Below are 60948 nucleotides of genomic sequence, written 5' to 3'. Positions count from 1 at the left end.
CTTGTAAGTAAACGTTCCATGATAAGGTCTACACATTTTATTTTATTTGATATATAAACCCTTCTCATAAAACATTATCAAGGTTTACACATAAAGTAGTGTATACGTCGCTTATGCTGGTATTGAATTTAAAGTTTTATTAAATCCAATTATTTTCAAATGTAGGCCGATAGCGTCAGAGAACAATTAGAATAGCCCTATAGGCTAAAACGTTTTCTAAGGAAAAAAATAGCCTACCTCACAGGGATCTATCTGGTCGTTCTCCTGGAGTAAATTCAAATTCAAACATATCCCAGCCTAGGGACTTGCAAATTAATAAAGACTACTAGGCAAGTACTACATAATGACTATGTTTTGGGCATTTTATTGAATAGTTTGCTAGTGCAGTTGCCTAGTAGGCTATGATTTCCTCGTTGTGGCTTTTATTATAGAGGAAGCCACAGGTCCATTGAATGTCATGTTACTGCCAAAAAGTGTAGTACACAAAGTTCATTCACTCTCGGGAGCCTACGACAACTGATGGTCACAGCCACACAGTAGAGGAGAAAAATGATCTTACCTTGTCTTTTTGCTTGAAACTATACTGTTTTGTGCCAAAAAATAGAGTATTTTTAAATTGCTTTTTCAATACGGTCGGTGGGTAAACGGATATGTATTTGTCACTACAGTTCGGCATATGACAGCCGCATTATGCTCGACTCATCTCTCAACTTTAGGCTGCGGAAGAGAGGCTGCACCGTGGTTGTAGTTTTAGGTGTTATTAACCTCTTAGTGGCTTTATTTTATTTAATGGGTTACTCGAATGGGTTGTCAGCAAACAAACAAATAAAGACACAGACGCGAAATGAAACAGCTTTAATTACCGTGACACTTCAAGATAATGGACAACACGACCTTAATAACAGAGTTGTAATATTGCGAACTCCGAAGTTTCAGGATATACATTTACCCAATGCAACTACTACAACTACTACTACTACTACTACAACTACTACTACTACTACTACTACTACTACTTTGTGGAATAAGTTTGAAAAATGTTCTGATACGTCTCCACATCTGGGTAAGTAGGCTATGATTTGATCAATTAATTTTAATTCAAGGGCTGGTATTTAATCAAACATGCACAGCAGAAACATGGCATTATATTGCATTATACATGTAATTGTTATAAACATGTAAAAGGACTCTTTATAACACATTAGCAGGCTATTTCCATGCTGATTTTTTCTCCAATTCCTCTGTCATGCACATATGGACTGTATTTGTTTCCCTAATCAAGCATGGAACCTGAATCCAGATAGTTTGGCCTCCCAAGGAAATACATTAAAACTTTTGATATTTAATCGAACTGTTTGGCCAAAAATAACAAGGAAATGAGCATGCTGCATATCCTTGAAATATATATAATTATCAGCCATAACATTCATGGGATCATTCTCTGGGATCTTCTCCAAACATACACTGAGTACACCAAACATTAGGAACACCTTCCTAATATTGAGTTGCAACCCCTTCGCCCCATTTGCCCTCAGAACAGCCTCAATTCGTCAGGGCATTGACTCTACAAGGTGTCTGACTCCAATGGCTGGATTTCCTCTGGGTGACAGGAAACTGTTGAGCATGAAAATCCCAGCAGTGTTGCAGTTCTTGCGCCTGGCACCTACTACCATACCCCGTTCGACACTAAAAAAATGTTGTCATGTCCATTCACCCTCTGAATGGCACACATACACAATCCATGTCTCAGTTGTCTCAAGGCTTTAACCTGTCTCCTCCCTTTCACATAAGTGACATCGATAAGGGATCATAGCTTTCACCTGGATTCACCTTTTCAGTCTATGTCATGGAAAGAGCAGGTGTTCTTAATGTTTTGTAGCCTGGCACAGTTGCATCAAACATTGTATTATGTAATTATAAATATATGATATAGTTGTGTATCTCATATTAGGCCTATATTTCCTGGCTTTAACTATAAGTCAATATGAGGAAAGATCTTTCGATTTATTTCATGTTTAAGCTGAGCTGCATTGTGAAGTTTGCTCTCTGTTGCTGAAAATAACTATATGTTCTGTGTTCAGCTCAATCATGGCTCGGGGCAAATACTTTCAGCAGCATAGACCATACTTTTTGGGGGGGACGAGATAACACATATTTCCTCTTAACCCCTGAACTGCCTGTTGCAAAGAGACAAGCATGAGATATCCGTTAAGTCAGCACCATTTCCTGTGGTTCTGGTTGTATCTGTGTGTCAAATCAAATTTTATTGGATCACGTACACATGGTTAGCAGATGTTATTTCAGAGGGGTTGGGTTAAATGCAGAAGACACATTTCAGTTGAAGGGATTCAGTTGTACAACTGACTAGGTATCCCCCTTTCCCTTTATTGCAAGTGTAGCGAAATGCTTGTGTGTAGTGAAATACTTGTGATATCAATAAGGGATGCAATAAGGGATGCGTCCGTGTGTGTGTGCGTGTGTGTGTGCATGCGTGCACCTGTGTTTGTGAGTGTGCATGCATGCGCGTGTGTGTGTGTGCTCTATTTTTTTTACATGAGGTCAAAGGCTGAAAACTTTGAACAAAGAGAGAGCGAGATGGAGGCGTGAAGGCAGAAAGTGAAAAGGAAGTGAATGTGGTTAAGGAACAGGAAGAGGTGTGTGAGAGTTTATGACCCAAGAGATCTGTTTCTCCTGACCTGCAGTTGGGCCTCTCAGGGTGGAGTTCTCTACGCCTGTCAGCTTGGACACAGTGAGGAAGGAGAACCCAGGTCTGCAGGAAGGAGGTCGCTACAAACCACATGACTGCGTCGCCCTCCAGAAGGTTGCTCTAATCATCCCCTTCCGCCATCGTGAAGAGCACCTCAAGTTCTGGCTCCACTACCTCCATCCCATCCTTCAGCGCCAACAGCTGGACTATGGTGTCTATGTCATCAATCAGGTAAAGCCAGAGAAACCAGTCTAATCTCTATGCATGACTGGTTTCATCTATTCACTGAACTAGCCTTTCAGAGTCTGTCTGAACAAAGAAGACTACTCAGTTGTCATAAATTTGTTTATTCATGCCTAGAGTTTTCCACACAAGTAACCTCCCACCCTTCATTATAGATAACAGGAAGAATGTTAACCTCTCTGGTATCAGTGGGACACTAGCGTCCCACCTCGACAACAGCCAGTGAAATTGCAGGGCGCCAAATTCAAACAACAGAAATCCCATAATTAAAATTCCTCAAACATACAAGTATTATACACCATTTTAAAGATACACTTCTTGTTAATCCAACCACAGTGTCCGATTTCAAAAAGGCTTTACGGCGAAAGCACACCATGCGATTATGTTAGGACAGCGCCTAGCCACAAAACACCATACAGACATTTTCCAGCCAAGGAGAGGACTCACAAAAGTCAGAAATAGCGATTAAATGAATTACTATCCTTTGATGATCTTCATCTGGTGGCACTCCCAGGACTCCATGTTACACAATAAATGTTCATTTTGTTCGATAATGTCCCTCTTCATGTCCAAAAACCTCAGATTAAATTGGCGCGTTATGTTCAGTAATGCATTGTCTCAAATAACATCCGGTGAAACTGCAGAAAGCCAAATGAAATTACAGAAAAACTCATCATAAACATTGATGAAAGATACAAGTGTTATACATAGGATGAAAGATAAACATCTTGTTAATCCAGCCGCTGTGTCAGATTTCAAAAAGGCTTTACGGCGAAAGCAAACCATGTGATTATGTTAGGACAGCGCCTAGACACAAAACACCATACAGACATTTTCCAGCCAAGGAGAGGACTCACAAAAGTCAGAAATAGCGATTAAATTAATCAGTTACCTTTGATGATCTTCATCTGGTGGCACTCCCAGGACTCCATGTTACACAATAAATGTTTGTTTGTTCGATAATGTCCCTCTTTATGTCCAAAAACCTCCGTTTTGTTGGTGCGTTTAGTTCAGTAATCCAAAGGCACAAAGCACGCTCTCAACATCCAGACGAAAAGTCAAAATAGTACAATAAAAGTTCGTAGAAACATGTCAAACGATGTTTAAAATCATTCCTCAGGTTGTTTTTGTCATAAATAATCAATAATATTTCAACCGGACAAAAGCTTCGTCAATAGAAAAGGAAAAACAAGAAAGGCGCGCTCCCAATCACGCGCTGGACTCATGTCTGGAAATTTCCACTGTCCACTCATTGAAAGTGCTGCATCTCCCTCATTTTTCAGAGTAAAAGCCTGAAACAATGCCTAAAGACTGGCCATATGTAGACGAAGCCATAGAGATAGTGAACTGGGTCCTAAGTCTTTGTATGGTGGATAGGCTTTCAATGGAAAAACAGCCTTTCAAAATAATAGTATTTCCTGGATGGATTTTCCTCAGGTTTTCGACTGCCATATCAGTTCTGTTATACTTACAGACATTATGTTAACAGTTTTGGAAACTTTGGAGTGTTTTCTATCCGAATCTACTAACTACATGCATATCCTAGCTTCTGGGCCTGAGTAGCAGGCAGTTTAATTTGGGCACGCTTTTCATCCAAAATTCCGAATGCTGCCCCCTACCCTAGTGAAGTGTGTCGCAACATCCCCCCCCTCACAGTTACAAATCATTACTCAGGGTCTTTAAACCGACGCTGAATCTCAATAGCCTATCCTTGATTCCTTGTGTCCTCTCCTGCAGTCCTTCACCCTCGCTTCCTACAGAAAATGTAAGAGGGACGAAAGAAGAGGAAACGTAAATGTACGGAACTACGAAATGATAGATTTGTAAGAAGTGCGACATTTGTGAGAAACTAAGAGAGCTCTGAGAGAGACACTGAGAGAGACACTGAAACAGGAGATAGACAGACATCCAGCTCCAGCCCCCCAGCTCTCCAGCCCCAGCGCCCCTCCACACAAGCCCAGGCCTGTTCTTTAAACACAGACATGGTTCAGCTGTGAGTTGAAGTTTATACTCACTATCTATAAACCACCAGCTGTCCTGCTGTGTTTCTCACAGATAATCAGAGGGCACAGCCAAGTCACCGTGATGAACAAATGGAAGCCTTCGGTTTGCAAAACGGTTTGCAACATGGAGTGTCTCAATCAAATAACCATGATCCCTGATGTGATGTCATCAAGTATGAGTTTATTCTAATGTATTGTTTTAAAGGACAACATGTCTTACTGTAGGTAGGATAAGAGGAACTAAACATGGTTGACAGACAGCCTCTATTTCCTGATTGTGTGGTAACTCAGGTCCATGTATTGCTGTTGGATGGTTTCTCCCGTGGGCAAATGTTTGTTGGTTTAAGTCAACAGATTTAGTCATTGTTAAAGGATTTCAGACACAGCACCTTGCTGTCTTTGTGTCTTTGTGAACAGGTTATTGTCTTGTAAACCAATTAGAAATCAGATATGGCAGTATGAGCGCCAATCCTACACTACTGGAAGAGAAAAGAGTCAATGGCACGCTATAGAGCGGCAAAGCTGTTTGACTGCATACCGCTGACAGCTTCTCTCTTTCTTTTTATTCTTCTCTTTCCTCCATACCTTTCCTCCTTTCCACCACATCCATCACCTCAATGAACTCTCTGCCTTTCCTAACTTGTAATGATAAAGAGACAGAGGACTGCTTATTTTTTCTCCCATAGATAAAAACAAATAAATAAATGTTACATTAAAGGGGCAATCCACAGTTGAAGCAATAACAAAGCGGACTCCCTGCCTCTGTTTTAGTAAAAAAAAAAGGCCTGGAGAAATGTAATTACTTTTAAATTCGTAGATGGAGCTATTGATGCAAAGACTGATCATCCAAGACATCAACATTATAGTTTTAAGCATATTTTCAGGCTATGCATTTACAATGTTTACAAACATTGGAGTAAAACCAGCTTATATTTTGGGTTCTGATGGGGTATGAAAGTTGAACTAAGCTCAAAGGCATTTATACGTTATATTCTTCAAGAATCAATCTATCGTTAATTTATAAGTACAAAATTGGATGTAGCAACTGCAGATTGCCCTTTTAAAGCATGAAAATGGTCAGGTATAGTAGCCTTCAGGATATAGCAGGTATCTCTAATTATGAAGATTAAACAAAGGCAACTGATTAAAGCAATTGTAGATGAGAGGGCATGCTTTTTTAGCACGGCTGTGCTGCGATCACAGGTACGAGGCGGATCCGAGTGCCGTAGATCAGCGCAGTCGTGATAAATAAGTCGTTTAGCACAACCTCGAGTCAACAATTGCTTTTCTACAACGGGTTACCAATTAGATAAAACATTTGATTTTGATATGTATTCATAGGCTACTATTTCATCCCTCAATGAAAATATAGGCCTAGTCCTGACACAAATCTTGGTTGCTAGCCAAGCCGGCTGGTCGTTCATTCTATCCGTTTAGGTTGCCAGAGCCGTGACCCAGTCGTGAAGTCTTTTTGTTCCATATCAATGATTTTCCCTGACATAGAACATTTGCTCTCCTGTCAGGACCCTGTTCAGAGGTGCTAGCCAACTACACAGCAACACAGTCACTTCAAACGGAAGCAGGAAAGACCGCAAACTAGCTGCATTTCATTTTGTTTGATTCATGATTTTGACGGGCTGAGAAAATATTTTGTCTCGTTTGTCTCGTCCTGACACGATAATCCTCGTTGGGACAGTGGAGATAGAATTTAAACAAATGTCAGAGAGAAAGACGGCAACGTTTGTACAAACCCCCGTTGTTGCAATCCAAATGTAATGCCTCGATCAGACCGACATCGTCATTGCGTTTTGGCACACCAGAAGTACATTCATTTCCAATGGAACGCTGCGTTTGCCTCGCGCTCTGTGTTCTGTGTTGTGCATACGTTGGATTTATCCAACGTATGCATCAACTTGTATGCATAGACTTGACAGAAATAGTAGCAAAAGGGGAATGTTGAACTTTTATTGCACACATATAGAGTAACAATTTTGGATTACATAATGGGAAAAGTTTGACTACAGAATATATTACACAGCATTGATGTAAATCGCTGTCGGTCTGATTGAGGCGTTACGCTAGAAGCACGGGAGATAATGTCTAAATGCTTTTTATAGTGGAAATCAAGTTAATGAATGGCCTGTCTGGGCTGATGGTACAGTGGATGCGCAGTGATTTCTCTGATGGAACAGAAAGCAAGATGCCAATTTTTGTATTATAGGCTTACCCGTGCTAAACTGATCATTTAGTATGGCTTAGACCGCGTCTCAACCAATCACAAAGCTTGTTTTGACCAACCTGTTGCTCAGAATTGTAACTTTAGATTTATTTTGTTTAAATAATCAAATTCAATATTATTTCATTTTTGTGGTGTATTTGGATGACAGAATCATCACTTCGGCCCTAACTGTCAGCTGATGACTACCACACATTGATAGTGAACAGTAGCCTACTCCTATGAAGATGACATTAACAGTGTAGAGGAAATAACTGTGTCCTTACATGACTTCTACAGGTTCTTCCTGTTCTTTTCTGACATTTCTTAAGGGGAAGTCCCTTGCTTTTTCTATTTAGTGTATTGCATGATGGTTGTGCAAATATTGTTTACTTTCCTCATATGAGATAAGGACAAAACCTGTCTGGGGCTCCTAGGATCCGGTTTCGCAGACACACATTAAGCATAGTCCGAGACTACATTTATTTTTAGACCAGGACTAGGCTTAATCTGTGTCCAAGAAGAGGGCCCCTAGTGACTGTCTTTTAGAAGGTGGTGCGTTGACCTGAAGTAATCTGTAAAAGAAAAAAGTAGTGAGTGCGGACCTTCCTTTTTTTCTAGTACTTTGCTCATATGCTAATGACAATGTGAAGTTAGCTGGCTGTTGGGAAAGAGAACTGGCTTGAATGTGCGTTGCAGCTCAGTAGATCTTCAGGCTGTCAGTGACTTAGAAAACTGGTCTGCTTGCTTTTTTTATTTATTTAACTAGGGAAGTCGGTTAAGAACACATTCTTATTTACAACGATGGCCTAACCCGGCCTAACCCTAAACCGGACGATGCTGGGACAATTGCACACTGCCCTATGGGACTCCCAATCACAGCCAGTTGTGATACAGCCTGGAATCAAACCAGGGTCTGTAGTGACACCTTTAGCACTGAGATGCAGTGCCTTAGACAGCTGCGCCACTCGGGAGCCCCTTCTCAGTAAATCTTTAAATAGTTTACCCAACAATGGAAGATCTGTGACAGCTAAGAAGAAAAAAAAAAACGTTCTATGCCTGTGATGTGGTTGTCCCACCTAGATAACTGTAGTCGCTCTGGATAAGAGCGGCTGCTAAATGACTCAAATGTAAAATGTAAGAGTAAACCAACTTGAAATCAATTTGCATATACTGGAACTTTTTTCAAATACCATTTTTGATGAATTAAACCTTTTCTAAGGACAAACTTTATTCAACTATAAGTGAATATTTGGCAAATAATTTAGCGTACCGATGTTTTGAAAATTACTGTCATTTCTTCATTAGGATGGAGACAACACATTCAACAGGGCCAAGCTGATGAACATTGGCTATGCTGAGGCCCTGAAAGAGTATGACTACGACTGCTTTGTGTTCAGTGACGTGGACATCATCCCCATGGATGACCACAACACCTACAAATGCTTCAGCCAGCCCAGACACCTGTCTGTCTCCATGGACAAGTTTGGCTTCAAGTACGGCACAAAACTCAACCGACAACTTCTTTCTAATGCATCATCATCATTTTGTTTAATTGGGACTCTTCCTCAATTCATACTATGAGTACATAGCTAGAAGAGTTGTAAACAAGTATATCTACTTATGCTTAGCCTACCCTTTTCATTACTTGGCTCTTTGTATGGGCCAGATTAGAAATATTTTGTCTTTGTCTCATTCATAGGTTGCCCTATAACCAGTACTTTGGTGGTGTCTCAGCGTTAAGTAAGGAGCAGTTCCTTAAAATCAACGGCTTTCCCAACAACTACTGGGGCTGGGGTGGTGAAGATGATGACATTTTCAACAGGCAAGACAGTGCATTCCAACCCAAACAGACTTTTAAAGCATTACAGATGAGCCTATATTAAAGTCAGACTTGGCAAGGGGACATCATCACTTTCTAATGTTACCGATGCATTGTATAATGTTCATGCAAAACACAATATATCCACCAGGGTGTTAGGGTCAGTCAATTCATGAACTAAACTGAAATTGCAGGTTTTTTTTCCCCAAAAAATTTATAAACTGAAAAGGAGAAGCTATTTCCTAAAAAAATGGTCACATTTTTTACTTAAATCACTTCCTGAATTGAATTACAATTGACCCCAACACTAAATTCCACAGTATTTCCAACGTGTATGCAAAGTCCATTATAATAATAAACTCTGATTTCCACAGGGTGAGCTCCAGAGGAATGTCCATCTCTCGTCCAGATGGCGAGGTCGGGAAATGCCGGATGATCCGTCACGAGAGAGACAAACTGAACAACCCAAATCCTCAGAGGTAAAGCTTTAGATTAGAACAACCACATTCAACATGTTCCCCACAATGTTGTATCTTTAAAAAAGATCATTTAGATTTTAAGGGGAAAGTTTTTATTTCTTTATGATAGCATCAGCATTGTTACTCAGCCATCACAGCCAAGAAAATATTGGCTATTGTATGGCCCCAGAATTGACATATCAGTGCATCCCAAATATCTTCATATGAGGATAGTAGACTGATAAGTCGTTTCCTTTGCATCGCAGGTTTGACAGAATACAACGCACGAGACTGACGATAAATACCGATGGGATCAGCTCTCTCAAGTACGAAGTCGTCAAAGTGGAAAAGGATGCTCTGTTCACGAAAATCACTGTAGATGTGGGGAAAACTTAGTGAAAGTTGATGAATGTTAGTAGTTGTTTTGCACATCACTTATCACAAGGTGGTGGGCAGAGAAAGCACAGCGGAACCATGGAATGCAGTACCGAGAATGCTCTGAATTCTCCGGAACACGTGTATTTATTGTGGAAACCAATGGATAGCACTTGGATAAATAAGATGGCACAACAAGACCTCATAAATATCAGAGTGGATCAAAATGTTTGATCAACATGTTTGACTTTTAATGGCAGTACAAAAGGGAAGGCGTGTGGGACGAGGAAGTTATTTTGTATATCATTTGTAATGAGTTGTCTTTGTGTAATTCTGTAAGGGAGAACTACTTGGTTTAAATGTGTATATAAGTTCTATGACTATGCATATAGTTAATGCGTATTTTATATATGGTTTCTTCTTCCATTTTCGGCTAAGATATTTGAGATGATTATGGTTTAATATATTTTTTGTGGAAATGTTTCCCATGTTTGAAACTGTGTGAAAGGTCTTAATCACAATCTAAAAGCAACTATTGGTTTGGTTACTTATATATGTTTCTAAAAACACCAGTTGATAACACACTTGTTTTTTGTGATTCTGTACATTCACTACTACATTCACTACATGATCACTTCCATGCTTCTTTACATTCAAAACCTGTTCAATACCCGTGACATGATCACTTCCATGCTTCTTTACATTCAAAACCTGTTCACTACCTGTGACATGATCCCTTCCATGCTTCTTTACATTCAAACCCTATTCAGTACCTGTATGAATGATCCCTTCCATGCTTCTCTACATTCAAACCCTATTCAGTACCTGTATGAATGATCACTTACATGCTTCTTTACATTCAAACCCTATTCAGTACCTGTTACATGAATGATCACTTCCTTGTTTCTGCAGCATACAAATCAGTCGGGAACAAACATACGACTTACCATCACTATGCTGTAGTATGTATGTATGGTCAGTCTCAGTCTGTATGGTCAGTCTTTCCCCCGTCACCTCACAAATTGGAACTTGACCATATAACTGGTTGTGATAAAAGTCTAGGTGTGATAAAAGTAGGTCTTGTAAGACTTGTTCAGTTGATTGTGATGTCAAGAAAGCAGAGCAGTGCGTTATCACAGATTGACCTCTCACCGACAGTTTCAGGTTGGATATTCGACGGATATTCACCTGTAGTTTTCCTTACGTCCACCAACAGCAGTTAGGGACCTTCAACATACTGACAAATCACATTTTTCAACTTTAACCATTACTCCTAAAACTTTCAAAATGGGTTGTAGCTAACCCGATGGCATAGACACACATTGCACACACTTTTTTTTGTTGATTTACATCTCACACTATTTTAAATGATTTATTTACATTTTTGAATTTCAATAGCTCATTGGTCATATGACCTACTGACTTCAAACAAGGTTCAGAATGTCCACTGATTACCCTTCTATATTGCACACCCTTTAGTTTGTCCATTTTCATCTCACAAGATTTTACAGGAATTTTTCCAAATTTCAAATTTCAATAGCTCCTTGGTCATGTGACCTACTGACTTCAAACAAGGTTCAGAATGTCCACTGACCACCCTTCTATATTGCACACGCTTGTTTGTGTACTGTAAAATCACATGGTGTAACGTACATTTGTAATAGTTTTACATTTCAATAGCTTGGTCATGTTAGTTACACACCTAAGAAGCGTGAGGTGGATATACACCCATATTGCATAACCTCTAGTCATGTCTCTTCTATATTGTTGTACATTAATATTAGTTTGACAATTAGGGGGTTCAGTCCAGTGTTGTGTTTACCCTTTTCTTTAATATTTATCTATCTATAATAATTGGTAGTTCTAAGTACCTATTTTCCCTGTTTTGTATTTTGCTACAGTATTTAACAGCGGTACACAATAGGAGAGAGACAGATAACATCTCCTTTCATTGTTAATATCAACCATAAAGGAAAAGGGCAAAGTACGAGAGTCATGTGTGGAGGTCTAGCCCGGGGATGGTAATAGAGGGGAGGTAGGTGAGGCGACGTTGGCTCCCTCTGCTGGGAACACGGGAGCTGGGCACCCCGACACGGACAGCTCTAAGTGGGGATAGTTAGAGGAAAGTGCCAACCAGCCGTGGAGGCCAAATAAAAGGATCACGGTGGCAACACCGCGAGAGGGAACGGGGGAGAGACCGACACCAAGCCACAGTCGAGAAGTAGGACCGAGCCTAACCCAAGTAATTTTCTTTGTGAAGTTTTTTTTGCGGACTAAAACCTCCCTGTCTCTGTGTCAATCTCTGCAAGCTCAACCCAACACCCCACGGTTTACCACGCATGTTATTAATTGTCCAAAGCAGGGATGGAGAGTGAGCTAGTAAGGTAGGCTGCAGTGGGTTTGCTGGTCAATACATATACTGAACATGTAACCAAACAAGGTTCAGAATGTCCACTCAGTGGGCCTACACATTGCACACCCTTTAGTTTGTCCATTTTCATCTCGCATGTTTTTACAGGAAATGTTCTAAATTAAAAATGTCAATAGCTCCTTTGTCATGTGACCTACTGACTTCAAAGAAGGTTCAGAATGTCCACTGACCACCCTTCTATATTGCAAACCCTTTAGTTTGTCCATTTTCATCTCACAGGATTTTGGTCACATGACCAAGGAGCTATTGAAATTTTAAATGTTGAGAAATTCATGTAAAAACTTGTGAGATGAAAATGGACAAACTAAAGGGTGTGCAATGTGATCCACAATATAGCATAGGATGTAAAGCCATAACACATACATTGTTTCAGCAGCAGACTATGTCAAGCTGCACTGAAGTCTAACAAAACAGTTTTGGTCATGTGACCAAATTTTTTTTTTTGTATTTCAAGTTTACCTTTCAATTGCATCACGTAGGTAGGTAATAGCAGAGAGGAAGAGAGAAGCCCAACTCAACAGAAATCTCCCTCCAGCAGGTGTTTTTGTTTGTGTTTGCCCACCAAGCAAGGGGTTTTGTATGGAGGTCAATGAGTGTCATATTCAGTCAATAAAAAAAACATATGGCTTATTTGCTACTTGAGGTTTATTTATCAAATAGAAGTTTCGTAATGCTTAAGTTGTTACAATTGTACTGGTAGAAGTAGGACAAGTGACATCCCGGCAACTTTGAGAAGAAAAAAAACACTATGTGGGTTGTCTTAAAATGGCTATGCATATTCATGAAATGAGGCTAGTATCATAATCTCTATTGAACACAGGCGGTTGACGTCAACAACCCTCGTTGAATATTTAAAAAAGATTACAATAATGAGATGTATCCACCAATCCAAAGAAAGGATATGCGGCAGCTGGACAGCCTGCTGTTGTGCCGTTAGGGTGAGACATGTATCTTGTCAGTATATCCATAATCTTTGGTAGCAGTAATTTTCCGGTAATCTCAGGTAAAGCTTGACATGTAAACAGCAGAAATGTTAACATGAAGTTGTTTGACTTGAATTATTGTAGAAATAAGGGCAACTATAAGTGATGTAATTTTAGAAAGGGTTTACCTTAGTTATCTAGAATTGGTAATGATGAAGACAAGATAGTGGTAGAATTGAAGAAAGCAGACAAACTACTGTCTTGAAAATGTATCAATTTTTATTCCTGTAAATAAGTACTGTACACAACAAATAACAGACACAACCAGCCTTTTTAATACTTCAAATGTAAACAAATATTCAATGCAAGAAAATATCTACCATGATACTGTAGGACACTTTCTTCCAAATAGTTTTCTTTTTTTGTCATGGAACAAACTAAATGCATTGCAGTTTCAGGTGTATCTTCTGAAATCTGGGGCTATTCCAATGTAAGTCCTGTACTGTGTAGATTACATAGAAAACTTAAATAAAGTGCTAGGTGTCCACATCCCTCCCCATCATGTCCAATGAGCAGATAGGGTTCTTTGTATGATCAGCTATTCTGTCCGAATGAACGTAGTACTCATCGTAACGTAACCAAAACACTGGCACTTTATTGGTCTGGTCCCTCTCAATTCGACTGGTGTTCGACTGTTGCCTTTTATCGTGTTCATTTGGCCCTAAGTTTGTATGTTAATATGGCAGAATGCTGGTGTAACTATGGCGGACGTGTTGTGTGTCAGTAAATACAACACCAGGAGTTAGAGAAGAGGGGGGTGTACATTTTGGGGTTATGGTCAGTAATAATAACGCACAAAAAGGACCTTGGCAACGGCCCAGAAAGTACAACGATGGTTGGATTGTTTGTGAGCACCATGTGAGACCCAGCCTCCATGTGTAGCCACGTGTTCTATACATTCTAGCCGTTCCATCCTTCACTCTCAGCACGTGTCCTTTACTTCTCAAGCGGAAAACTCCAAAGATGGCGGCTGAACTACAGGAAGTCAGCTGTTCAAGGAAAAAGAGAAGTAAAAGGGTACAAATAAGCCGCCCCGCCCCCTGACTCAACCTCAACACAACGTTGACTCAATGTTTTGGCACTGGTGACTGTTTACTGAACAACACATATCCAGATATATATATATATCATCATCGTCTGCTCTTCTGTCATTGTTTACCTGTGACTTCACAATACATAAATAAATGAAAAAAATGGTATACCCAGTCACATTTCTCTCATGGTCACGTTAGCAATACCGTTTTTTGGGGGGTTTTTTACCACAGAATCTTGAAGCCTGCCAGGGGAAAACCCCAGTAGGTTATCCAACAGCAACAGCCCGTCTCTTTAGTCCATTATACCTGTCTTAGAGGGTTCATGCTTTGGCACACAGACCGTACAGGTCCTATCTACACTAATGTGGTCCATTAGAACGCATGACATTTAGTTCCATCCTCACACTTCAGAAAACCTGTCACAAATGTCAAAAGGATGATTGTTAGCTAATAAGCAACCTTTGTCGTTATTAGACTGCACATTCACGTACAGAAGTTGACCCCACATGACCTATGGCAAAGTACAGTACATTTAAAGCAGTAATCAGACAATAAGGTCTCTCTGAAATCCCTTCAGGGTTCTAAAGAAGCTCCAGTCTTTGTGCTTTGTCATTCCAGAACATTCCATGGCCTCTCTTTTGGAGTGCTAACATTATCTCCAACATGATTGGCAGGCACTGTGCTGGACGTCATGACAACAACGACAAAACATGAATATTAAAAAAAAAAATACAACAAACTCCATTAGGTTCCATTTTTTTAAGATGCAAAACTAAATTGATCAATATACTGTATTTAAAATGTCTTTCATTTGGGATTGGACAATTGTTGAAATTAATTCTTATTCTTCAAGTTCATAAAAAAAAATAAAAAAATTGGTTCTCATAGTAACAAAGAGCGGGAGATAAAATAGACCCTGAATCAAAATGACTGTCGGTTGGCAATGAGCGAGTTGATTGGAACTTCTTCTTTATACATTGTCGAGCGTGTCGCTGATCCTGGTCGAGTGAGCACACAGAAACTGTGTACTCTTCATGCTCTGCCTGGGGTACAACTTTAAAATATATTCAAGTCTTTCAGTCTTTTCAATCTAGCTAGCGAGGGACACAAGGCTGTTCCTCGTAGAACACTTCATGGGATTTTATCGTCTTTATTTCTTTGCATTGATTTGCATTGACTTTCAGTGTTGAACTTCTGCCGCTCGTTCTCGCGTCACCCTACAAAAGAACGCTAACACTGGGCAATCCACTGAGAAAATTTTAAAAAACACAAAGTAGAAAATCCTCCTCTCCGGAATGACCCGTCTACAGGGGCCTCAGCAGTTAATCTGGGAGAGGAACAGACACAGGGTTCGTGCAAAATGGCAACCTATACACTACATAGGCCACTTTTTTGACCAGGGCTCTGGTCGAAAGTAGCGCACTGTGTAGGGAACAGAGTTCCATTTCAGGTGCAGCCTTGGATTCACACACAGCTCTCCCTGGCCTTCTCGTCTGTGAGGAAAGACTTGAGCTGTGTAATGTCCACTGCCACCGCGTCTCTCTTGTGCATTGAAATGTCTTTTAAGTGGTCCTCGTCACTTTGGTCCTTGGCGAAATTGACAAATACCTGACGATAAGAGAACACACACAGACCAGATGAATCAGTATGCTATGCAAACAACGTTTGTTTAATTTGTATTTTGGTTTAAGTGTTTTTCTTTTTATTGTTCTATTTTGTACTGGCAACGAAACACTCATTTCATCTAAACCTATACAAGACCCCCTCGAAAAACAACTTTATTTCAATTTTAATAAAAAGAAGAAGAATTGCTATGATAATCAAAATGGCCGACAACATTTTCAACCAGCCCAGCTCTTACTTGGTCTAGTGTTGTCTGGGAAACGGAGTAGTCCTCAATGTGCAGCCACTCCTTGTTCTTGGCCAGGATGCTGAAGATGCGTGCCAGGGAGGTTTTGGAAGAGGACAGCTGATACTGCAGCATGTTCCTGTGCTTCTCCTTCAGAGTGCTGCCTGGAAGCTCCTTCTCAATGAACTCCATCACCGGCCTCAGGTCCGGGTCAGGTCCTGCCACCCGGAGGATGATGGTGTAGCCATCCCCAAATCTGAATGAAGAAACGCAAAGGGATGATTAGCGTTAGCTCAATGTTGATCCAAAATGGCCACCATGCTTCTTCACCAATGTAGTGATTCACTACTGTACAGTAGGTAACTCCCCTCTCTCTGTTCTTACCTGTTCTTTAAGTGCTGTACGCTGCCCAAGCAGCGGAACCTCCCATTGACCATGATGGCCATCCGCGTACACAGGGCCTCACACTCCTCCATACTGTGCGAGGTGAGAACCACCGATCGGCCCTCCTTGACGATACTGAGAATGCAGTTCCACAGAGCCCGTCTGGCCTTGGGGTCCATACCAGTGGTGGGCTCGTCCTGTCAGTCACAGAGAAGAACAACACCAGAGCCTGGTCAGACTAGGCCCAGGAACAAGTTGGTGTAGGAAACAACACCCTCCAGTGCCTAGTCTATTGTTGACATCCTCAATGGAGAGGCTGGTTTCTAGGTTATAGGTTGGGCTGGAAGTTTTTCCCCCTGACCATGATGGGATCAGGAAAAACTCTGGGTCCTAGATACTGTAATAGGTATTGAACTTGAATGAAAGGTTGGTCCCGTTCACACACATTGATATACTGTAACGCACCATGACTGAATAACATATCGTTTGGGTATATGAACAAATTATTTTTTAGATAAAAGGCTCATAAAGTAGGCCTACTCACCAGGAAGACCACTGGTGGACCACCGATCAGTGCCATGGCCGTGGAGAGTTTCCTCATGTTCCCTCCACTGTAGCTCCCTGCTGCCTTGTCCACATACTTGATCAGGCCTAGTTTACGGATGCCCCACTCTGCCACCTGGACCAGAGAGAGATAGGTGCCAAAGACATGATTAGACAAACAAGATAACAAGATCACATGCTATAGCCCACCAGGGCTGGGGTCAATTCCATCTCACTTCAGTCAATTCAGGAAGTAAACCGAAACAACATGTCCTTAAAACAACAACCTGTCCTTAAAACAACAACCCGTCCTTAAAACAACAACCTGTCCTTAAAACAACAACCTGTCCTTAAAACAACAATCTGTCCTTAAAACAACAACCTGTCCTTAAAACAACAACCCGTCCTTAAAACAACAACCCGTCCTTAAAACAACAACCTGTCCTTAAAACAACAACCCGTCCTTAAAACAACAACCTGTCCTTAAAACAACAACCCGTCCTTAAAACAACAACCCGTCCTTAAAACAACAACCTGTCCTTAAAACAACAACCTGTCCTTAAAACAACAACCCGTCCTTAAAACAACAACCTGTCCTTAAAACAACAACCCGTCCTTAAAACAACAACCCGTCCTTAAAACAACAACCCGTCCTTAAAACAACAACCTGTCCTTAAAACAACAACCCGTCCTTAAAACAACAAAAACATGTCCTTAAAACAATTACCTGCCCTTAAAATGGACCAACAAAAGGGCAGAGACAAGGTCTCCAAATAAGGAGCATGACATGTTACCTGTCCTTTAACAGGGCACAAAATGTCACGGTTGTAAGAATGTTTTTTATTGTATTTTTTGTCAAGAGGATAACTCACCTCACACACTTCCTTCTCGGGAACCCCCCTCAGGATGGCGTAGAACTCCAGGTGCTCCCTGCCAGTCAGCAGGTCGTTGATAGCATCAAACTGAGGGCAGTAGCCCATGTTCTGGTGCACCTCGTTGATCTCCGTCAACACACTGACAGACCACACAGAGAACGCACACTGTCAGTCACAACAGCACACATCTCCAAACAATTTAAGACCCCGTTCACAGTGCATATTTCAAGACCGTTGTAAGGCTATTTCAAGACTATCGCGATATACAGCGGTTATGGAAGCTTCAGTGTGAACGAGGTCTGTAATCAATAATGCATTTAACCATTAAGATATACGGTACCTGTATACTGTATAGATCCCGGAATAACAATTTGTTCAGCTTGTTTAATATTCTTTACTCTCCCTCTCACCTCTTTCCCGCCAGGTAAGCTTCTCCACTCGTGACTATTGAGTCTCCAGTCAGCATCTTGAAGGTGCTCGTCTTTCCTGCTCCGTTGACTCCAAGCAGACCAAAACACTGGAGAGAGAGAGAGAGAGAGAGAGGAGAGAAGAGTTTCACTGGACTGAACCACCAACAGGATATGGAAAGGGGAGAATCTATGGGTAGGGCCAGCAACTTCTCCTGACCATCTGACCTGACCGGTAAAGCTAGTCTATTGTAGACTAATGATCAGGTGAGGTCATGTGACCAGGAAAACTAATCTAATGGAGGCTAATGGCCAGGTGAGGTCATGTGGGAAACGCACGTCCCTATCTATGCTGTACAGTGGTAGCAGAGCCAGCTCACCTCTCCTGGAGGAATTCCCACACAAAGACGATCCACTGCTGGTTTCTGTTTTCTATTGTACACCTTGGTCAGCTGCTTGAGTTCCAGAATGTCAGACTGTCCCCCTCCTCCCAGAATCCTTTGCCTCTCTCTGGCCACGTCTTCATCTTCTTCACCAATAGGTTTCTGGTCGGTGCTCATAGATCTGAGACAACCAATTAGATCAAGGAGAATATTTACAGCAGATCATTATGAATACAAAATGTTTTACTGACTTGACTGTTTCGATATGTATTAATTTTTAAATAGAAAGTGGATAAAGGACACAACAAAAGAGTCTAATCTGATGAATCTGTCCAATGAAATGTGAGGCCACGCCTACCTGGCCTTGATACAGAAGCGGTATTGGATGAGCACGGTGATAGTGAAGAAGACCACGCCCTGCACAGCCATGGCGAACAGGTTCTTGCCCACCATGTCCCACGCCAGAGGGGAACGGAACCGGTTCTCACCTAGAACCAATGCAAGGAACGATTGATTGTCAAGAAACAGAAGCACAGCACTGACAAATTTACAATACATTTTTTTTTTAAAACATTAAATCACAAACTTCATTCATTGACATGACTTTTTTTGTCCTAAAGTAATAACGACCTATGACCTGAGCCTACTTACCAAACCTCTCCAGAGCGTCGGCCATGGCCTGGTTCTTCACCATGTCGATGAGGCCTCGGCCCAGACAGAAGTGAGGGAAGATCAGGAACACGTTCTTCAGGATGTCGTTGATCCCTCCGATCTCCTGTTGTCACATAGTAGAACAACACACAATCAATCAGTCAAACTATTACATTTGTTTATAAAGTCCCAATTTAATTCAATTCACTTTAAAATGTTGTAATTAAATAAGGGCCGAATTGTAACAGTATGTCACACTGATTAAAAGCATTTCTACAGGGATCTTTCATGTCTGCAGTATTGGTCCACCTAATGACTTTCATAAGTTCTATGAAGTCTCATTAAGTCCCTATGAAGTCCCTATGAAGTCCCAATGAAGCCCTATGAAGCCCTATGAAGTCTTGTTGTACGCACGTTGCTGCCGAAGAGCTCGAGGACAAAGGTGGAGACGCTGCCGTTGATGCCGATGAGGATGTTGACGGAGGTGAGCACCACGTAGGCCGTGCTGGGGATTTTAAAGAAGAAGGACGCGGGGTACATCAGGGGCGTGATGGACCACCTAGGAAAAGACATCAAAAGGAAGTTAGAACATGTACATTATAACTCCCAGTCTTATATAGACATAGCCTTGCATCGCTAGGACATATGGTGTGTGAGTGAGGTAGTTTGTGTGTGACATATTGTGTGCGTCGAAGGCAGTGCGTGTGTGTGCATGCACGTTGTGGCGTACAGCAGGTCAGCCACCAGGGGGAGACTCGTCGAGGCCTGGTGACAGACGGAGTATACATCATGAGGCGATGGCTCTATCTGCTGGACGTGCCAGGTCTCGACGGACTCTCTGGTCAGGACTAATTGGGAGTTGGTGAGTAATCAAGGGCTGATTGCTCACCAGTTGTACAAGTCCCATAAATGTGCCAGAAGGGCAGCACACAGGGAGAGTGGGGGGGAAGAAAGGATTCCCATACAGATGGGGACGGTTGCAGAGGTAACAGGAGTGAGGTCAGTTTTTGATCCCCACAGGATACAGCAAGACCCGGAGCCCAGAAGACGGTATCCCGGAGAGGGTCTCATAGGGGAGACCTAGTCTTTTCTTTTGAACTATTATTTGAATAAACACCTTTGAAACTGAGCTAATCCTACTCTGTCCGTGTCTGATCTGTGTAAACGTTTTGACCCAAACCCCTGGTCTGCCACCACGTGTTTTCTGTGTGTGTGTCCCCTCACCCATAGAACAGCAGCAGCAGGGCCAGTACAGGCAGGTTGGTGGAGGAGACGTAGGCGTCTTGTTGGAAACAGATGAAGATGATAATGACCAGAGTAGCAGGGACGATGTAGTTACACTGGAACATACAGGAAGAGGCCAGGACATTCAGAACTTTCTCATACAGTCACATACCATTTCAAGGTGAAGAACCTGCTGCATACAGTCCAAATACAGAGCTATTCCAATGAGTTGACTTAAAACAACAGAACATTTTGTGTTTGTCATTTCCATGGTGTCTCAAGGCATTTGTATTTTTATAAAATTCTAATATACAGTTAGAGAAAGTCTACACGTCACTTGTACGGTCTTCACATTATGCTGCCTTCAAATTACATCTAAAAAGGTGTGTGTGTGTGTGTGTGTGTGGTATAATATATATGGTATACTGTATATCCACACTGACCTCTCTACACTCTTAGAAAAAAAGGTTCTCTGGCTGTCCCCATAGGAGAAGCCTTTTTGGTTCCAGGTAGAACCCTTTTTGGTTCTAGGTCAGTGGAGTCTGCTGAGGGGAGGATGGCTCATAATAACGTCTGGAATGGAATGGTATCAAAAATCTGGAAACAACGTCTTTGATGTGGTTGATACCATTCCATTGACTCCCTTCCAGACATTATTATGAGCCGTTCTCCACACAGCAGACTCCACTGTTCTAGGTATAAACATTTTGGGTTCCATGTACAACCCTCTGTGGAAAGGGGTCTACATGGATCCCAAAAAAGGTTCTACATGGAACCAAAATGGTTTTCCTATGGGGACAGCCGAAGAACCCTTAAAGGTTCTTGATGGAAAAGACAATCTCGAACCTTTAAGGGTTCTAAGAGTGCAGGATGAGATGAGAAGCCTTACCATGTCCCAGATGAAGTTGGACAGCCAATAGAGGAAGGGCTGCACGCCACTGATGAACTGCATGTGCTTGGCCTTGTTGACTCTCTCCTGAATGAGGAAGACTACGAAGCTGGCCGGGACGAAAGACATGGCGAAGATCACGCAGATGGACACCAGCACGTCCACGGAGGTGGTCATCCTGGAGGGAGCATGCAGAGGGAAAAGATGGTTCTGAGTCCTACGTAGAACAAGTTAGAAAGCATTATGCCTGGATGCTTTAAGTAAAGTGTTGCCATGCTTTTTTTTATAAGAAATAAATAGTAATTAGGTTGGTACTTATATTTGTCCTATTTCATACACATGTACAAGTGTGTATTACATGCATGTGTGATTTGGAAATGTGTTTTTTGCGTATCCCAACTCCCTCTGATTCACCCCCCATTGAGCGATTAGGATTATGTGCCTTGCTCAACAGACGTTTGACCTTGTCGGCTCGGGGATTCGAACTAGCGACCTTTCAATTACTAAAAGGAGGTGCATTGTAATACTGTATATTTCTTCCAATCCATATCATTGATAGATGAGAAAGTTATTTTGTGGAAGAATTTGAGTTGTCAGCTAGGTACTTACAGTGCGACCTGGGACAGCTGCTCCTTGGTGAGGTTGAGTGGGTGGTTGAAGGCACGGATGCCATACTCCCTGGGATCCTGGCCGGCGGGCAGGCTGGCGCGCAGGATTCCGTTGTTCATCACGTTCAGGAAAGAACCGATGCTGTGCCACCCCTTGTTGTTGAACCAGATCTGGATGGGGTCAAAGGTTACAGGACATAGGTTAGGTGGGAGGAGCTATTAAAACAGAGGAAGAATGAAGTGTGTTTGTAAGGTCTTAAAATGGCGGAAGCAATAAATGCGGAAACTGACTAAGCACACACCTAAAGGCCTCATCTTCCGGTTCTTGGTAGAATAACGGAAGTGATGATGAGTGACTTTTGGTTCTAGAACAAAAGGTCTTTGGTCTGGATATAATCAACACCGTTCAAGTTCCCTGAAAAACAATGTGAGCATTTCCTCTTTGTATCCCAAGTCTCATTCCCTAGTCATGGCATTTCCGTTGGTCTGAACCTGCTTATTAAGGTCAAAGTGCTGTCGTAGATATTTTAAAACCCTTTTTGCTGTGTAAGCATGGAAATCTACTGTGTTGGGTCTGAAACAATGTTCCTACAGTACAAGGGGCACGACGCTCAACTTGCAATCAAAATTGTGCAACAAAAGACCTGAAGTGGAATGAGGCGAAAAGTGTATTGTGACATTTACTGTCCCAAACGGAAAAGAGTGTGGAAAATGTACACCAAAGCAGTAAACTAACCTTGACGTTGTTCTTAGTGTCCAGTCCCTGGATAAAACTGGATAAGCTGGCGAGGAAACGGTCAGCAGCAGTCCCCTATACAGAGAAAGACCACAAAACCCAGTTTAGCACGCAAGCTAAACCCTAACATTATTAAATGCCAACATTTATACAAATAGCAAGCATTGGTAATCATTGAAATATAATTGTTAGAAGGGACAAAGCCCCACAGACCATGATCATTTGAGTGGAACACTCATGAGTACACTCAATATGGCCTCCGGTCCATGCATAACAGAACCTGGACTTCCATTCTAGTCATTCTATTTCTATGTTGGTAATACTGTACAGTACATTACAGTGGCATTGTTCCAGGGTAAGTGTATGGAATATTAAGTATGTAAATGGTAAGGCTTACCCTTTCCAGGTGGAAGCGTCGTCTGATCTCAGAGATGGCCTGATCAATATCATCACCTGGTGGGAGGAGCTGAGTGTTCCTAGCGCCCAATGAGAATCCGCCATATCTGCATAAAAAAAGATACATTTGCATATTATTGAATAACGTGGTACAGAACGTTCTCAGACCACTACTGATGCCAATGGCGTGCTCTAAAGACCTACAGTGTATTTAGCATTGAGAGATTGACACCTGCCAGTTTACCTGAATTCATTGACCGAGATTTTGTTCTTCAAACTGTGAAAAGACAACATGTACAGAATTAAAATAATGTTCCACCTCCTTTCATTTATATAAAATGGAGCACAAAAAAAAAATATTAACATTTTAAATAAAACAAAACAATAAATTATACCTTTTCCCGATAATCTGAGCATAGGTTTTGACCAGGTAATCTGAGATATTTCTGCCAGTCAGATTTTGCAGGGTACCTTTGTCACTGATTTTCACCTGAAGAGAAAGAAAGAACGAGGTTAAACTTTTGTCTGCATTTTCTGTGTGTGTGTGTGTGTGTGTGTGTGTGTGTGTGTGTGTGTGTGTGTGTGTGTGTGTGTGTGTGTGTGTGTGTTTTCTCATGGGCGTGTACCTGTGGAGGAGGAAGACCACCAGCTCCCGCTGGGCATTCAGGTAGCATCTTCTTGCGTCCTTCACAGCTGCACTCACACAGAGGAGAGGGGTTTTCCATACTCCAGTTGCCATTCATAAAGATGTCCCTCACACTCTCCGGTACCTCAGGAACGACCCACTCATCATCCAACGTGTTGCAAGGGGCATGACTGTTAAGCGAGAGAGCCCGAGATAGATAGAGTGAGAGAGTTATAATCATTCTTCAAAGCAACAAGTACTTAACTATCAACTTTTTTACAATCAGTGAATATTGATACTGTAGTTTAAGCCTCATTGTATTTGGTTAGTACGGGGGGGGGGGGGGGGGGGTGTCAGACTTACGGTGAGTTACAGCGTGAATCAAAGCCATCGTAGTTTGTCAGGGCACCCAACAGCTTGTTAGTGTTTGCATCCTCAGGGGCGTCGTTGCTGCGAGGAGATAATATCGTACCATCGTCAAGGAAACGGACACGGCACTACTTCTTACAACCCAATGGGTGACTGACCTTCATTGTAAATGTTTATATAACATCTTGTGTAACAATCACAATATTCTATTCACATTCATGTTTCTCAAAAGCTACATTTACTTCATGAAAGGTTCAAGGTAAGTGTCGCTATCATTCCTCTATGTAAGAAACACTATACAGAACATGGAACTTTGATTTCCAGGCTTTCTGACCCCGGTTCAAGTAACTGAGTGAACACGAGAAGCATCTACAAATTCAAAGATGTATGAATACAAATAAAAATTTGGTTGACACTAATATTGCTCCATGCAGTTAGTGTTGGTCGTACCTGATGAAGGTGAACTGTTCTTCATACATGCCAGGCTCCAGCTCCAGGCTGGGATACTTTCCAAACGGAGGGACGATGAGACTGAAGACGAGGGCGATGCACACAAACACAGCAGGAAGCACGATCTGAAACCAACACAGGACAAGGCTCCGTTTACAACCGGAACAAATATTTGAAGTTGAAGATTAAGATCTACTTCACCACCAAACGAAGAGGTTCCAAGGTCAACACGGCAATTACCCACAATGCCAGTAAAAATACGGCGTGAACTAGCGGAGTACAATAGATGCAGAGAGGTAAAAATGTACCTGTTGTGCCATTGCTAGATCATGTAATGATGATGAATTACAATGTAACACTTAACAACTTTGATCAACTTTGATTTTATTTGTAATGCCCTAAAGAAATAATTCTGAAGTCCAGTTTACCTGAGCGAAGAAGCCTTTCCTGGAGCGCCGGGCATACAGGAAGCGTTTCCATATCAACGCCACAAACTGCTGTCTAATCAGACGCCAGCCTTTGACCTGGTACGAGCCTTTACCATCCGAGCCTCCCAGCCAGTCCGTCTCACGAGATTCTGGGGCAGGAAGAGAAACGGAATGAGCCTCATGTGTTCGAGGGGTTTCCACTAGTTGCCACAGCCACAAAGTCAAAATATGGTAAAAAAATGCTATATCGTAAAAAATGAATTTTTCATTTAAGTTTAGGGTTAGGCTTAAGGCTTGTTTGCGTGATTAAGGTTAGGGTTAGGTTTAAATTCACATTTTAAGAAGAGAAATAGTCCGGGTTTATGACTTTGTGGCTGTGGTAACTAGTGACGACAGTGTTCAAGGGCAAAACACACAAATATGATGCTTTAAAATGAGATGAGATCCTTTTTGCGAATTAACGGTCGGAACGAAGAGTGCATCGTTCCAATGGAACGTGAGAGGAGAGCAGTGATGGTTCATGGGTGATAATAAATGGTGCCTGGGTCACCTTCTGAGTCGTTGAAGTCGAAAGCGTCGTCCTCGTTGAAGGGTTTCAGACAGCTCTGGTGGTCTCCGAACGCATGTCTGCGGTGCCTACGAGCCGGGATGGTGCCATCTGAATGAAAGACAACATAGAGGAGGTTGAGTCGCGGGATAATAATGAGCAATGGAACACTAATAAATTAAGTATTTGCTGTAAAGGGGTTTCAATGGGGTAGTATGATAATGTCTCACCAGAGTTGGGAAGTTCAGCAACGTCCACTCCACTGTCCTCTGCTACTTTCAGGAAAATCTACAAAAAATGTGAATAATTAAAAAAAAATAAAAGAACCATAGTCAACATACATTCATCAAATAATCAACTGCCACAATAACTCACTTATAAGAATATAGAATATAAATTTCTGAACAAAAATTGTAAAATCTAACTGCTTGGTTTATTTGTCGTACCTCTTCCAGGGTGGTGTCTGAGATGCCGTAGCTGGAGATGCCGAGGTCAGACAGGCGGTCGTCGATCTCGTGGAAGAGTTCCACGAAGGCTCCACCTTTGGCCGCCTTGTAGGGCAGAACGTAGGTGAGTTCATGGCCCAGGTCCTCAACCAGCCTGGCAGCTGGGACGTGCTTGAAGATCACATTGGAGATCATGGTTACGTCTACGAGGGAGAGGAGGATAAGGATCAAAAGGATTATCGTCAGCATCATCAATCGTCAGCATCATTATCGTCAGCATCATTATATTGTTCTTCAAAAAGTACCAAAGGGTTTAATTCATCAATCATTGTTTGGGATCAAATTGAAAAGGGTAAAATAAAACGACCCTCTTATAGGGATGAAGGTGTGCTCATAAGGCATTTTTCTGACTTACCAATAGTGGTGGCTTCACTCTCAGGTTCACTACCCAGTCCAGCATCAGAGCTGCTCTCAGAAACACTGTCCTCCTGCAGATAGAAAAGCAACACACGTTAGTCTAACAGACTAAATCTCTTTAGCAAAAGATACCAGTTAAGGCCCAAAAGGTGCATTTATATATTGGTCTGGCACAGGGCGATTAACTTGGTTATTATGTGAATAAAAGATCAGAGCAGTCTAGCTGTGAGTAGATTTCCATTTCTGCCATTTCTCACAACTGTGATGTCTTTAAATCTACCTGGGGCATTTTTCTGGGGCATTTTCGTCCCTTCATCCCGGATGCATTTCAATCTACCTTTAGGACTGTGAGGGCCTGAGGTTGCGGCTGAGGGAGGCCCACCTTCTTGCTGTAGGAGACAGAGCTGCTGGAGGAGTTCCTACAGGAGCTGAGGGTCAGGTCCAAGTCTCTCTTCACCAGGGTCAGGTAGTAGCCCGTCCCCAGCTGGGTCTTCAGGAACAGGGAGGAGCCCACGCAGCACAACTTGCCGTGGGAGATGATGGCAATGCGGTCGCCCAAGATGTCCGCCTCGTCCATGTGGTGAGTTGAGAGGATGATGGTGCGGCCTGAGGGGGAGCGAGAGATAGAGAGAGAGGGAGAGCGAGAGGGGGGAGGGAGAGAGAGAGAGGGTGTTAGAACCAAGAGGAGGACATTAGATTGGATATAAAGCTAGCCGTTAGCCTATTTACACAATCATTTGCCGGGTTTCCATTATGCAAACAATTTCAGAGCAATTGTTTGCATAATGACAGTCTCACTCCTACAGCACAGGAGAAATAGTAAAAATTCTATGTAGAGTTCGTTACCTGGACGATACTTCAGAAGCAGGTCCCAAATTCCCCGGCGTGCGTAGGGGTCGACTCCAGCAGTGGGCTCATCCAGGATCACGACCTTTGACCCTCCAACGAAAGCCAACGCCACTGACAGTTTCCTCTGCATGCCCCCTGAGACAAAAACAAACGTCAAGGTCAACTCGAGAAATCATTAAGGGTCAAAATGTCAATTATTCTCAGCAATACTACTATTTTTAACAATAGCTGATATAGTTGTTATATCGACAGGAAGGAGAGCCACTTACCGGACAGCGTGTTGCTACGACACTGGCGTTTGTGAGGCAGGCCGATGTCGTTGACGATCTGCTCCATCTCAGCCTTCACCTTCTCCTCAGACAGACCCTTCAGACGGGCATAGAACCAGATGTGCTCCTCCACCGTCAGCCTGAGACAGAGGAGGAGGAAGAGGAGGAAGATACGAGGGAAGAAAAAAAACAGACACAGCCAGTCATAAACAAACAGCTACAATCGTATTATGCGAATTAACTTGAAAACTTGAGTTAGAACTACTAGTCATTTTGTTTTACTTGAACTAGTGAAGTACTAAAACTGGCAACCCCAGTGAGTATGTATTACAGTCATAGTACAGTAGTGATGACTTACATGCTGAAGAGAACGTTGTGTTGCGGGCAGACACCCAGGTTCTGTCGGATGGCGCTGAGCTCCGAGCGGATGTCCTTGCCCAGGATGTAGGCGGTGCCAGAGGTGGGCGGGAACAGACCCGTCAGGATGGACCTATCAGAGCCAGGGAGAACACACAACCATACCTGTCAATTAACACAATTTAACTCAACACAGTTTAGCTTCACACATTTCCTATGTACTCATATTGCATCGGACTGCTGTATTTTCTACATGTCAAAATGTTTTAATTGTATCTGTCCCAACTAATAACGATCCAAACAAAATAATTCATTAAGTTGTTTAAAATTTCTGGATTGATAAAAGGTGTATAAACCCCATAAGCTGTCCTGCCACAGCTATGTGACAGGAGGTGTCGGGATCGAAGCATATGATTGGTCTAGTTATGTAAGGGATCGAGGGGATTGGATGCAGGTTTTAAAGAAACGCCCCTCGAGATGAAGGTCTTTGATCCTAGGCCTTACATGGTGGTGGTCTTGCCGGCTCCGTTGTGCCCCAGGAAAGAGGTGATCTGCCCCTCGTAGAAACCCAGGGTCAACCCGTCTACAGCCAGCTTGTTGCCATGGCTATACACCTTCACTAGGTTCTTGATGTAAACACCAGGCTCGATGTGAGACGGCTCCTCTTCGATGCACACAGCTGAGGACGAAACAAGGCGACATTTGCATCTGAAATATCTCAAATCAAAATCACCCAATAATTATTTTTTAAAAAATTTTTAAGTGTTAAATCCATCAATAGAGCGGTAAGGCGTTTTCTTTTTTAAATCTACCTTCTGCGTTTCCTTCCTTTCTTTCTTGTATATTCTTCCCTTGTTTCTCTCCACACCAGTAGGACTTGGTGAAGGGGAAATACCAGGGTCTGGGGATCCCATACTGGCCTAAACGGGAATACCAGGCATCATACATGATGAGTACAAATACACACTCCTTTATGTACAATATAATATGACGTTTCATAATATGACAATTATTGTCTGGTCTATTTCATTTGCCTAATACCGTTGGTAGACATAAGAAAATGTGTGTAGGTATGCCTGGGAACACATTCAAAAACAATACAGGTTCATCAAATGACATGACTTCCTCTGGCTGGTGCTTACCAGGGAAGACAGCCTCGATGTACCAGGTCATGACCCCGTAGAGGAAGGAGTCAAACAGCATGAGACAGATGGAGGTGGTGAGGGAGTAGCTGTCCTCTTCCAAGGGGCTGGACAACAGGTTGGACCACTGGATACCCACTCCCTGCTCCTCAAACAGGGCAAAGTACTCACAGCCGAACCCAAACGCCACCGGGGACAACAGGCTCTGGAGAAAGACGGGAGAATAGAATACAAGTTAGAAAAGAGGACTATGTTCATGACAAAGAACAAACAAAAATGCGGGGAAAAAATGGATTCGAACAGTCTTCAGGTCTCGGGCAAGGTAGCTCGTCATCACGTGAGAGCGTTTCACAAACCCACCTCCATTACAATCCACATTCCAACATTACCATGACAACAAAAGAGTGTATTAGCGATCTGAACTCACCACAATGACTTTAGCCCCGAAGCCCACGTAGTCCTGCCAGGCCACACAGAGGACGTAGGGCAGGTAGAGGGTGAAGTAGATGATTCCCCCGCAGGCCGCCGCCAGGTTGGCACGGGAGAAGATGGTACTGATGAGGAAGCACTGCATGATGGTTACCACAGCAAAGGAAGCCAGGAACAGGAAGACCACGCAAGGGTCGCTGTAGGGAAGCAGGTTCCCCATCTGATTGGACGAGAAGAGACAGATGAGATTATGAAACACAGTGAATTGTGTGCGTACGTGATTGCGTAAGGGTTCTGTGCGTTCTGTGCATGCATGCGTGCGTGTGTGTGTGTGTCTGCTTCCACACACACCTTGAGTATGACCACCAGCAGCGAGGCGGAGATGAGCAGGGGGATGAGGCTGCTGATGAACCAGCTGAGCCACAGGATGCCATTGTCCAATCCCATGATCCTCATGGTCTCTTTGAGCCGCGCCTCCTTCTCATAGACCACGCCCTTGATGATGAGGGCCACAGAGTACATCCAGGCCAGGGTCATGAAGAGAGGCATGGAGCGACTCATCACCCGCAGGAACCTGGAGAGGAGGGAGCATGGAGACATCAGGAAATCAGGAAAATGATTAAAGATACACCGTACTTTTGCAGGCAGTGTTAACAACTAATCGGAGCTTGTTGCCTCTGCTCTGCCGTCCTATGCTCTGCTGTGCTCTGCTGTGTTATCCTGTGCTCTGCTCTGCTGTGCAATGCTGTGCTATGGCATGATTTTATATTGTGTTATACACATATACACTACAATATTTCCTCCTGGCGAAACAAAACAGTGCCTCTCCAAGTCTCCACAACGCTACTTACATATCGTCTACGTAGCAGGGGTAAGGCATCTGTTGGATGTAAACTCCAGTCTTCTCTTTACTGCCCGTCACCGCCCTGATGATGCCCTGTTCAATAACGTCCTGCAGGTAGGAGAAACCACCCCAGATGTAGCGCAGGTCCTCAAAGGGGTCCGCCCGGGGACCAGGGTCCCAGTAACTACAGAGAGACAAGGGTAGAAAGTTAGGAAGACACGTTCATATACTCTATATTCAGGATTGGCGTCTAATACATTATTACAACATACTGGACTCTTTCAATAACTAGAATAAGTAAAAGGATAACATATATTACAGCCTACAGCAGGGGTTGGTAACTGGCGGCCCACGGGCCAAATACAACCTGCAAGCCAATTTGATTTGGCCAGCCAGAGTTGTTGTAGGAACATTTTTGTTATGTCATGTATCTTACCCGTCCTTGATCTTGTTGGTGCGCTCCACGTTGTCGATGTCCATGCGGATCTTGTAGTTGACGTTACCCGGCAGGTCAGAACTGTTGCTACGGGCGATGTCCGGAAACACTATCCCAGCCCAGAACTTCTGGTTGTCTAGGAGACCCATGGATTTGTTGACCAGTCTTTCCTCATTGGCCACTGGCTCTAGTTTATCCAGGTTCACACACTGCGGAGGGATACAAGAAGGGTTGTCAGGCTTTTGACACACTGCGGAGGGATACAAGAAGGGTTGTCAGGCTAATAACTACTCGCTTGATTTCAAATGACTTGTACAAATAAATTACAATTTTTAATTTGTTTCTCATTTTGACAAATGCACATTGAAAAGCTTATTTAAATGGCCATTGGCAAGGTAGAAATGTGTTAAAGTGATAAGCTGCACTAATACCGCATAATGATTGTGTTGTAGGAGACACAAATACCATGCAAAACGCATAAGCCAGCATGACTGTTGAAGGTCTTGGCCTCCAGCTTTTCAAGACTCCCATACTTTGAAGGGACCAGCGTCATCCAGCCAAGGCCTATTTGGACCCCTGAAACTATTTTCAGCCAGTATGTGTCAACTATAATTATCTGGAATGGAAAATCATTATGTTGTCTAATTGCGTTTAACCTGGCATGGCAACAACTGTTACCCTTTCATTGAAGCCAATAAAATCGATCAGCATTTAGCTACAGAAAGCAGGGTTACGTAAGACACTGACAAACTGGCCCAAAGTCTAAACTGTGTTAAATTGATTCGATTTACAAAGGCATGGTAATTGTGATGTTCCCAGGGAACCTAAGGCTTAGAATGACCACGCGATCTATTGGGAGTTCAGTGTTAACAGAAACCAACCAGGGGCTTATTTATCATCTTATGTCCCTTTACCTTGAACTGAGCTGACAGAATTAGATAGGAGTGTAGACTATAGAATGTTGGCCAATTCCACCTACGGTATGCAATTTTCTTATTCGTGTCATCCAAGTGTATGACGGTCTTTGAGAACGGCTCAACACACGCACCTCCATAAAGCGGGAGATGGTCTTGATAGCGTCGTCGGTCTCGTTGAACACCTCTCTCCAGGTGTAGGCCGAGCCGGCGGGACGTTTGTCCTCTGCAGCCTTGGTCAGGAAGCGGGACACGTCCTCCACCTTCCACTCTGTGCCAGCCAGACGGTCGTTGAAGAAACGGGCACTGGCGTTGTTCTGAAGCAGTGTCTAAACAGGAATGAGGTAACAGATAGATATAGATTCCAATATAGATGCCGTATTGGTTGCCTATAATTATTTGTGTAGTGTGGAGCTCTCTCATAAGCATTTCCACCAGTTCCATTTTTTTTAAGACTAATAATATAATATATAATATATATATATGGAAATACATATTAAGCGAATAAAACAAAGACAATGTATGGTCTAAACTGTAAATTTAGACAGTTTGTTTTTTGTTCCCTTCATATCCTTAATCCATCCTATCCATTAGCCTGTATCTATTATCAGAGGTCTCCTATCAATACCACTCCCACCACAAAGTACTATGTAATGATAAGTCAATTTCAAGCCGTTGTGGTTAATGGCCACATTAGCTGGAAGCCACTAAAAATACCACAAGATGAATTGCTATGGAGAAAATGCCTCTGGAAGTTCATTTCTGTCATATATTTTTGACCACTGTGAGGCACTATGGGACCAGTGATATACATTGCCGGTAGGATCATTGCTTTTCTAATAGCATGAGAAGGAGCCATGTTAGGTAGCTACCTCGGTAAGAAATGGAAAGATCCTGTCTCCTACAGTTACCTTAAATGAACATGAATCAAATAATGGAATATCGTCGTTGTTTGTCCCTTCCAACTGCATGTCTGATTCTCAAAACGATAAACCTACTGTTTGTACACCGAAAACACTGTCCCCTCTTTTCTAACCCGTTGCAAAAAAATATGAAAGTTCTGAAACTGCAGTAAAAGTGCAGTAACTGCAGTTGCTGTGGTATTTTGGACACAGCAATTGTAGAATATACTGCATTCTAACTGCAGTTACACTGCAAAATTACTGCAGTTTATTTTGGACGTAGTATTTGCAGCATACTGCAGTATACTGTAGGTACAACTGTAAATACTATGAGATCAGATGAGAGTAGAAACTCACCCGAAACAGGTCCATCTCCTCACTGCTCTCCATGAAGTTCCAGACTTTAGGCCTCATCTCCTCCCACATCCCACCCAGGTCCCTCAGGATACCCAGCTCCTGGAATGTCTTGTTCATCTGGGTGGGGGGTGGGGAGAAAGAGAGATAGGAGAGAAAGAGGGAGAGAGAGGAGAGAGAGAGAGGAGAGAGAGGAGAGAAAGAGAGAGATAGAAGGGAGGGAGATGGTTAGAATGGCTGCCTGGCCTCAATGCCGAGTTAGTGGAGAAACATTTATGTGTAGGTTCCTTTTCACGCAGGCTTCTTTGTGTTCCTTCAGTTAGAGTCTCTCACCTCGTGTATGATCCTCTGTGTGGCGGGAGTGTCGGGGGTGTACAGGATCTTTCCCATGAGGAGAGGCTTCAGGGCCCTCCAGATCATCCTGGAGATGGGGCTAGCTTCCAGACTCCTCATCATGCTGTTACAGTACGGAGCTGAGGGGTGGAGGACAGATGGACACAGGTTAGTATCACACCACCGTAGGCAGAGTATTCAGTAGACTATACACTTTGAAGAGGGTTACGGTAGCTATCTCTGTGATAACACCAGGGAGGAATACACTGTTGTCCATACATCCTGTATCCCCCCCCCCAAAAAACTGTTAAAAGCTTTACCAAAAATTACAAACTGAAATTGCATCTGATTGAAGTGTGTAGAGATTCCTTTTTTACTATAAAATTAATAACAAACTGATACACATTTGATATAAGTAAAAACTATTAATGAATTTTAGAGCAGGGAGTTGACTGACTTGAGGTGTTGTCGTAGGCGGACACGGGTTCGTCGTCGCTGCCGTTGCCGCCATGGTTACCGAACAGGGCCTTGTAGTTGTTGTCCTCGTACCAGTTGAGGGACTTGATCTTCAGTCCGCCGCCCTCGGGGTGGCCACAGACGATACGGGACACGGCCTGGTACATGTGGCTGGGGGAGCCTGTGGCGTTGGCCGTCAGGTAATGGATCTCGTTACGCATCTCCTTCCAACTCTTCATACTGGCCAGCTAGGGGAAGAGGAGAGGAATATGGACTTTTAAGAAACTATTGAATATTGAATCTATTGAATCTTCTGAATCATATTATTTAGGATTTTGTTATTTGATGCATTTGTCTAGTACCTATTTATTAGAATGTTTACTCTTGTATTTGTGTATTGTGTACCACTGTGTTTTGTGTATGCGTAAATTCAAGTATTTTCAGAGTACAGTAATATGTGTCATGTCAACACATGATTACATCATGTGCCGAACATGTTGAGACATGTTTACACCAACACTCGGACGTGTTCTAGAACTAATGTACTGTGTGAGTTCAGAGAGTTAATGAAAGCTATTCCAGGTAGGAGTCTTTGGCTGCAACGGCCCTGGTCAAAAGTAGCGCACTATATAGGGAATCGGGTGCCATTTGGGAAACAGACTTTGTTAGACATAAGGTTAAAAACACTTGTCCTAACTGCCTGCCTAACAGCCTGGGACAAATATAGCAACTGTTCTTGTCACACACACACTCAATTGGCATGGTAGCCTGAAAACGTTGAAAACGTGGCTTGTGTGCAATCCCCCTCCCATATTTTGAATAAAGGATTTTTTAAAACATTTTAAGTACTCAAATCCTTATTCTCCTCAAGTCAACACTACTTGTGTGAATTCTGTGTCCGGTAATAAATTAGAACAGCAACAGGATCACTGTGCACTCTAGGTTAGAAATGCTGACAATCCACAAACATTATAGCCTCTAAAAAAAAACTTTACAACTTCTATAAGAGTTTAACTTTTGTTTTCGTGCGGACCCATCGCACCGTTTTGCTTATCTGAATTCCCTGGTTATACGCACTAACCAAATTTCTGGGAGAGCGCCGCGGTCCCCTTTTGATTGAGTATATAGCTAATCTGGGTCTTTAGGTGTGAAAGTGATGTTGGGAAAACCAGGCTGTGAGCTTGAGAGCGAGACAGGCTCTGTGCATGGGTACGTGCATCAGTGTTTGCACAATGGAGAGAAAGGTTACTCTGTCATTTTTCGAATAAAAGGAGCCACGGTGGACTCGCTGCACAAGCGGCTAGTTATCTTAGAAAAACACGTTGAAGACGGTGGACGGAGCTGAAATGAACACACCTACGCACGACCGGGAATTTCGGCATTTGAGACGGAGAATAGGTAGGTCAGTAATTATAACTCAGCATCTTTCTGGAACTATAAAAATATATTGGTTTTATTATCCAACCTTGTTCGATAATATCATGTGATTAAATGAAACAGACTGGATATTGTTGCACAGTTCTCGTAGTTTTCTGCCACAAGGAGACGACTTGAGACCCTCCAACACGCAACATATCTTCATGGACACTGACCCTTTAAATAACAGCCATAGTTTTCTAGAGCTGTCCTTTTTGACAAAGATGACAACACATTCTTATCATTTAGAGTGTTTGTAATGGTTTAGAATGGTGCAATCTCTTAGAATGTCGCGATCATTTACAGTCAAGTTTCTCATAACAACGACTTTCCAGCGAACTCTGAGATCCGCTTTCCACCCTCAGTGTTCCGCGGTTGCAGCTGATTCCGGGAGCCGCCTCAGCAAGTCACATGCTTCCTCGGCTCCGTCCAAAAACACACAAAGAAAGAACGAACCGTGCAGCCAGTGGGAGGAGATGGGAGGGAGGGAGGATTTCTCTCCTCTCCACCACAAGTAGTGCTCTCTGTATACAGTGAGAACCTTGACAGAGGAAAGGCCTCGCTCTTTCTGTCTGTGCCTGTCTCTCTGCCTCACGTCCGCGGGCTAGACATATAGCATGCAAACAGGCCGAGTCATTTGAGGAAGGCAGCGTTCTGTTGCAACCCCTCGCACCTCCAGCCTGAAGAGAGGTTACTAGAGGTTATGTCTCAGAGCCGAGGCAGCTCACCGCTAGTCCGCTACAAGGCTAACTAAGCTACTTCCCTCTCACACCAGGAAACATAAGCAGCTAACGGCAAAAAGCTGTGGTTCAGGTAAAATAAGGGTGGAAAAAGTGTATTTTTCAGTTTTCAGACATTTATACCGGCAGCTTCTCTTGTCTTGTAACATTGCTGCTTCTTTGACTTGTTGAGTAGGGAGGGGATCATTCAATCATTTGTTTAAGTGACATTTCTTTGTCTCTGTCCATGGATTTCCTCTGACATACAGTTCTGCCAGAGAGCGTATGCTAAACACATCAGTGGGAACAACCTCTCTTTCCCACAGCTGACGGCTTCCTTATGTTCCACTACTCAGCAGTACTGTGGCTGAAGAGAGAGGAGGTGGAAGGGAGAGAGATTGAGAAGAGGGGGCAGGGGGCAGAGAGTCTCATGACTAGGTGATCTATTGTTGTTTTTCCCCCTAGTACATCCCGCTAAGTCTCTAAGTGTTTCCCAGCCATGTACTTTTGTGGACATTCCTTTGATTTTTGGGGGGGTACTTTTACCCCTTTTTCTCCCCAATTTCATGATATCCAAATTGGTAGTTAGTCTTGTACCACCGCTGCAACTCCCGTACAGATTCGGGAGAGGCGAGGTTCATGTAAGTGTGTGTGTGTGTGTGTGTGTGTGTGCCTGACAGACAGCACCTACCTCTACAGCCAGCGCTCCCAAGCTCTCTAGCAGACCGTCGGTTGCCGCGGATACCTTCTGGACGACCTCAGGGTCGGACTTCACGTCCTTCTGTTGTGGGGGAGGAGGATGAGGGAGAAAGGGGGGAGGGGGGATAAAAGACATGAGAACAAACACTCTCCGGGGACACTTCAGAGAGGGGTTCCTGTTCTACCTCATCTGTTATTGACTGTCACAAGAGGGCCGCTGAAATGTGAGCTGCTGCACACTCACAGCTGACCCCAGACCTGTACTTAGTTGCAAAGGTGGTTCTGAAATGCAACCTGATTCCTTATATATAGTGCATTACATAGCGAAAAGTGTGCCATTTCAGCGCACCTTAGCCACTAAGTACAGGTCTGGGGTCAGCTTTCCTTATACGTTCAATATTGCTGCGTTCCATTGTCCATATTAGTGTACCACTTAGAATGCAAGCCTAATGCAAGGCTTAATTTTATGTGTAGTGGTATGATGTGGATATTGGATCAGGGCCTATATCAGTACTCAAGAGCAGTTGGTTACTTTATACTGTATTCAGAACAGGGGGTATTTATTCAAACCATAGTCTAATATCCCCAATCTATTTTCTTATGGAGGGAAACCTATTGGTCTTTTTTAGAACAAATAGTATCACTTTTACACCCGTTTTAAATTTCAGCTGATTCAGCGGTATATTTCAACAAATATTTATGACATTTCCTCCCATGTTAGTTGACCATTGCGACAGCGTTTGCATTGGCAGACTGTTCTGTACACTTGGGCACCTTCCAAAAGCTTGTCCCAACACCGGACTGAGAGTTCTGACTGAGCTAACGAAACTGGGTCAGCTGAAATGGATCACTCTTTTATCTGCATCCAAGTGTGACAGTAATCTGAAGTGTAGAGTGATTCTAGTCACTGTATTGTTGAAAATTAACTAACTGTGTGTGTGTGTGTGTGTGTGTGTGTGTGTGTGTCAGTGCCAAAAGTCTATATTCAGACACCTGCCACAACAGGGTTCACAGCCTCTCCAACCCCCATTACGAGAAAGAGACAAGGGACGCATTCATGGTCAAGCTAATGTTTTGTGACATGAACAGGATTTCTGTTCTTATGCGATAAGAACAGAAATCTTGTACAGAAATAGGGATTGATAAGTCCTGACCCTAAATGGTAATCATATCAGGGAACATGATGTTCTCTTTATCAGAAGAAAGAAGGTTTGGTGTCAGCAGGCTAAATTATCCCGTCATAAAGTGTGTGAGAAAGTGAGTGCAAAGGGAATAGCCTATTCAGTTTGTCTGACTGACCAATCATTTAATAATACATTCATTGAACAAATTAAGATTAGCTAGGTCTATAGCATTGTGTTATTAGGCTTTCACTGTTAAACCCCCAGTGTTAAAGCCCCCAGTGTTAAAGTGTTCAGTATTAAGTTTTAAAAAGTGTTAGTATTTTAAGTGTTTCTTACCCGTATGGGTTTCAGGAAGTCCAGGTTAGACAGGAAGTGGTCCTGGGCCTTGTTCAGCCAATCAGGGGAGGCCTTGCAGATGATGTCTTGAGTGAGCCGTGACACATTCTTGTCGGAGATGGTCACAAACTCCTCCAGAGAAGTGGTGTTACACATGTCTCTAAGATGGACGCCGAAACCTCCAATCAGCACCTGGTAGATAACATGCAATTATATTTCAGGGATCAAGTTCTTGCAGTCTATAAACAACAACAAAAAATGTGTTGCGAGGATGTAGGGGAGAATTGTGATTTCATGTTTTAACTGTAACAACTTTCACAATGAATGCCAAGTCAGGAATGATTTTGCAAATATGTTTTGAATCATATATCATCACAGGAAAGCTGTTGTCACGCCACTGCTCGTAGTTTTATTGCCTCTAGAGGCATTACCAAACTGTTCTAGAACGTTCCTATGACTCAAACAAAGATGTTTGGGGAACGTTATTTCTAACCTATCAGAAACACTCTGGAAACCCAATATTTTTAAATTCTATTCCAGGAAGATTTTTGCTTGTTGAACGACCCATAAATAAAATCAAATTTCATTATTCTACATTTCCACATGGCCATAGCTATCACACAACATGGTCAACAACTAAACATATGAAAAATGTGCACTGTGCAGCTTTTCAGTCATGCATGGGGAGACTATCTGTGGGAAAGGGGCAGCGAGAGATGGTTAATAGATCCACCGTATGCGTTAGAGCCCCTCTCTCCGCACATGCTCACTGTGACACAGGCAGAAGATGGAGGGTGGAGCAAAATCATGTGACTACTGCCCTCCAAATACAAACAGTGACGAATATCTGCTGAAAGTGAGCTTAATTATTTTCCCTAAGAAAGAGGATGACATGAGCCACAGACTTGATTCTCTCCCCAACACCATCCTCCTTTCATTACACGGTGTTACCAGTTTAGCCGTCTCGCGGTGTATATATAGTTACGGCGCGTCAGATACCAGCAAACCAAGGTCATGGCATGTATGACTGCCTTTTAAAAGGTAACTCGATGTGGTGACAACCACAAAAAGAAGCTTTCTCTTTTCTCTTCACACACAGTCAATACGTTTACCTTCTCTAGGTTGAGGTCAGCCTCTACAATCTGCTGGACGGCGTGATGGGATAGGGAGGCGTTGCGATGCAGGAACGACGACAAGGTCTCCTTATCACGGAGAAAGTCCTTCAGCTTGAAACCTGGTATGGGATGATGGGATGCACATTCATCAGACTGCCTAGGAACACTGCGCTGCATGATTAGAAACAGATCTATTTCATAAGACAGAAATATGTTTTTTATGGATAGAATTGTGATTTAGCATCGAAACTCATCCTCTTGAATAGAGAAATTATAGTCTATTATCTGGGGAAACTCCAAATACATAGCGTTACTTGGGTGAAAACTGTAAAGTCCTCAATAATATGGTATAATAGAAATATTATACTAATATACTGGCATGGACAGAATGGAGTGATACAGTGAGGGGGAGACATATCATGGACCCAGTCCACCCCGCTCAGGGGGCTATTGTGTTGTTCACTGGGTCAGATCATTCCAGAGAAGTCATCTTTGCTTAAAAAACTGTTGAAGTCAGCTCAGCACTCTGCTGCTTTGCACTCTGCAGCTGGGGTTACTCTAGGGCGTTCCACTTTGGCCCAAATACTGGGCTAGAGTACTGGGCTCCTCACTTTTCACTCTGTCCCGTCCCTTCCTGCCCAGCTTGAATTGGAAATATCCTTACTTAAACGTTAGTTAGCACAGTGACAACAGTAGCTGCCGGATACATGGTAAAGTAGGAACATTACCCCTTGGGGGGGTTGGCTACTAGAAGGGAGTGTTACCCATAACTAGGACCAAGGAGTTTTTCCTGATCAAAACCTTAACCCTATACTCTTAGAAACAAGTTCTACCTAGAACTTTGTCTGTCCCTGTAGGAGAACCCTTTTGGGTTCCAGGTAAAACTCAACTGGTTACACAATCTAGACAGGAAACACTTAGCTGCCCCAGAGGCTCCTGGGAGCAGGTCAATGGGGACGTGGTGTGTGTTGTAGAGACATCCCCAGAGCATAGAGACGACCCCAGAGCATAGAGACGATCCCAGAGCAAATAACCAGGGAGTGGTAATGAGCTCTAATCATCCTGACTTCAAGAGACTGGAGATGTGCCCTAACAACAGCACTGAGTGAGAGTACTGCCATGAAAGACCAGAGGGATAGCCCCAAAAGGTACCGTCTGTCTGCACTTGGGCCCTAAATACTTAGTGAGAGTACAGCCATACAAGAAAGAGGGATAGCCCTGCACTTGGCTTAGGTGGTTACTATGCTGTGTCTTTGACCTACCAAAACAATAACAAGTAGGCTACAACAATACGAGACAGACAGCTTGTCACTACTTGCCGTGGCTTCTGGTAAAGAATACTTGATAGACATGAGGAGACGTATGTTTAACATGTTCCCAAACTTCTCTGACTCAACAAACAACCTACAATCAGACAAACAAAATGGCCGCCTTTGCCAAGCATGACAAATATCTTAACTAGGCTCTAGTCCTCTGGAAGGAAGCCTGGGTGAGAAGTTATACTGCAGGAGTAGATAGACGATAAATGCGTGTTGGAGGGGGAATGTGAGATACTACTCAGACCAAAGTGGGGTCAGTGAGTTCTGTTTTGAAGCGATTGATCTTTTAGTGGTAGGCCTATGTTAGTCTCTTTACTACTCTTTGCCCAATGTAGAATAGTGATAGTATGGTTACCACAGACAGTTCATTTATGCTCCTTTATGTAATAATGAATGACTTCATTTGTTATCCTTAAAATGTGTCAGCGTGATGGTTTAACAGTGGTGTTCGCGTTAACCTTGATGGTTTAACAGTGGTGTTAGCGTTAACCTTGATGAGGTGCCATGAGGCTCATCCAGCAGCTGATGTTACCTAATTAGGAAATTCAACCAAAAAAAGTCAATTAATGGTCAATATCAGTTGTACGTTGAAATATGACATTGGTATAATGTTAATTCAAAGCGTTTTTCCCAGTGGGTAGGTAATATGGCAGATATGTACGTAGTGGTGTGGGGACTTGGACACCTCAGGACTCATGCAAGGGAAAGATACTGTCATCAACCTGATTTCCTCAATGACCTCTTCCTGGGCCAAGGTCATGACAGCCCCATGTACTTTCCACTCTGAAAATGGCCGCTCAGCAAGAGCCAAAATCTAACATTACAGTATCCATTAAATCTGTGGAGCAGTGTGCAGAAGTTTATTTTCAATGGCATTCCGTTTTTTCCTGCTGGAAATACGATTACTTATTCACCATCTAAAATGAGATGAACAGTCACGTGAGGGGAGGCCGGAGCACATAATGATCCTCAAACAGGATGCCAACACATTCCAAGCCCGGGGTTGTTCCAGTTCAGACACAGAGATAGCAGTCAGAACATTGATGGGCCAGTTAGTTTAAATCTGTATCCTGTTGTGATGGGTGGGCCCAGGGAGGTCTTCCTGCTACTTAAAAAGAGTTAGAACAGGACAGGGGCACTGCCCCCTGGTTGTCCCAGCAGCAACCTCCCCACCCCAGGACTGGCATGGACTGATTATACCAATGCTATGCCACCCATAGAAATCGAATTACTAGAAGGGACAAAGCCTGGTCCCATATTTGTTTTTGCTGTCTAGCCAACTCCCATCAGATGTAGGACCAGGCTAACAAAGCCCCTCAGACCACCGCGTTTTTGATTGGATCACTCATGAATCGTAGAACAATCACTGAATCTTAGAACATTGACTGGGATGAGAATGTCCACTCTAGTAACTCTATTTCTATGCTGCCAACCTGCACCCATTGCCCTCCATTACGAGCCAAACGGCCCCATTTTGATTAAGAGCTGTACGGTCGCCAGTAATTTGCTTTTCTTCACATTAGGAATTTGGGGTTTCATGGAGGCCATTAAAATCTAAGCATGCCATTTGCTCTGAACTCTCTGCACCGTATGGCCCCAGGAAAACGAGGACTTCCCCATCAAACAAGTCTCAAGTTCAGTACTATGTGCTTCAAGTCGACAGCATGTGCCCTACGTCTATAGCTATAAGGCATGTACAGATAGGTGATCCTACCTACCTACTGAAAAACTAGGCTAATCAAACTCAGATCAGTATGCGTGCTATACGTCTATGGCTCAGGGCCTATGTACGCAGGTGGGCACAGGCTTAGGATCAGATTCAGTAACATCACATGCAGAAACATACATAAAATGTGATGTCATACAGTACTTTAAACAATACGTACAAATATATAAATCAGTGTAGATTTATGGACAGTGCATCAACGAAAAGGTTATCCATGTACATCCCACTGGGCACAGATGGAATTTCAACACCTAGTTTTCATTTACATCTGGTTGAGTTGTCAACTAATGTGATTTCAACACGAAATCAACAAAACAAATGTCACCACGTCGTTGAATTGAAGTTAATAGTTGAGTGAAAAAAGACAACATTCCCGTACGTTGATGACTTTTTGCAAATCCAATCAGTTTTCCACGTTGATTCAACATCCTCGCATTGCATTTCTTTGTTGTGAAATGGCGTGGAAACAACGTTGATTCAACCAGTTGGTTGCCCAGCGGGATGCATCTTTAAGTCTGTAGCTCAGGGTCTATGTACTGTGATCTGTCCTACCTGCCGTGTTGCTCTGTAGTTTCCCCAGAGCCCGCACCAGAACTTTGTAGCCCTCGAAGCTCTTGTCATTCTGGCTGTAGAGGAGGATCTTCTTGGCATCGATGAACAGACGGGAGATTCTGTGTTTCATAGAGAGACGATTAGATGATGTGAGGTTCAACGGTGGTAAAACACACATGCTGATACTCTGGGGTTGAAGGTCTGAAAAGAGGAACAATACTCCTTGTGGCATGGTCCATTATTTCAAATGTTTTAATGTATTGTTTACTTGGTCGTTTGTCATAGACATGACTAATCAAATCATTCTATCAAATCAGTCAATGTTAAAGAAAAAGGGTCAGTTTTCCGGGATGAACTCACATAGAATCGTTGAAGTTGCCCACCAGCCCTGGGCTCTCTCCTGGTGTGGGGTGGCGGAAGCAGGGGTTGTTGGCGTTACAGATGATCCCTTGTACCCAGGGCAAGGTGCCCGCCGAGGGCATGGCCTTGTTAGGGAAATGGCCTGGAGGGGGACAAATAGGGAAGGTCAATGATCGACACCGCTCTATGTCACAATATCTCCCTATGTAGCTGCCCAGATGGCCACTGAAGTCAAATGATTATGTTGGGTAATTGTGGCACTTTAGTCAGTCACCCAACATTTCACAATGGCAGAGCAAGGAGGACTGAGTGAAACTCCATTTCAGCTTGGCTCAATTCAGAAGATCGAAATAACAGCCAGGCGGACATCTTGGTTTAGCAAGAGTACAGTACAATGGGGGACCTCGCATGGGCACGGATTCCTCGTGTACTCTTGAGGAACTGTGCTGTTTAACAGAGAGGCCAAGGCTGCGTCCCAAACGGCACCCTATTCCGCAAGTGCTCTGGCCAAAAGTACTGCACTCACTATTTAGGGAAATAGGGTGCTATCTGGGACGGAGACCAAGAGAGATTGGGGAGGGGGGGAGGGGGGTATTTGGTGAATAATTGCCTCAGTTAACCACATGACTCATGTGACCTTTGGATCAACATTCACTTTCAGTGACGAGCCATAAGAGGTTATAAGCAAACAGTTATCTGCTACTGTACAGTAGTTAGTTATAAAGCCCAGCAGATTGTGACGCAATCAAATAGAGTAGGACTATAGAGCGTGACCCAGTCCTGAGGTCAATACTGCTGAGGTCAATGGGTGAAATCAAGTATTACTATCTACGGCCGAGTTGACTAGAGTTGACAGATTTGACCATCAACAAAATGGTGACGTGCACATTCTGCTAAACAAGATGTTGCAGAAGTATTCCCATTTTCCTTTTTGTCAATGTTTGTGTGTATCTGAAAAGCCTTTGTAGTAACACTTGAATAGTTCTTTCACATTCCACAGTTAAGGTATCATACACTGAGTTTAATAGCCTAGTCTACTGGCCCGCTATCCAACCTACACTGAGTGTACAAAACATTTGAACACCTGCTTTGTCCATGACATAGACTGCCCAGGTGAATCCAGGTGACAGCTATGATCCCTTATTGATGTCACTTGTTAAATCCATTTAAAAATCAGTGTAGATGAAGGGGAGGAGACAGGTCAAAGAAGGATTTTTAAGCCTTGAGACAATTAAGACACGGATTGTGTGTGTGCCATTCAGAGGGTGAATGGGAAAGAAAAAATATGTAAGTGCCTTTGAACGGGGTATGGTAGGTACCAGGCACACTGGTTTGAGTGTGTCAAGAACTGCAACGCTGCTGGGATTTCCACGTTCAACAGGAACATGTATCAAGAATGGTCCACCACCAAAAAGGATATCCAGCCAACTTGACACAACTGTGGGAAGCATTGGAGTCAACTTGGGACAGCATCCCTGTGGAACGCTTTCGACACCTTGCAGGGTCCATGCCCAATTAATTTTAAGGGGGTGCAAGTCAATATTAGGCAGCTGTTCCTAATGTTTTGTACACTATCTGTATTATACAGGAGGGCAAAGGTATAGCCTTCTGACCTGGTGAAATACAGTATGTACGCCCCAAACAGCACCCTATTCCCTATGGGCCCTAGTCAAAAGTACTGCACTATAAAGGGAATAGGATGCCAATTGGGATGAAACCAAGATCTTTACTGGAGACCTGTATTGACAAGATAGAGATAAGGAGGGCAATAGAAAGTATAGTAGCTATACATCCTTCTACTGAAGTCCATACTGTATTGATGTAAACAAACATACTACACAGTCCAGTGTTGTTGGAGTCTTACTGGTATACATTTAAATTCAGGAAGTTAATTTAATGGAGATTCATTTATTATTGTTTTCGGGTGATTTTTGCAATAATTCAATTTCATCTCGTGCTCTGATTTTACCGAGATAAGCAATTCCATTTTAGCTTCTAACTTTAGCTTCTAACTCAAGGTTGAGAATATATTATCTGTGTAAGTAACAAACTGTTCCCAGAGCTGTTATTGTGTACTACAGGAATTTTAAAGGCCAGCGGGTCAATATAGCAAATATTGACATACTGAGTCGGATATTGACCAACTGATTGGGATGTTTTTAAGAAAACTGTATAGAAGGAAGACCTTGGCTTGGGATGAGTAATGGCAGGTAAGGACATTAATGTACTCTTCTCTGCATTTACATTTCCTGGACAATAAAACATTTTTTTCTTCCTTTCCAGTAGGCCTATGGAACATTTCCACATGTGTTCACACAGGGCACTATTTTTTTCCCCTTATCCATTGTTCTAGAATAACTAAATCCATTGGGACACATTTCTTGTGGGAATCTCCTGCCTTCCACTGTTCTGTTGTGACTATCTGTCTTTGATACTAACAGTAATGTCCTTTAAAAATGATGAGCTCTCTCTTTCCCTGAAGTATCTTTTGTCTGTATTGCTTTGCTTTCCAAAGAGTCTTGGACTCAATAAACACTAGTGGCCGATGATGTAAAGGACAACAGTCTGGCATCCTGTTGTCCTCCATCTTGTGATCTGACTCATCTAACTACAAAGAAGGAAAAACGGGAACAAATGATGACGGGAAACAGCATTTGGACCAAATGTCATGAGACCTCTAGTACGTCACTACTTACCCAGTCGAGACACAAAAATTTTTCTTGAATTGCCTCATTATAACTGAGTGAATAAATCACCATAAACAAGGCTAGATTTGAGTCCATTTGAACTCAATTCAAATTCTAAAAGCTTTATTGTCCTTCAAATTTACATAAGACAGATAATCGTCTTTCACAGGGTAATACGTTGTGATTTCAGACACTCTGTATGTGTGGGCTACTTACACTCATGTTGTTCGTAGGGTGGGTAATGCATCCTCACAGATATGAGGATGAAGAAGATGAAGAGCGGCCATATTATCTCGATAATTAGCTGGAGCTGAAAGGGAAGTTCAGAAGGTCGATAAGAGACTGAAACTCAGTCAGGACAAACAGCATTCAAACAGTGAAACCAATGCAATAGTAAGGATGTCTGGTCTCCCTACAGACCAACCCATTTGGAGATTTCAATCATACAATCATGTGTTGTTTATTTGGGGCAAAACGACAGATAAGGAGGAATCTTTGAACCTGAAATTGTTTGCAAAGTAGGGTGGCCATGGATGTAACAAAATTTTCACGCAAAAAAATGTATTTAATGTTTCAGTGTCCTAGAGCAGTGGTTCCAAACCAGGGGTACTTGGGCTACCCACAGGGGGTACTTGAGAAGACTCATGAGACCATAGGCCTTACTGGTAAAATTCACACGAGGGGGTACTTCAGGGGTACTCCGGGTTGAGCAAAATGCACTTGATGATACAATAACCGAAAAAGTTTGGGAACCACTGTCCTAGAGTAGACAACCCACTACTAAGCTTTCTTTGTGTACTTTAGTCTACAATCCAGGTTACCAATTTCTTGACTATGTTGGATGGGTCATTTTGATTCTAAATGAGACATTTCCTCAATTACAATTAAAATCTAGGATCCCCTTTAGAATGGACTGGTCCAGCTTTACAATGGAAGTGGGTCATTCCACAAACCATTATGGGGGTGTCAGGCAGCCATTAAGGGGTTTATCAGCTGTTGGCAAATATATTATAATCTTTATCCTAGCTAAGACTGGGAGTGGGAAGGGAGAAGGGTTGGTTGGGTGGACATATGTCCACAACAGCTGCTGTCCTCCCAGCCCCATCCTCACAGAGCATTGGTCAAATGGAGGCTGCGGATCTGTTCTAGAAATGTATCTGGTTCTTAGATTCTTCTGAGAGATGTTGAGGTTTAACAGTCTGATGACACGTTAAGACGACGGTGTTCTTTAAAATGTTCCGGAATCCAAACCCTTTTTGCGGAAATGTGTACTGGAGAGAGCACTTAAAACTCCTCCATGCTATGCGTCACCATCGCCACCCTGCTGCGTTGATGTCATCGATGGCCTGAACATCCTTCAATGAGTCAAAGGATAAAGAAAGTCCATTCGAGTGGTGTTTCACAATCTCATTCCTTTTACCAATAAATAGAAAATGCTATTCTTCGTGTGACTTGACCACACAAACGACAATAGTAACACATTGTATTTCTACTAAACCTTGTAATTACTAAAGCTTATTATTCCACTTTGCCCCAGCGACTTTCATTGACATGCTCCCTTTATCTCACAGAACCTACGTGGGGTTGATATACTTTTTTTTGTTATATAGTAGCTACTTACTGTCTGTCTCCTTCTGTAGGTGAAGTTCTTCCACAGCAGTAAGCCCAGTTGAGTAGAGATGGCCATCTCGCCTCAGGGACCTATCCTACAGCCGTCCAGCTCCCAACTGCAGAGCACAGTGACAACACAGTGAGACTCAGGGACCTATCCTACAACCGTCCAGCTCCCAACTGCAGAGCACAGTGACAACACAGTGAGACTCAACAGCTTGACCTGCAGGGACCTTTCCTACTGCTTTTGAGCTCCCAACTGCTGACACACTGCACAGTGAGACCAGATTAGCAGGCTGTTTGAGTCCACTGGACACCTCGCCACACATAGGTCAAAGTCCAACCAAATATAACCATCAGATCTCCAATGGATACTAGACTGTATTAACCAATCGGGGCAGTTTTTACTAGTGCAATGGTGGCATTTCCAGGATTGAGAGATTCAGTGTCTGTTACAAAAAAACACACAAGGACTTTTGGATACTTGGCAAGTGAAGGTGTGCCACCCACACAATTGCACAAAAAAGGACTAATATCTAAACTACCAGATGTCCTTATAACATGACATTTCAATTCAATCCAGCAATTGCAATATAGAAATTAACAATCACTAAAATTGCATGAGGCGAATGCTGTTACTATTTATCGAATTATATAGCCAGCTGTATTATTAAATACTTTCAGATGCAACAGAGTTTTTATGACATGAATGGGTCCCTGTGTGGCTCAGTTGGTAGAGCGTGGTGCATGCAAGCCAAGGTTGTGGGTTTGATTCCCAAGGGGGACCAGAATGCAATGAAAAGGTTTGCACTCACTACTGTAAGTCGCTCAGGATGAGAGTGTCTACTGAAATGTAGTCCTTTTAGTCTGATAAATGCACTTGCCATTTAAACGTTTTTGGGGAGGCTGGTAGCCTAGTGGTTAGAGCGTTGAAATAGTAACCAAAAGGTTGCAAGATCGAATCCCTGTGCTGACAAGGTAAAACAATCCGCAGTTAACCCACTGTTCCTAGGCCGTCAATGAAAATAAGAATTTGTTCTTAAATAAGAGGTCAAATGAAAAAATGATGGCTCTCAAACAATTGGAATGTCTATTCTCGAGACGAATGAAGGACCAGCAGGCTACGCAGGTAACATTTCATCAGTAGCCTGGGAGGATATTCATAACGAAACACATTCAAAATATGTAATTTGGTCAAATCTGTATGATAGTCTACCTTAGGTCCCGGCATATTTTAAAAACAGATTTTCAAATGAACCGATTGGTTACATTGGAGGTCTTTACCATGTTTGTAGGTTTTTTCCATCCGCTTCAACGCATACCATAACAAACCACTACAGTAGGCATAGAAGTTGTAAACAACAGCCTCTGCAAAATAATCAATGCGGTTGCCTGGTGCAGAATTGCTGCGCGCGCCTCTAGTGTTTTAATGTGGTTATTCACCTTTTTTTTTTTTTTTACTTGTTTACTCATTTTTTTCACTCGTGCCATATCCATATCATGATCATATTTCTTTATCCAATGGAAGCTTAGCCTGTTATTTTTTTCAACTACGGTCTCAAAACATAGCAAAAATCATTCAGAATATGAACATCTTACAAAGGCTAAGAACAAAATTAAGCAACGCTATGATGAAACAGGCTATGAAGAAAAAACGGAAAAAAACCGAATGAATAACAATATGACAACCACTATGGTCAACGATGGATCGACACAAAAAACACAATTGCAAAATCCGTTTGGTAAACATCTCCTTCCTTAACTACAACATCAAGCCTGCATCAATGAATCAGAAACAAACATTTATTAAAACAATGCAAACATAATTTCACAATAAAAACTATTTCACAATCTAAGACGTTACATTCTTTCATTGTAATCGAATTGTCAACCATATCAGTGCAATGCAATTAGCGAAATAATTTCAGAACTTCCAGCTGGATGTTTCATTGTTCCAAGAGGAAGGGGTTACTTTCGGTCATTCAGCGCAGCGCAGACTCTTCCATACAATGAACAGCAGCAGATGCTGTAGCCCATACACTGTATTCATCAAGCACAATACGGTAATATGCGATAAAGGACATCAAATACACTACCCACAGTTTGTCATCTTACCCATCCTACCAAAACCTCATAAATGCATAAGTTATTCAATACATTTGATTAAGGATGAACACTGGAAATCATGTGTTGATTGTTGTGAACAATGTCGCGTACTATACAGGCGCGGAGATAAAGATGCGCTTTTGTTTAGAAAATATTTAGACTGAATCAAACATGCGCAACCATATACATCCGTTTTGTAAATATCAAATAATAAAGTTCCTTTAGGATGTTGCAGGACACAATGCATATCACCCACAGAGCAACTTAACAAAGAAACAACAAAAACGAACAAAGAAAAACAACCGACCTTTTTCCCCTAATGCTGCGAAATTCCAATTCTTCAATGTTCATCAAATGTAAATCCTTAAATTGGGAAAAGTCAAATGGACGCTTTTGTATTCGCCTTTTCACGACCGTTATTGTCTTCGCTGCTCTGTGTCTGGTTCTAACAGAACTGTTTTTTTTCTCCTCCAAGCTTTTATAGGGGCAGCCAATGCAGCCGCTTTCGGAAGAGGAAAGGTAACTCGCGGTCAAAAGGATCCAAGGCTGGTTGTGTTGCTGTCGCCTTAAACGGGACGCGCGTGTAGAGTAAAAAAGCAGCTCTTAAGAGGGCTACGGCGCCCTGTACATATTTATTTCGGTATTGAATCTGTCCATGCAATGTATACAATCATTTTATGATTGTGTAATTGTCATATCTGTATAATAGCCAAATTCTTTGGTTGAAAACAAGTGCTCAGACTTGTCAGTGGCCATTGGGGACATAATCGAGTCCAATAAATACCAGTATTCTATGACAGATTCTAAATGTAGGTTCAATCTGAAGGCATATCAGTTCACACACTTTATAAAAATAGAATTCTGTTTTACCCTTTTGAAATAGAATTCTATAAGTGTTTGAACTTCAGATTTAACGTACATTTAGAGTCTGTCACAGCATATTGATATTTATTGGCCCAAAGACCATTCCACTTCAGTGACTTTGACTAAACAATAACTAGACACACAAGCTTGATGACCAGGTTCAGTGGTTAACTAACTACAGAATACTGTCCAACGAGCTGCATTCAGGGCTTCAGGAAACAGCAGAGGGTGTACCCCCATATCTACATTGACGGGGCTTGCAGTGGAGAAGGTGGAAAGCTTCAAGTTCCTTGGCGTACACATCACTGACAAACTGAAATGGACCACCCGCACAGACAGGAGGCTAAAGAAATTTGGCTTGTCAACTAAAACCCTCCCAAACTTTTACAGATGCACAATTGAAAGCATCCTGTCGGGCTGTATCACCGCTTGGTATGGCAACTGCACCGCCCACAACCGCAAGGCTCTCCAGAGGGTGGTGCGGTCTGCCCAACGCATTACCGGGGGCAAACTACCCACCCTCCAGGACACCTCCAGCACCCGATGTCACAGGAAGGCCAAAAAGATCATCAAGGACATCAACCACCTGAGCCACTGCCTGTTCACCCCGCTATCATCCAGAAGGCAAGGTCAGTACATATCTGGCATTACTCATCTCATATAACTATACTGTATTCTACACTATCTTAGTCACTTAATGTTTACATATCTTGCATTACTCATCTCTTATGTCTATACTGTATTCTATACTATTCTACAGTATCTTCATCACTTAATGTTTTACATATCTGGCATTACTCATCTCATATGTATATACTGTTTTCTGTACCATTCTACAGTATCTCATTCACTTAATAATGTTTACATATCTTGAATTACTCATCTAATATGTATATACTGTATTCTATTGTATCTTAGTCTGTTCCACTCTGACATCACTCATACATATGTATTTAGTCTTAATTAATTCCTACTTAGATTTGTGTGTGTATGTTGTGTAAATTGTTAGATATCACTGCACTGTCAGAGCTAGAAGCACAAGCATTCCGTGGGAATCGAACCCACAACCCTGGCGTTGCACACACCATGCTGGCGTTGCAAACACCATGCTCTACCAAATGAGCCACAGGGAAGACTAAATCAGTTAGGCTACAGGAGAAAATACACTCTGAGGCTGGGTACAAGTTGAATGTTGAAGATGTATCACAGATTGTTGAGTAGAGTAATCCTAATTGGTTTGTGTCTTTGTCTTTAGAGGATGGGTGCAAGGACATGGTAGCATCTCTCCGCCAAGGGATCAACCATCTGGTGTTCCATCTTTAAATAGCTTGTCTAGTCTCTTAGGTTTAGTCTTACTGTAATACAGTCTTACATACATAAACTCAGCAAAAAAGAAACGTCCCTTTTTCAGGACCCTGTCTTTCAAAGATAATTCGTAAAAATACAAATAACTTCACAGATCTTCATTGTAAAGGGTTTAAACACGGTTTCCCATGCTTGTTCAATGAACCATAAGCAATTCATGAACATGCACCTGTGGAACGGTCGTTAAGACACTAACAGCTTACAGACGGTAGGAAATTAAGGTCACAGTTATGAAAACTTAGGACACTAAAGAGGCCTTTCTACTGACTCTGAAAAACACCAAAAGAAAGATGTCCAGGGTCCCTGCTCATCTGCGTGAACGTGCCTTAGGCATGCTGAAAGGAGGCATGAGGACTGCAGATGTGGCCAGGGCAATAAATTGCAATGTCCGTACTGTGAGATGCCTAAAACAGCGCTACAGGGAGACAGGACGGACAGCTGATCGTCCTCGCAGTGGCAGATCACGTGTAACAACACCTGCACAGGATCGGTACACCCGAACATCACACCTGCGGGACAGGTACAGGATGGCAACAACAACTGCCCGGATTACACCAGGAACGCACAATCACTCCATCAGTGCTCAGACTGAGAGGCTGGACTGAGGGCTTGTAGGCCTGTTGTAAGGCAGGTCCTCATCAGACATCACCGGCAACAACGTCGCCTATGGGCACAAACCCACCGTCGCTGGACCAGACAGGACTGGCAAAAAGTGCTCTTCATTGACGAGTTGCAGTTTTGTCTCACCAGGGGTGATGGTCCGATTCGCGTTTATCATCGAAGGAATGAGCGTTACACCGAGGCCTGTACTCTGGAGCGGGATCGATTTGGAGGTGAAGGGTCCGTCATGGTCTGGGGCGGTGTGTCACAGCATCATCGGACTGAGCTTGTTGTCATTGCAGGCAATCTCAATGCTGTGCGTTACAGGGACGACATCCTCCTCCCTCATGTGGTACCCTTCCTGCAGGCTCATCCTGACATGACCCTCCAGCATGACAATGCCACCAGCCATACTGCTTGTTCGGTGCGTGATTTCATGCAAGACAGGAATGTGAATGTTCTGCCATGGCCAGCGAAGAGCCCGGATCTCAATCCCATTGAGCACGTCTGGGACCTGTTGGATCGGAGGGTGAGGGCTTGGGTCATTCCCCACAGAAATGTCTAGGAACTTGCAGGTGCCACAGCAAGAACTGGCAAATCTGGTGCAGTCCATAAGGAGGAGATGCACTTCAGTACTTAATGCAGCTGGTGGCCACACCAGATACTGACTGTTACTTCTGATTTTGACCCCCCCCCCCCCCCCCTCCTTTATTCAGGGACACATTATTCAATTTCTGTTAGTCACATGTCTGTGGAACTTGTTCAGTTTATGTCTGTTGTTGAATCTTGTTACGTTCATACAAATATTTACACATGTTAAGTTTGCTGGAAGTAAACGCAGTTGACAGTGAGAGGACGTTTATTTTTTTGCTGAGTTTATACCCTTGTATTCACATCCAATATACAATATGGACCATAGAGTTCATGAACCCTTAAGGTCTTCATTTGTTGACTTAAGTCCTTTTGAGTGCAACACAAAGGCTGTTTCTTACAGTAGCCTATCTTTGTAGCTTTACTGTAAGATGGTGAATCTATACTGTATCTTTATGTATATCTAAATATATTTTAAAGTGTAGATTACTGTTTCTATACTCATTTACTGCACAGGAGGTTGGTGGCACCTTCATTGAGGAGGACGGGCTTGTGGTAATGGCTGGAGTGGAATGGTATCAAATACATCAAACACATGCCATTCCATTCGCTCCGTTCCGGCCATTATTATAAGCCATACTACCCTCATCAGCCTCCACTGATCTACTGTACCTTGAAGACAGTTTACAAAAAGTCTTCCTTTTTTCCTAAAGGGGTAGTAGGACACTGCCACACAGTAGGGGATGCGTTTCAATTAGACAGCAGTTAGGAGAGATTAGACACATAATCCATCAAGAAATAGGATTCATTTAGCTCAAACAATAAGGATAAAGGAGAATCCTGATTAAGAGAGACAACTGTATTGAAAACGGCTCAATATTTATCCTCACAAAGCTCAATTGACTTGATGATGTTCAAGTTGATGACATTAAAGGCCCACTCTGTGTTATTTGTAAAAAATTTTGCATTTAAATGACTGATGCTACCCATTGATTCTTGATGAATATCACTTACACAGCAAATCGGCCAGTGTTACCTCGTGTTGATTTTTCAGTGTAACATTTCTAGTGTTGATTCAGGTGTCAATTTAACCCATACAGAGTTAATGTAACTCTCAAATAGTGTAAAATAACCCCAGTGTTGGTGTTAATAACCATAGTTGTGTTTGAGAATGTGATTATGTCAGTTTTACTCAGTGGAGAATAAAAGATCTCCATCAAAACCACACCCATCATTATCATATTTCCCAGCATGCTCTACTGCAGGTAGATTTTTTTTTAGGATTGTTTTTGCATGTACATTTATTGATTGATTAATCACATGCAACACAAAGATGCACAACATAATTTTTCTAAACTAATCAAATAGATGTATTGCACCTGTTACTGAAATGGTTGTTCCAGTTTAAATGGTTTATGTAATCTCCTTAATTTTTTTTTGCCTTTATTTAAGGTAAGGTCTTATTTTCAATGATGGCCTAGGAACAGTGGGTTAATTTCCTTGTTTAGGGGCAGACTGATAGATTTTTACCTTGTTGGCTCAAGGATTCGATCTTGCAACCTTTTGGTAACTAGTCCAACGCTCTAACCACTAGGGTACCTGCCGCCCAGGGTATCAGTGTAATAATAATCGGCCCCCGGCTGAATCTAGTTGATGATCCCTTCCTCATGTTAAAAATACTATATGAGGTGTTATTGCATAACACTAAAAGTGTTAATTCCCTAACATTGACAAAGTGTAACGCGTCAGCACTAAGCACAGTGTTAATTTAACACTGAAAGTGTGGACCCATACACACACCGGCCGATAGCACTGCGTATAAATGCCTCATGGTTTTAGTTCAACTGTCTAACCTCATAAATTAAAAATTGTGGAATGGGCCTATAACAGTCTCTGCTGAGAAAAGCATGTCCTGGTTGACCGGTTGAAAGTGTGTGCATCCCAAATGGCATCCTTTCCCCTCCTATGGGCCCTGGCACACAAAAGTAGTGTACTATAAAGTAAATAGGGTTCCATTTGGGATGCAAAAAGTGTGAGTAGTTGTCAAGTGCTTTTCATTTTCCAGTGCATGGGACACAATAGCTGTTGTGGCTAGCACAGTGTGGTGCTAGACTAGTGGTGGAAGAGAATGAGTGATCATTCAACTGTCTCAAAGCAGAACCTTGCTGTGAGATCTGGTTGTCTTTCTGTACATTTCTGCAACCAAGAACCACAACCTCGTGTAACTACGTCAGCGACTCAATACATCTGTCCATGAGAGATTAGTCTTTCTGTTAAACAGCAGTAGGCTACTTATAGAAACCTACACCTGCAACAACTTGAATGCAAAGCATTAGCAAAACAGAGGAGGTATGCTATAGGGGTTTCTGACAGTGAAACCTCATTGTCAAGGTTAAAGCATTGACTATTTTGTTCTGGCTCATACAAGTGATCCATAGACTTAATTGTTTGTTCCATTGTTTAAAATTAGGCATAGGCTGGAAATCAATTGAAACGGCAGTTGACTGTGGTATTTTGGACACAGTAATTGAATAACTGTAGTTGAAATGCAGTTGTAATGCACTATAACTGCAATTACACTGTAAAATTACTGCAGTAAAAACTGTGTTGTTTTGGATCCATTATTTGCAGCATACTGCACTCTGACTGCAATTCGTTTTGTAAGGGCATGCTTATGCAAAGTGTAGGCCATTTGTTTACAAAATATTGCTTGTGTGCACACATACACTCTTATATAAGCTATAGTAGCCAGTGGTGTAGTGGAGGGTTAACAAGTACACGGAGTTAATGTAACAGTGTACTCTTCGCCCCAACCTGGGCTCGAACCAGGGACCCTTGCACACATCAACAACTGACACCCCACGAAGCATCGTTACCCATCGCGCCACAACAGCCGCGGACCTTGCAACGCAAGGGGCAACCCTACTTCAAGTCTCAGAGCGGGTGACATCACCGATTGAACGCTATTAGCGCGCACCACCGCTAACTAACTAGCCATTTCACATCGGTTACACTCACCCCCCCTTTGACCTCCTCCTTTTTCCGCAGCAACCAATGATCCGGGTCAACAGCATCAATGTAACAGTGTAGGTTCCGTCCCTCTCTTCGCCCCAACCTGGGCTCGAACCAGGGACCCTTGCACACATCAACAACTGACACCCCACGAAGCATCGTTACCCATCGCGCCACAAAAGCCGCGGCCCTTGCAACGCAGGGGGCAACCCTACTTCAAGTCTCAGAGCGGGTGACGTCACCGATTGAAACGCTATTAGCGCGCACCACCGCTAACTAACTAGCCATTTCACATCGGTTACATTAACACACGTTTTTTTGCACGACAGTTTACCTTCCTTTTGCGAAAAAACACATTGAATGTATTTGGAGTTTAACTTGTTTGTTTTTTTCGCAACCGGTGATCACAGTTTACCCAGCAAATGTTTTTTTACCACTACATCACGACAGAAGTCTATTATTACAGAACCCCAAAACATATTTAGTCGTAGGAAGAAGAGATGCTGCCTATTTACCGCAATGTGGGTTTGATTGAATTAAAGTCCATATTTCATTGGGGGAGCACACAGTGGCGTTGCCCTTTTAAGAGCGAGCAGTTGTGTGGTGGTCAATAGAGGGGGCTACTTGGTCTAGAGTAGAGAACCAAATTCACAGAGAAAGCTGTAGTCAAAAGGATGCTGCACACCGAGTGCCTTTAGAAGAGGCTTTATCTTTCTAAATATGATAGACTAATGACTTATTCAAAATATCAAACACATGATGAACATGAGCATAATGACCATCATGTTGAATGATGAACATTCACTCATCAAATTAAATTTGCCACAGAAAATGTTGACCATTGAAATGAATAACTTGGGTCGTCTATTTGTGTTTTGCACAATTGACATTGCCTCAATCTGAAATGAGTTTCATCATTTGGCAACACCACTCAATCAAGATTTCGCTTCCTCAATTTCCTAAATGCCTAAGCAACTTCTCAAAGCCATTACCTATAGCAAGCTGACCTCAATAACGGTGCGTCACGAAGACCACGATACAATGGGAACATAGACTGCCTGCATGTCCCCATTATCCGAAAAGTACGTGTTAAAGAGTACAGAAACACAGCTGTGTCGAAAACAAAGGCACGCCTGCCTGCCTGTATACAATGTACGCAGCACAGTTGATTCGCGGAGGAGGATGGTTTGTCTGATAGTAACCTCGGAGTGAGCGAGAAAAGAAGGGAGGGTTTACAGGGTAATAAATAGTTGGCTATATATAGAACGGATAATGGTACATTTTTATATGTGTACTCGTGCCCTGTAATTATGAAATAAACTAATTACCCTCCTGGACCTGTAAAAGTGTCCATTCTTGTCTCAAAATATGCATCACTCATTCCTTTCTCTCTGTCTGACATTTTTCCTACAAAACCAGCCATCGATGGTCAGAACAATTCCTTTTCATCACACATCGTTTATCAGATAAATATAACCATAGAAACATAATCTATTAATGTAATAATGTTGACGAAAACATAATGAAGCTAAACACAACATGTTCGAAATCCTTGCATCTTATCGAAAAGATACGCTATAGAAGAGAAACATCCGCTCTGCTCTCCACTCCGCATGAAAAGCAGCTTTGACCGATAGTAACCTCGCTTCGCAGCCGGCAGGAACTAGGTGAAAGGGGAATGATGTCATTGGGCTGTGGAGGAGAATATTATGGCTCGAAACAGCAGAATACCACGATGGCTACTTGGTTTTAGGGTTATATTTATAAGAACATGGTCATATGTGATTTACTGCACTTAATGCTGCAATATGTCACTTTTTGGGCTACCGACCAAATTGACATAGAAAAGTCAGTTATAGATGTCATTCTCATTGAAACCAAGTCCAAGAAGCGGTTGATCTGTTCTATAGGCGCTATTTCTATATTTTTGCATCTTTTACTTTTGGTTTTGTTTAACAGCTCAAAATACAATATCTTTGGTTATGGAAAATAGATTTCACAGCAGTTTAAATGGTACAATGAATCTCTACACTATACTTGCTTGTTTTGCCACATAAACTGAAATTAGGTGAATTATTTCTGCATATTGCACCTTTAAACATAATATTATTGGCCTCCTGAGTGGCGCAGTAGTCTAAAGAACTGCATCGCAGTGCTGGCTGTGCCACTAGAGATCCTGGTTCGAGTCCGTGCGCACAATTAGGGTGGCGCACAATTAGCCCAGCGTCGTCCTGGTTAGGGGAGGGTTTGGCCGGCAGGGATGTTCTTGTCTCATCGCGCACTAGCAACTCCTGTGGCGGGCCGGGCACAATGCACGCTGACACAGTCGCCAGGTGTACGGTGTTTCCTCCGACACATTGGTGCGGCTGGCTTCCGGGTTAAGCGGGCGTTGTGTCAAGAAGCAGTGCGGCTTGGCTGGGTTGTGTTTCGTAAGGACGCTGTACGGGAGTTGCAGCGATGGGACAAGACTGTAACTACCAATTGGATACCATGAAATTGGGGATCAAAATGGGGTAAAAAAATATAACATTATTATACAGATGATCTATAACATAAACCACATTCCTCCCAATAAATATTTTTGTTAAAAGAAAGAAAAACATTTCATTCAAGTGAAGATTGCATTTTAGGGTTGAGGGTATTAAATGGATGCCCTTATGACTAAGCTAGTACCATTCATATTTCAGGACAGGGTGGTGTACGTGTAGAATCATCTAGATTATCTGGAAGATGCCGAGCTAGTCAAATCACTGAGGTCAGAGCAATATATATATAGATAGCTATAGTATATGGATCTATATGAAGATATATGGCCCTGGTATGTAGCCACACTAAAACATGCTGGGTTAAAAACAACCCAATTTGGATTATTTGGTAACACAGCACTGGCTAAATATTGGACAGAACACACGCTGGGTTATTTGGACCCAGCCAGTTGACCCAGCTAGTAGATCCAGCCAGTTGACCCAGCCAGTTGACCCAGCTAGTAGACCCAGCCAGTTGACCCAGCTAGTAGACCCAGCCAGTTGACCCAGCCAGATACAATGTTGAGATGTGTATTATCTACATATACCAACATTGCGATATGCATAGGCTCTTGTGGAACTCATACACGTGTGTATGCCTCTTTAAAGCCTAAAAAGTGTCAGTGTTTGACCCTAACATGTGAAAACAATAGTGACATTTCCTCTCATGGGTGGCCCAAAAAAGCGATCTGAAAGCCATACCCCAACTAAGCCACGGATCTAGCCTTCTGAGCTGACCTGCTGGGTGGTATTTCAAATCAGCCAGCATCAATAACCGCAATGCTTTTGAAGAAAACAACCCAACTAAGTGACCCAACACCTGCAACCCAGCAGTTGGGTCAACCAAACAACCCAGCATTTTTTTAGAGTGCATTCTTCCTGTACAAGAGAGAAACTCCCTAGGATCTCCTAGGGAAAAAATAGGATCTACAAGGGAAACAAATGAGGTCTACAAGGGAGGAAAAAAAATAAAATAAAAAACCCCCCAGATCTACTAGGGAAAACCGGATCTACCTCAGGAGAAGAACATGAATCATCTGTAGACTGAAGCATCACATGCTATGTGGTCTGTGTCATGAGAGCTGACGTCTATAGAACCAATGACTCAGTATTTATTAAGCACCTTCACTATGTTCCATCAGCACGAAGTTACTCGGGTTGGTGGTGCGTTAAAATGTTTGACTTTCACACTCGTTAGGATTATGTTGATTAAACCCACACCACCCCGCCCCCCCCCCCCCCCCCCCCCCCACCCCGGAAAAAACGTACACCCTTGCCTTTCTTGCACCAACATTCATACTGATAGCTGCTTTATTGGGGGAAAATGTACTTCCTAGGGCTGACATGTGTTTGTCTCACCTAGCACTAACTGTAAGCCTATGCATTGATAAAGTTGTTATGGGGGTGTTTGTCATTAGTACAGTTTGGGAATTGGAAACCTATATTTATTATGTTGTCCAACATGTTGACAGTTTACGCCAAGTAGTACGTTAAACTGCACTATGAGACTTATTTACAAAAGGGCATTACAAGCCTCCTATTGATGTGATTGACAGTTCTAAAAAAAGATTAGGAGCTATGAGCTGCAGTTAAATCTCTTATTGAAGCTGTTTAATACTTATTGCGTAAATTTAAAAAAAATCATTTTTGGTTAAAAGCTCAGTAGAATTCATTGATTTACAAGGGAGTATTAGAAGAAATAGTTAAATTAATATACCTTGTCAAATATAAGCTTATGGAAGGATACTATATTAGTTACTTTAATTCTGGAAAACAAAACTGTAAAAGTATGAGCATTTTGTATGAGAATGTGGATTTTCACAAGTAGGCCAAAAACAATTGACAGCAACATACATGTCATTATCCTCCCCATTGAAATGTGATACACTCCCACATACAGTTGAAGTCGAAAGTTTACATACACCTTAGCCAAATACATTTAAACTCAGTTCTTCACAATTCCTGACATTTAATCCTAGTAAAAATTCCCTGTCTTAGGTCAGTTAGGATCACCACTTTATTTTAAGAATGTGAAATGTCAGAATAATAGTAGAGAGAATGATTTAGTTCAGCTTTCATTTCTTTCATCACATTCCCAGTGGGTCAGAAATGTACATACACTCAATTTGCATTTGGTAGCATTGCCTTTAAGGACAACAATGTCAAGGTATTGGAGTGGCCATCACAAAGCCCTGATCTCAATCCCATAGAAAATTTGTGGGCAGAACTGAAAAAGCGTGTGCGAACAAGAAGGCCTACAAACCTGACTCAGTTACACCAGCTCTGTCAGGAGGAATGGGCCAAAATTCACCCAACTTATTGTGGGAAGCTTGTGGAAGGCTACCCGAAACGTTTGACCCAAGTTAAATAATTTAAACCATTTTGCCCAAACTTTGGAAGTATGCTTGGGGTCATTGTTCATTTGGAAGACCCATTTG

The 60948-nt window shown here is 42.6% G+C and overlaps 2 protein-coding genes across 4 annotated transcripts; one reads left to right on the top strand and one right to left on the bottom strand.

The window, feature by feature from the left end:
* Positions 1-475: 475 nt before the first annotated feature.
* On the top strand, positions 476-10405 carry LOC106597479 (beta-1,4-galactosyltransferase 1). 2 transcript variants are annotated; one of them, XM_045722704.2, is made up of 6 exons: positions 476-1063; positions 2703-2938; positions 8477-8664; positions 8871-8993; positions 9365-9469; positions 9715-10405. In XM_045722704.2, the coding sequence occupies exons 1-6, from the start codon at positions 691-693 to the stop codon at positions 9842-9844; spliced, it is 1155 nt and encodes a 384-aa protein (XP_045578660.1). In that variant the 5' UTR covers positions 476-690; the 3' UTR covers positions 9845-10405. The 2 variants fall into 2 exon arrangements, with proteins under 2 accessions (XP_045578660.1, XP_045578661.1); XM_045722705.2 differs by lacking the exons at positions 476-1063; positions 2703-2938 and adding an exon at positions 6803-7761.
* A 3033-nt stretch (positions 10406-13438) lies between these two features.
* On the bottom strand, positions 13439-50015 carry LOC106609880 (phospholipid-transporting ATPase ABCA1). 2 transcript variants are annotated; one of them, XM_014208905.3, is made up of 48 exons: positions 49861-50015; positions 47458-47563; positions 46053-46146; positions 43150-43291; positions 42790-42908; positions 39190-39311; positions 38078-38269; positions 36610-36699; positions 33785-34031; positions 33328-33467; positions 32998-33114; positions 31873-32067; positions 30825-31033; positions 30396-30572; positions 29896-30118; positions 29543-29764; positions 29116-29320; positions 28786-28893; positions 28478-28652; positions 27975-28106; positions 27617-27756; positions 27345-27482; positions 26836-27104; positions 26497-26569; positions 26082-26284; positions 25866-25923; positions 25639-25746; positions 25089-25237; positions 24661-24785; positions 24205-24291; positions 23843-24032; positions 23612-23706; positions 23461-23493; positions 23218-23323; positions 22821-22895; positions 22086-22255; positions 21477-21654; positions 20588-20703; positions 19778-19922; positions 19364-19487; positions 19071-19200; positions 18710-18893; positions 18333-18439; positions 17920-18061; positions 17049-17183; positions 16505-16701; positions 16133-16376; positions 13439-15879 (listed from the first exon to the last, which is right to left on the bottom strand). In XM_014208905.3, exons 2-48 carry the CDS (start codon positions 47521-47523, stop codon positions 15736-15738), a joined length of 6840 nt encoding a protein of 2279 aa, XP_014064380.1. In that variant the 5' UTR covers positions 47524-47563; positions 49861-50015; the 3' UTR covers positions 13439-15735. The 2 variants fall into 2 exon arrangements, with proteins under 2 accessions (XP_014064380.1, XP_045578659.1); XM_045722703.2 differs by having other exon boundaries at positions 26881-27104.
* Positions 50016-60948: the final 10933 nt, after the last annotated feature.

Source organism: Salmo salar, chromosome 08 (assembly GCF_965601325.2).
Source record: "Salmo salar chromosome 08, fSalSal1, whole genome shotgun sequence".
NCBI lineage: Eukaryota > Metazoa > Chordata > Actinopteri > Salmoniformes > Salmonidae > Salmo > Salmo salar.
The sequence above is the reverse complement of the archived record's forward strand: the minus strand, read 5'-3'. Positions and strand labels throughout refer to the sequence as shown.

Bases quoted from the DNA above. Each gene is read 5' to 3' on its own strand.
- LOC106597479 (XM_045722704.2), top strand. From the start codon at position 691: ATGCTCGACTCATCTCTCAACTTTAGGCTGCGGAAGAGAGGCTGCACC. The intron at 1,064-2,702 runs GTAAGTAGGCTA...CCTGACCTGCAG, and splicing joins TGATACGTCTCCACATCTGG to TTGGGCCTCTCAGGGTGGAG. The intron at 9,470-9,714 runs GTAAAGCTTTAG...TTTGCATCGCAG, and splicing joins AACAACCCAAATCCTCAGAG to GTTTGACAGAATACAACGCA.
- LOC106609880 (XM_014208905.3), bottom strand. From the start codon at position 47,523: ATGGCCATCTCTACTCAACTGGGCTTACTGCTGTGGAAGAACTTCACC. The intron at 29,765-29,895 runs GTGTGTGTGGAA...TCGTCCAATCAG, and splicing joins TGCTGGTGGTCATACTCAAG to ATGGGGAACCTGCTTCCCTA. The intron at 16,702-17,048 runs GTGAGTAGGCCT...TGTGACTGACAG, and splicing joins GTCCACCAGTGGTCTTCCTG to GACGAGCCCACCACTGGTAT.